Source organism: Myotis daubentonii, chromosome 13 (assembly GCF_963259705.1).
Source record: "Myotis daubentonii chromosome 13, mMyoDau2.1, whole genome shotgun sequence".
Classification (NCBI taxonomy): Eukaryota; Metazoa; Chordata; class Mammalia; order Chiroptera; family Vespertilionidae; genus Myotis; species Myotis daubentonii.
Genome location: NC_081852.1, coordinates 44,028,195 through 44,097,703, shown reverse-complemented (window position 1 = coordinate 44,097,703; position 69,509 = coordinate 44,028,195). Strand labels below are relative to the sequence as shown.

Genomic DNA, 69,509 nt, shown 5'->3' with positions numbered 1-69,509 from the left:
AGCCGGGGTGGGGGGGGGGGCGGGGGGGCTGAAGGGAGACCTCAACTCCTGAGAAATCCCCACTCCTCACTGGAGAGTGAAAGTCCAACTTTTTAACGTTTTTTTAAAGATGAAAATGTAAATATATTCATTGTAGAAAAATTGGGAAATACTAAAGTAAAGAATGGAAAAGGACTACTCTCTCTCAGTACACACACACACACACACACTACATGTATATTTTTTCTTTTCCTAATGTATTTCATCACACTTTTGCCTTAAGCATTTTCTCCTTTGCTGGGCCCTCCTCAGCAGTGTGGTCAGCACCGCAGTCCATCGCGTGTGCTGTTCCTTACTTAGCAACCCCCAGAACAGCAGCGTTTGCTGTTACCATACGACTGCAGTGCCATCCTCACAGAAGGTTTTGGTGGCATCTCTAACGAGTTCCTTACTTCCCTGCTTTTACCACTAAAGCTTTCTTAGAGCCTCTGTCAGGCGGGAGTCTTGCTCATTTAGTCATCAGTGCCTCGGTTTCCCCCGGTGGGCGCTCTGAGGGTGGTTGAAATGACAGACTGACTTAACTTTCAATGCCTTCATCTCTGTGAAGACATGGGGAGGGAGCCTCTTGCCCTCGCTCCGCCCTTGTCTGGTTTTCCTGCCTTTTCCGTCTCTTCTCCACCCACCGCCCCTGCTTGGCACCCAGCCCTGCCTCTGGGCGGAAAGGCCCAGAGGAGCTGAGAGAGAGACAGACGTTGGAACCGGGGCTGCGGGCTGTTAGGGCACATGCAGGGACGGGAGAGCTGGGACGTCTTGGAGCTGAAACATTGGCTCCTCGTGGTTCTCAGCGAGGATGGCGAATGGGCCGCTGTGGGTGGATCCAAGGCGGGGAGGAGGCTAGCCGGCCCCCCGCCCCCTCCCCCCACAGCCCCTCTTCCTCCACAGATAGGAGAAGACACACTCCAAACGCTGTTGCCCGGCTCCCCAGCGCCTTCCTGCCCCAGACGGATTTTCCTGGATGCCAGTGTGAAAGACATCTACTGCCCCATGGCGCCCCACACCATGTACTGCCTGCCCCTGTGGCCGGGCATCAACATGGTGCTCCTCACCAAGGTAGGAGCTCCCCCACCGGCCCCCCTCCCTGGGCCCGGACACCGGGCCCGCGGCTGCCCGTGCCCCTGCCTGCTGCCTCTTCCGCAGAGCCCCAGCGCGCCGCTGGCCCTGGCCCTGTACCAGCTGCTGGACGGGTTCTCCCTGCTGGAGAAGAAGCTGAAGGAGGGCCAGGAGGCCCGGAGCTCCCTGCGGTCCCACCCGCTCGTCGGGGACCTGCGCCAGAGGATGGACAAGTTTGTCAAGAATCGCGGGAGACAGGAGCTTCAGGTGAGGCCGCGACCTCATCCGCCTGCCTCCGGGAGAGGGCGGGCCTGTTCCGTCCACCTCTGCCCCACCGTGGGTCTGCGATCCTTGTGTCCCCGTTAGGAACTTGTAGCGAAAACTCACGGCACTCGAGATTTTCAGAACACGTTTATGTAAGTTTGGCAGAACACGAATTATAATTGCCATTTTGTTAGAGGAGGGAACTGTGGGACTTAGATCGCGACTTGGCCAAGGTTACTCGGGGAGCCAGAGCCTGCCTCCAGGACTCAGGAAAGGCCACCCGTCTGCCCCCAACACCCTCACAGGGTGGCAGGTCTCACGGGGCCACTCCACCCCGCCCCCCCCCCCCCGCCCCCGGCGGCTTGGAGACAGGGACAGTGACGGGGGCACAGGGGAGGGGAGCCCAGCAGGAAGTGGGGTGGAGGCTGGGTCGGTGTGAGGAACTGAGCATCACTGGCTGCGCACAATTGACCTGAAATGAGCAGAAGGATTGGAGGAGGCCCAGCCTCAGACCCACAGTCTCCGCCAGAGCAGCCGGCAGCTGCTCAGCGTCTCTCAGTGACCCGGCATCGCGGCGGCACCGCCTCAGGGCGCAGGTCCTCTGTAGGGTGATGCCCAGGCTCCTCTCAGCGTCAGTGCCCCCTCGAGTCACTCACCTGTCCCTGGCAGCATTCGTTTGCCTGTCTTTGCCAGCCAGGCAGTGGGCCCAGCACATGGAAAGTGCTTTTGAAATGAACACCTGCCAAGAGTAGAACATGGTGCACAGCGGGTGCCGAGAGCGGGGGTCCTGCCGGGACCCCACATTGGCTGTGCGAGGGCACGTGTGTGCGGGGCCTAAGTAAGCCTTCAGAGGCTGCCCTCGGAGCCTGGGCCTTGCTGTGGAACACCACCAGGAAGCTGACCGGTCCCCTGCCCCTGCCCTCCTGCAGAGCACCTGGCAGGAGTTCAAGACCAAGGCCTTCTCCAGAAGTGACCCCGCCTCATCGCAGGAGTGAGTTATGGGGTCTGGGTGGCGGGGAGCAAGTTTGGACAGAGGGGCAAGTTGCCTCCAGGCCAAGAGGGAGAGAATGTTCAGGAAGGTGCCTTTGAGGAGACGGGGGTCCTGGGAGAGGGCGTCCAGCTCCGGACGCTGGAGGGAGGTTTGGAAGCAGATCGGCTAGAGTCTGAGTGGAGATCGGCAGGCCCGTGAGGACCCAGCACCAGGGACACACAGCCCGGGTTCCAGCCCAGCTTCAGTGCAGCCTCGAACACGTCACTCCCCCATTTATTGGGAAATAAGCCAGGAAGTTGGACGCGATCCCATGAACGGCATCTAAGCGCGTGGAGCACCATGTTGGGAGGAACTGGGAAGGAAGCTGTCTCCTGGTCACGAGGGTGAGGCGCGCTTCCCCAGCCGCGCCTGTCCTCAGTGCCTGGTGACCGTGCGGGATGCGGGATGCGGTGCTGTCCCTGCTGCGTCTGCCAATGCAGGGTCAGGTGGCCCCACAGGGAACAGTGCCTTTTCCCAGGGCCCTGCCCGCCTTGACACTCATCTCCGGGCCCAGGCTGCTCCAGCTGTGCGGGAAGATGAAGCGGCAGCTCTGCGCCATCTACCGTCTGAGCTTCCTGAGCACAGCTCCGAGCCACGGAGGCCCACAGCTAGCCCAGCACCTGCAGGACCAGGTCCAGGTGCTCATGCAGTGAGTGTGGGGGTGGCCCTGGGTGGGCGGGGTGGGCGGGTGCACACCTCCCCACGCCCCCGCTCCCTGCTTTCCCACAGAGAAAAGCTGATGGACTGGAAGGACTTCCTGTTGGTGAAGAGCAGGAGGAACGTCACCATGGTGTCATATCCTCATGTCTGAGCCCCGCGCCGCCCGGGGGGCGCTCCTGTCCGCCTGCCCCTCCGCCTGCCCACTCGGAAGGACTGCGGCTGTGGGATGGAGGATCTGTCTTCCATCACCTCAGTTCTTTTCCCTGAGTAACAGGCAGTAGTGCCAGGTGCCTGTCCGCGGGAACGCTCTAAGGCTGAAATTTCAGCAGCCCCCGGTGTCCCAAAGTTACTTCTTAAGAGCCTTAGCGTTTACTTATGTCGGTGGTGCCGCCAGCAAAGTGGTGACGGGCATTCCTCGGGGGACGGAGGTCCTGGGGGCGGGGCGCTGTGAGAGCCGTGTCCTCCTCCTTGGAGGTCACAGTTCACAGCAGACAGGAAGGCTCCTAGAAGGCCTGCACAGAATGTTTATCCCTAATTTAGAAACCATGTCCAAGATGCTTAGACCCTCTTACTATGGACCACTAGTTTCACTGACATTGACCTTCCCTGGAACTTCCTATAAAGCAGCGTTGCCTGTACGAAACCTCCAAAGGGTCTGGTCTCCAGCCCCTGCAGCGTCTCTCCCGTGTGCACGTGGGAGGGATGGCAGAGCACCAGCCACTGCCCTTGCGCAGGGTCTGTTCCCAGCCTTCCGGCCTCTTGAGGTGAGAGATGAACAGCCACGGTGAGGTGTGTGGGGTGGCGGTCAGCTAGGCTCACCCATCACCCATGCGGCTCTCTCCGCCAGCCTCATCGTGTGTATACTTTAAATGCATCCCTCGTGAAGACCATAAACATGAACATACCATGTTCCCGTTGCATCCAGAGCTCCCCGTGTTCAATGTGCCAACGTCGGGGATCCATTGTACTTGCATCTTAGAACTTTTTGGGGTTTGGGCTCGGAGGTAAAGAGAGTCTGGGAAAGGGCGTTCTAGGGGTTGGCTGAAATGTTAACTGCGGGAGGGGCAGGCCTGGCCTCTGACTCCACGGCTTAGCCTTACGGAACTGGGTCAGGGACAGAGAAGCGCCTCCCTGGTCCTGGTTTACAGCACCTTGACTCTGACCTGAACCTACCTGGAGGACTTCCCAGGCCTGGTGCACTTCATCTACGTGGACCGCACGACCGGCCAGATGGTGGCCCCCTCTCTCAGCCACAGTGACAGGACCTCGTCGGAACTGGGCAAGGGGCCCCTGGCTGCCTTTGTCAGAACCAAGGTAACTGCTGCCCAGCCGGGCACTCTTCACTGCCCATCAGACAGGACGTGCTGGCCTTGGCCCTGCCTGGGAGGGATGGGCCCCCTGCTCCCAGGGCTCCCGAGGCTCTGGAGCTCACCCTACCTTAACCCCTACTCTTCCTCTTCAGCACCTATGCCCAGCCCCGCAGGCACCTCATAGCAGCTTGTCTCTGTCACCCCAGGGCCCTGATCAGCCTTGATCAATGCTGGGGGCACCCTCCTGGGTGTTGGCTAATGTCCTGGATTAGCAGAGACTGGGCAGGGAGGTCAGGGGAAGACGTGGCCAGGCCGGCCACAGCGCCTGGCGTAAAAGGTATCCATTAAGAACTTGTTGAGTTAAACAAAACAAAGAAGAAACACAGCTTAGCCAATTTGACTGTCAGAACTTAAAACTAGATGGTTTCTGCAAAGGAAACATTCTCTGGGGATTCAGTCTCTTTAACTGACTCTTCTTCATGGCAAACTCGTATTTTGAGTCAGGAGAAGGGAGGACCTCTGCCACCTTCTACACTACATACGCACAGAGACACACCCACTTTTTGCACCCAAATAAAGTGTGGCCCAGAGCAGATGGGCGTCAGAGGCCTGTGCTGAAAACCAGTTCCCACTATGTGGCTGGGTGTTACTTAGCCTAAGTTCGGTTTCCTTATTTGTAAAAGGATAGTGACACTGTTGACAAATATTACAAATGCACACACAGTACTTAGCACCGTACGCAGCACAACAGAGAGAATTTATTGCGTATTTACTGGTACCATCATCACCACCATCATCATCTTCTCCCTCTCCGTCCCTCTTTCCAGAGAGTTGGGCTCCCGTGGTACATTAATTTCCTTGTTTTCCTGTGCAGGTTGATGTAGTTGAGCGCTTTCTGTCTATGCAATTGTGTTTACCACATTTTCACTTTTATGTCCGTGCATTTCCTCATGTCATTAATTCTTTATAAACATGATTTTTAACAGCTCCACAAGAGTCCATCATGGGAATGTAACATAATTTACTTAGCCATTTCCCCGATGTCGAACATGGAGATTGTTTCCAGGCTTTCGCTGCTATAAATAATTCCGCAGCACACACCTGTGTGCATCCGTCTTTGTCCTCACCTCTGATTACTTTCGCACCGTGGATTCCCAGAAATGGAATGACTAAGTCAAGTGGGAGGAATGTTTTTAAGGTTATTGATACATGTTGTCAAGTTGCTTTCCTGAAAACACAGCAAATCCATGCATTTGTTTACAGATTTAATTAGACATTGCATTGTGGTCAGGTTTGGAGTGAACCCTGTGTGCCTTCCGCTCAGCTTTTCAGTGAGAGGGCTCATCCGGCCTTTTCCCAGCCCCAAGCTGTCCCTGCTGCCTCCCCTCAGCTCACAGCAGCCTCAGGAAGTCCTTGAATGAGGCCAGAGTACGTGGTGGGCCTAAGCTGCGTAGTCTGCGAGCACGTTTCCGTCAGACCCCTTGGTGAGCCTCCTTAGGACCTCCCCTTTGGAGCAGAGGTGCTGGGTCAGGGTGCCCTCGGTGCTCAAACACCTTACTAACACCTTCCCGGCCTAGAACCTACGTCAGAGGCTCCCCACCCGGGAGGGTGCCCGGAGGGGCCGGCCCTAGACGGCAGGAGCGGTTCCAGGCGGCCACCCTTCATCTCCTCCTGTGTTAACATTGACTTTGGCTAGTTTCTGGCCTGAATGATGAGTTTACGCATTTATAGCTGGAGTGTATGGTGACATTATATAAAGTGCATTTACATCTATTTTATCGTCACGGGAACTGGAGGGGTAGTCCACCCAACATGGATTTATTGCTGAGCTCCTGCTCCGAGCCAGGGCTGTGCCTGGGCGCTAGGGAGAGAAGAGCAGGAGAGGCCTTCGAGCAGCTCCTCCTCTGGGTACTTTTCTGTCCTTGGAGGCCAGAGCCGAGCTCTGCCCCTGCCGTGGGGAGAGGGCCAGCCGAGCTGTCCGCTGTCGGGGTGGTGCGAGCGCTCTCCTCCTCTCCCCAGGTCTGGTCTCTGATCCGGCGGGCGCGCAGATACCTGCAGAAGGGCTACACCACGCTGCTGTTCCGGGAGGGGGACTTCTTCTGCTCCTACTTCCTGTGGTTCCAGAACGAGATGGTGGGTGCAGCTTTCCTCGCCTGGCACTCATTCCTTTCTCGTGGACGGTGTGCAGGCTGTCTCTCCATCTCTTCGTGTCCCTGGTGGAGCTGACAGATAAGCAGAGCTGGTTGGGACCCGGAACTCAGAGGTCCCTTTTCCCACCGGCTTTGTGTCCCTCCACCCAGCTGTTCAAGGCAGCATTTAGTAACTTCAGGTAACGCGAGAGCAGAGGGACGCATGCCCTGTGTGAGGAAGGCTGCTCAGACCATGTGATGCCCCAGCATCACCCACTGTTCTTAAAAAGCATGGCACACTGTTGTTCCCATTGTACAGGTGGATAAACTGAGGCTCAACACCGTTAGCCAGCCTGCCCAAGTACAGCTGACAGTATAGCTTGGATCTCTTGCCTCCTGGCTGGTTCTCTAGACCTCACTGTTATTGCAGTGTATGGACATGGCTGGAAAATTACTGTCTCTGCTGCTCCCATGTCTCTCTCTCCCTCTCCCTTCCCCTCTTACTCGCCCTCCCTCCCCCACTCTTTCATTTTCTGTTTCACTTTGTTTTTTCCTCATTTGTCACTGTTAATCATTATTCCAGCTTTCTAAAGGTCATTTCTGCTACCCCCACATGCCCTTAGTCCCCGTTCTCCTGTCTCCCTGTCCCCATGCCCTACTCGCTCTGCTCTTGGCGAGAGGTGACTCTGAGGTGATGGCCCGTCCCTTTCCTCAGTGAAGTTATTGGAGTCTCTCACCACTGTTCTCCCAGCCGCACAGCCCTGTGCGACGGTTGAGGCCGGTATCATTGGCCCATTCTCCACACTGGAGATCAAACACCACGGCTGGTCACTGAGGTCATAGGTGATGAAACCAGAACCCAGGCTCAGCTCTTTGGGCCTGTAGGCACCCATCTTTGCTCTGTGTCTCAGAACTTCCCAATGTGTGTATGGCCTTGCCCTCAGCTTCTGGAGCAAAGCACAGCTTTGTGTGCTTGGTTGGCCCGCGGGGCAATGGGCTGAGGTAAAGCTGAGGGTGGGGAGGCCCAGTGTGAAGTCTGGCCGAGCGTACCTCCTGGGTGCTGCGCAGGCGCCGTGACTGGGCCTGGCACACAGTGGGTGCCCAGAGGACCTTGGTTCCCTTGCCCTCCAGGTGCGACCCTGGGAATGCCCGGTGCTTTCATCGAGAGACGGGCCTCTTGGTAATGCTCTGCTCTTCACGGCACCTCCCGGGTCACCCTCCCAGCGGCCCTCCTGAGCATGGCGGCCCAGGCGTCACTGATGGGAAGGAGAGCTCCCACGTGCCAGGCACGGTGCTCGGAACTTTACACCCATCATCTCTGCTGTTGGTTGGGATTTTTATTATCCCCACTTCACAGAGGAGAAAACAGTAGAAAGAGGTCCCCGGTTTTCCCAGCATGAGCACACCCCAGGCAGGGCTGAGCCAGGCCCCGAACCCGGGGTGTCTGACCCACATGTTCTTCCCACCACACCCACCACCCCTCCAAGCAAGACCTTCTTCCTCCTTCCCAGGGGCACAAACTCCAGATAATCGAGGTGCCTGTCCTGTCCGATGACGCGGCGCCCGTGGGCATGCTGGGAGGAGACTACTACAGGTGACAGATCTGTGTACCCTGTTGGGGCCGTGGGTGCAAAGATGTTGGGTGATAAGTAACAGTTCCCGCATAGGGGAGCAGCTTCTATGTCAGGTTGCCCCCCAAGGACCTCTGAACCCTCGTTAGAGGCCCTCACAGCCTGGGCCAGCGTCCAGTGAGAAAGTGAGTGGGAAGCATGTGGGTTTCTGCCCATCCTGCTGTTGGCACCCTCTTGGCAGCATTTGCAAACATCTGCCCGTGGGTCCCAGGACTTCCCTGCTGGCTCTGTGGCTCTTAGCTAGGATGCTCCGTCAGCAGGCCCCACACAGGACTGGGAACTGGAGGGATGGACCCAGGCCGGCTGGGGCTGAGCCTCGCATGGTGAGGTCAGCAAGGGAAGGCCTCGCAGGCCTGGTGCTGGAACTGGTGAGGGGACTGTCTGCAAGGTGCCAAAGAGCCCCTGGCTCCGGGGGGGGAGTGCCGGGGCTGCTTCTGAATCCTGTCCCCCTCTCCCTCCCGTAGGAAGCTCCTGCGCTACTACAGCAAGGACCACCCGGCCGAGGTCGTCAGGTGTCACGAGCTGCTGGCCCTCCACCTGTCAGTCATCCCCATAGACGTGCTGGTGCAGCAGGCAGGCGAGCTGGCCCAGCGCCTGTGGGAGTCCTCCCGGGTCCCCCTGCTCTAGGCCGTGGGCAGTGCACCTGGCTCTCCACCCCCACCCCCACCTCAGACATCCCTGCTACGGAGCCTCCTGACGGTAGCCACCTGAGGACGGACAGGCCCAGGGCAGCTCCAGGATTTATTTTGTTTCTTTTGTTTGTTTTCTTCTGTTCCCTTCTCCCCACCCCACCCCGGGATTTCTTTAAAAAACCTCACCCAAAGCAGCCTCAGGCCAGGCAGTGACCAGACCCCCAGAACCTTCTGTCTGCAGGAAGAGGGAGGCCAGGAGGTTCCTTTGTCTCTAAAACAGCAGTGGCTGCCAGGTCAGAGCTGCCTGCTGTATCCCAGGAGACAGGTGTCTGAGGACCCTATCCTCTGCCTTTGTCCGAGGCGGGAGAGCTCCCTGGGGAGGCCCTTTCCCTTCCGAGATGACAGGTGCTGAGTTCCAACCCTGCCACTTCCTCTCTCCCCACGTGAGGGCCGACAGCACTCCCTCAGGGTGTTTGTAAGGGCTGCTGGGCACGGGAGGAGCCTCAATAAATGCTGGTCATGGTTATTGGTCCTGTCCAAGCTAAAGCGCCTGGGCCTTCTTGGTGCCTAGAAACCCTGGCAGGGCCTGGCCTCTGGGTGCCCACACGGCTCCTGGCTCCTACCCTGGCCCCACCCAGAGATCCAGGGATCCCAGGCGTGGAGGCTTGTCAGGGCACCCAGGTGATCCTGGTGCGCCTGGGTTTGAGAACCAACGGCCCAGGGGAGCAGCCTCCAACCCAGAAGCTCCCACCCCAGGGGGACACGGGACAGACTGTTGGTGCGCTGGGCCTGGGGAGGACCACAGAGGTCGGTGCCCCTCGCAGCAGGTTCCTGCGTGATGGCAGGCTGCAGCCCCCTCCTGAGTCTGCAGTCTGGAGCCACAACTCGTGCCTAGGACTGCTCTTTCCCGTAGGGAGCAGCCTGGGGGCACAGGTGCTAAAGGAACTAGCGCAGTGGTTCTCAACCTTCCTCATGCCGCGACCCTTTAATACAGTTCCTCATGTTGTGGTGGCCCCCAACCATAAAATTATTTTCGTTGCTACTTCATAACTCTAATGTTGCTACTGTTATGAATCATAATGTAAATATCTGATATGCAGGATGTATTTTCATTGTTACAAATTGAACATAATTAAAGCATAGTGATTAATCACAAAAACAATATGTAATTATATATGTGTTTTCTGATGGTCTTAGGTGACCCCTGTGAAAGGGCCTTTCGACCCCCAAAGGGGTCGCGACCCACAGGTTGAGAACCGCTGAACTAGAGCCACACCGGGGCCCAAGTGCTTGGAAGGGGGCAGGGAGGGACAGCCAGGGAATGGTCTGCAGTCCTCCCTCATATGCCTTCATGAGGGACATTTAAAACATCCCCTGGAAAAAACGGCCAGCACAAAGGGGAGACTAAGTCTGGAACCGCCCCCCCCTGTGACTTTAGGGCCCCCACTTCTGTCACCTAATATTCCCCTTAAATTTCAGCCGCTGCGTGCTGTGACATAGTCTAACCTACCCCCCCCCCACCCCTGTCCTTAGCAGCGGGGGCATCCTAAGGGGTTTCCGCAGAGCCTCGCAGGGGGTGCAGGGGCTGTGCCTGTGAGGGGCTCTGTGAGGAGAAGGGTCCCCGGAATACGCCCTCTGGGAGCACTTTCCACACGCCCTCCCGATGGTGAGGTGAGGCTGACATGGGGTTACTGGGACCTGTCAGAGCAGTGCACACTCCCGGCTGCTGGGGTGGTGCTTCCTACAAGGGGCGCAGCCCGCTTACTAAGGGGCCAGGGACCAAGGGGCTCCTAATTCAAGACAGGCCAGAGGGTAGTAATCAGGCGCTTTAGCCGAAGTTCCTTACACATGTGGCCTTCAGTCCCTGAGGATTCTTGGGAAAGCTGCCAAAAGACAGAAGGGAGATGTCCAGGCCTTCAGAAGGAAAAGGTGAACCCCAAGAATTATAGACGAGTGAGCTGGCCCCCGGTCCCTCAGGCCCCTGCCGCAGCCACTTAAGTGCTTGGAGGAGAAGGCGCCTCTGCTGCCCAGTGCAGGTGCGGCCCTCCCTGCAGCTCTGCCAAGGCCGCGAGCAAGGCCATGCTAGGGGGTGCTGGGCCAGCGGCTCCCCAAGGGGTTCCCCACCCTACAGGCCGGCAGGTCAGGAAGCGTGAGGCAGTCAAACCCGAGCCTCAGATTTCCCACCTCAGCACCTCCCGGGCATTTCGTTCCTTGCTGAGCAGCAGGACAGCACAGAGCCCCTTACTGCTCTCACACCCTTCTCGGAGCCTCAGTGCCCTCGGCTGTAGAATGGGAGTGCTGGGGCTTACGGGAGGGGCTTCAGGACTGGGCCGCACAGCGCCTGGCTCATGGGGGCCTGGAGAATTACCAGCACAGAGAGTACTCAGGAGTTCTGCCGGTTATGGTTCTGCAGCGCTGCCCTGGGCGGACTCCGTGGGGGAGGGGCGTGTGCAGCTCAGCGTCCTCGGTTTAGGCCTGGCCCCGGGCCAGGTGTGGCAACAGGACTGCAGCTCCTCCTCTCTTCCCGCTTTTCCCTGCTCCCCCGCCCCTTGAGGCACAAACGCTGATGGCAAGCAAATTACCGGCCGAGTGCTGAGCAGAAATGGCTGCAAGTGGCCGAGGCCTCCGCAGGACCGTGAGCGCCTGGCCCTGTCCTGCGTGGAGACGAGCTCACTGGGAAGCCCCGGGGCGCCCGAAGCCTGAGTACGATGCGGTGGTGATAGGAGCAGGTAAAGCGCCGAGCCTGAGCTGAGGGCGGGGAGGCAGCTCTGCCCAGAGGCCTGGAGGGACCCCTCCCCAGCCTTCCGTTTGCTGGGCACTAGCCGGCCAGGAGTGGGGCAAAAGGGAGAGGGGCTGTGGTGGAAGCCACAGTCTGCCAGCAGGCGCGGGTCCTGGGGCTCTGGCCTGGACTTCTGTGGTTTGGAGCAGATTCTTGCCCTCTGGGCTTGGGTCTTCCCATCTACAATGTGGAGGACTAGGTCATTCTCCTGTGAAATTTGCTGGCTGCCACCACATTCTTGAAAAGCACGTTACCTACAGGTTAGAAAGACAGCCCTGCAACAACAGACCGGTGGAGTTCAGCCACACCAAGGGCCTGAGTCCTGGTCACCACAGCCTCGTCACTGAGGCCACCCATCCCGAGGAAACGGATCGTTGCACAAAGGGGAGTCAGAAAACAAGTAAAAACGAGTCCCAGAGATGATTGTGCATGTCCGCAGAGGGTGCCCCCCGCCGTGCACATCTGGGTGTGGAATCTGCAACGGGTCCTGCTGGCCCGGGGCTCAGAGCCCCAACCCCACCGGGTGCCTGGGGGGCTGCAGGCAGGACCAGCCTGCCATTCACACAGAGGGCCTGAGTTTCAACTTTTGGGATTATTTCCAACTGGGTTTATACAGAGAGACGACAGGACTGGAAGGAGACCGTGCCCATTAGCTGTAAAGCTGCACCATGTTTTGGCATTCCTTCATTTCGTATGTGCTGAGAGCAGCCGTGTGCCAGTCAATGTTTAACAGTCACCCCTCCAGGGGATACGTGTGCCAATGCACCCATGCATCAGCTTAGTAGCGATGCTGAAATAAAAGCAACAGAGCACATTTTTACAGGTAAAATAACGGTACTCTACATTCCAGGTAGCCAAGTGATTCTCACCAAATGTCTGTGATTTTGGCCAAACTCAGTAGCCAACCTATGGCTGCAATTGACAAATGAGGATAGTTCCAAAAAATGTGTGATGTTTTCATTTACGTTAAAGAGTAGAACAAAAGTGAACTAAGTGAAACTATGAAGATTTATGTCCGAACTTCACTCCTTCAGTGATGGGACCGACTTTCCTCCATCCAATAATACTTTTACTGGAAGAACATTCCCTCCATTGTTTGTGCTTTTCGCGATGCTACAGCTACGGACACAACACACTGTTAAGTTTAACCTGCATAATTAGCATTTTCTCCACTTTCTCAAGTCTATAACAGAATAACGAATCAAGCCCGCCATGTAGTGCCGGCTGATCCCCATGGTGTAAGTACTCTCGCCATGGCCTTTTTCAAGTTGCCAAAGGGCGTGCTGGATGTGAGTCTGAGTGGGATACACAGCAGCCCACCGTTACCTGGCACGGCCGCCGTACGGAGCACATAGACCATAGTAAAACATGTACAATAATCAGGAAGTGACAGCATGAATATTGTCTTTAATATAATTTATTTCATTGTAAGCTTATGTAAGTTAATGTTTAACAATGGCTGTTCTGACGACGGCTCAGACACTTCCTGGGCTGGGACAGCCAGCTCCACCCGCACTGACAGCTCAGTAAATGGAAGCGCCTGTCTCTCAGCCTCAGAGGGGGCCTCTGCCTTTCTCCGCCCATGACGACAGCTCGCCTGGCTGTTTCCTGGCAGGGAGATTGACTCTAGGCCTCATCTCTGCATCCCTGAAGTCACACCAGGAGCTGGGAGCCACCTGGAAGAGGACCCCGATGTGGTCAGCGGACTCAGCGTGCCTAAGAAAGCCAGGCAGGAGCTTGTTAAAATGCAGGTCCGGGCCCTGGGCCTGGCGATTAGGATTCTCCGGCTTGAAGGCGGCTCCGAAGGTCCGCATGTCTCACCAGCCCTGTGAGTGGACCCCATGCAGGCAGCGTCAGCCTTCACGTTCCAGAGCCCTTGTTCAGAGCAGCTTCTCCGTGGAGCCCTGCGAGCCTGCTGCCCATGGCTCCCAGGAGTCGGTGTGGGGATCAGCTGAGCCTGCCTGCAGCTTAAGGCCACTGCAGGAGGCAGGGGGAGGTCACCAGAAGCCACAGGAGGGCTCAGCCAGGACTGGGGGGTGAGGGTTGCCGTGAGGAGGGTTCTGGGATATCGGATCCCAGATTCCTGTCATCTGAGGTATGTTTGTGCATTTGTGGGCTTATCTGTGATGATTGAACTGGAACCTAGTTGCCTGGAAGCCTTTATTAGCTTTCCAAGATTCACAATCAGTACTAATTAAAGAACAAATAGCTATCATTTATTGTGGGCCTGCTAAGGGCCGGGCTTTCCATATATTATTGGTTGTTTTCTCTGCAACACTGCAAGGCCCCCAGCATCCTGTTTCGCACATGAGGAAGCAGGAGGCTCCTGGCTGTGACACTGGCTCTCGGACCATGCCTGGAACTAGCGGGAGCCAGGCTGAGCCAGGACAGCCGCCTTGCAGGTGCATGTATTTGAGAGCAGGGCTTCTCAAACTGCAGTGGCAACCCACTCATGAGTCCCACCCAGCAATGTTTTCTAAACTTTCTTAAGAGAATTTTCAAAAGTGTGTAAAAATAGTGTATCCACCAGCATTTTAAAAAATAAAATTTTATCTAATAGATCACCACCTGCTTATCACATTGTAAGAGTTGATGTCAGTTCACATTTGTTTCTGTGAAGACACTTGCATGTGGAGGGTGTGCCAGGCCAGCGTGTAAGATGCATTTCCTCCCACGGATCCTGGTTGGCGAGGTTTGAAAAGGGATTCCTGGAGTGGGTGAGAGGTCGGCTCAATGACCTCTAAAACTCTGGGAGTTTCTATGTGGAAAATTTAAAATCAGCTCAGCGGTGAAGAAAGCCATCACGCGGGTCATTGCTGCTCCCCTATTTATGGATGTTTGTGAAATTATCAGTTGAGCGTTTTATTTGAGTCAACAGAGGGTTCAGGTTGGTGCTCAGAGAACAGTCATCTGTCGTCTTTGAAGATGCAGAGCGACCTTCCATCACCAAGGACAGACACATGCCCAGTGGTCCAGACTGCTCCCGCCTCCTTCCCTGAAAATGTCCGGGGCCTGTTCTCTGCCCAACGAGGATCCATTGGCAGCTGCACCTTCTCCTGAAACTAAGGAAAGAGGAGGCCCCGGGACCACCTGCGTCAGAATGACCTGGAGCGCGAGACCCCGTACCAGGCCCCGCCACCCGCCTGCTGAGTACACTCGGCATTCACACGGGCTCTGGTGGTCCTGACACTTCTCAAGCTGGGGAGGCACTCCTACCAGGAGGGTTGGCGTGGACCTGGGCTCCCAAGCCAAGTTCAGGGCTCCTGACCCGCAGGCGGCATCCTACGGTTTGGGGGAAGAAATTTGTGTGTAAGGTCGGTAAGTCCACCCGATCCCCGGCTCCCTGACGCACGCTAGCTACTCTAGCACACATGGCAACGGTGGAGTTCAGTTCCTGCCTTTCGAACTGTGCTGATTGTACTTGGGGAGCGCTGGGGGTGACAAAGACAAAGCCATGTGCCTACAACCGCCTGGGCCACTGCTGCGAACCGCACTTGGCAAAGTGACCAGGACAGCAGCCATCCTCACGACCAGCCCTCACCTGGGTGGCCACTGATTCCGCGCCAGACGGGGCCCTCCAGCATCAGCGCTCCGGCCACGTCCCCCCGACAGTCACCCCTCATTCCCACGTGAGGAAGCTCAGGGATACGAGGCTCCGCAGGATGGCTTTCTCTGATGCGCGTGGACTCCGCGCCCCCCACTCCAGCACAGAGCCCCTGGCCACGCAGGGGAAAGGACATCTTCCAGGCCAGGGCGAGAACCGGGTCTCTGACTCCCCACAGACCAGGAGGCTCAGGGCATCAGGCTGGATGCTGTTCTGACATCCAGGTGCAAGTGTGGGGGGACCCCAGGTTTCTGCTCCCTCTCCAGCGTCTTCCCAGGCGTGGGGCAGGGATGGGTGACCACACCACCAGGGAAGGTGTCTGTCTGCCTGCTGACCATGCTGCCTTCCTCCCCTCCCTGTGTCATTGCAGGTCACAACGGGCTGGTGGCCGTAAGTACCTCCCCTGCCACGCTTCCCTGGCCCCTGGCATGTGGCTCTCAGTAGCCACGGGAGGGAAGGAAAGGCAGGCCCGTCCTCTCTCCTGGTGCTGACCAGTGGCCGGGAGGACTGGAATCCGCAGGAGTTAAGGAGGGTGTTGGGGGCTCCCCTTCCTCCCCTCTCCTTGAATGCCATGGATTTCCCCTTGGCCTTGGAGGAGTCAGGGAACTTCAGAGGCGAAATGATGAGAAGCTGGGGAGGTGGGTGGGTAACTGGCATCACCTGGGAGACATGTTGGAGCCTGGGGACCAGGTAGCGAGCGGGCGGGCCTATCTATGCTCCGGAGTGTGCGCCGTGCTGTGTGCCGAGGCCCGTGCTCTCAGCTGGGCCCAGGCCACGCACCACCCGGAGTGGACAGCAGCCCCACGGGCCAGGTGCACCCTGGGGCAGCAAGGAAGCCAGGGCAGCAGGGAGGTGCCATCTGAGCCGGGCCAGGGTCACCCGTGGCCGTGCTTCTCGGACCTGAGTCCGTGGGCTCCTAGGAGGCCACAGTGTGCCAGAGGGTGTCCAGGACCCAAGGCAGACACAGGACATCGTCTGGAAGCGGTGGCCGCTCTGGACGATCAACATAGTGGGCTTAGCCGTGCCGGAGCGATGAGACCGTGTAAGTCTCAGTACTTTCCCCGACACATCCATTTTACTGGAACATTTTACAGGGGGAGAAATCAGTCATTTAAAACATCGATTTTGTGTTCATATGAGCCCGGGCTTGTCTCCCAGCTCTGCCTACGCGGGGAAGGTCAGGCAAGTCACGCCAGCTCTGAGCCGCGGGAACACAGGGCCTCGCAGTGTTGTGAAGGGACTCGATGCTGACTCGTTGCTGGAGGTTTCCAGCCGAGGCCACCGGCCCTGCGGTTCATGGAGTTGGGTGGTGGCTCCTGGCGGCGAGGAGACCGCACCCCCGGGACCCAGGCGCTCAGTGAGGGGGCGGGGGGAGGACCTGCGCTGTGGCTGGATGATTTGAGGGGCGTCTAGCAGTAGGGTTTGCTCTCGGTTGGACCCTGTCAGAAAGGGGGACAACTCCGCGACCGCCATCTCCATGAATCTTGTCTGTGTCGAGGCGGGAGGAGACGGGAACTGGTGACGAAGCCAGAGCCCCTGCGCTTGTGCTTAGAATTGTGAGGGGCTTGCTCTGTCTCAGTCCCTGTGCTCTCAGCCCCTGGTCGGAGGCGGTCCTTCCAGCAGGACACACGGGCTCCCCTCCGGGGGCCAGGCGGGCTCCCCAAGGTCAGCTGTTCTCTCTCCTCTCCCACCCGGATGTGTGGGGAGCATGGGCCCTGGGCCAGGCCAGCTGGGTTCAGTTCCCAGCCCCTCTCTTCATCAGCTCCGTGAGCCTGAGGAGAGCGATGCCCCTCACTGAGCCTCGGTCTCCTCACCTGTGAAATGGGAGGAATTCTAGTTCTCCCTCGAGGGCTGGGTGAATTAAACGAGCTGACCCAGTCCAGTGTCTGGCACATTGTCGTTGCCAAGTGAACTTTTTTTAAAAGTCTGAGTTCTGTGCCATTTGAACTATTCCATCCCTGTTGTCACCTGGGTGGTGGTGAGAGTGCCGGCATAGGCTCAAAACCCGACTAATTCTACAAAAAAACCAATATTTATTGATTTACAGCTAAGTGCTAGAGAAAAATTACTAAAACCCTCCATCATTTGTTCCCCGGGTGAGGCTGCACTGCAGTCTGAGCTTCATTCTCTGGGCACATTCCCTGAGCCAGCGCCCAGCTCGGAACCCTCCCAGCAGCCCGCGAGCCAGGTGAAGTGGGTATGGTTATCATGGCCCCATTTTGCACATGAGGAGATGGAGGCCAGGTGGCTCGGTGCTGCCCAGGCAGGAGAGGAGTAGAAGCCATGGGGAGCGGAGGTCAGGCTCAGCGCTCACAGCCCAGTCACTCCAGCCTCATGGGGGAAGCGGGGGGGGGGGGGGGGCTTGCCCTGCCTGGAGGAGGGGGCCTGAGTTCCCAGAGGCTCCTGGGCCTGCCTGGAGGGAAGGTGAGAGGCAGCCAGGAAGCAGAGGGGCGGAGCAGTCATGTGGGATCTTAGAAGACATTTGGGAAAGCGAGTTTCAGGGGAAGCAAGGGGAACGGCTTCCCAGAGGCGGGAGCAGCGTGAGCCCGGGTGGCAGGCTGGCCTGCAGTGCGGCCCCTGAGACTGCAGGCGGCCCCCAGGGTGCAGGGAGGGTGCTGTGTGTCCCCCAGGCGGCCTACCTACAGAGGACGGGGGTGAGCACGGCCGTCTTTGAGAGACGCCATGTGATCGGGGGCGCAGCTGTCACAGAGGAGATCATTCCAGGTGAGCCCGAGTGGAGTGGGGGCAGCGGCGGGGTGACCGCCAGTGGCCGCCCGTGACTGTCTTCATGTGACTCGGTTTCAGGGTTCAAGTTCTCCCGAGCATCCTACCTCCTCAGCCTGCTGAGGCCACAGATCTACACTGACCTGGAGCTGAAGGTAGAGCCCCGCTGCGGCCGGCCTTGGGGGCGGGGGGGTCAGTTCCATCTTCCCCCTGGGGTGAGGCTCCCCACAAGGTGATTCCCGGCACCTGAGGCCTCACTTCTATCCAAGGGCCTATCTGTCCACGGTCTCCTTGGTACGTTCCCTGATGGTTTGGTCTAGTCCACCCAGTGTCTTAAAAATCGGGAACTTTCACATAAAAATCAGACTTATTTTAATGGAGGAGCTTTATCAACACGAGGCCGGTGTTCCTCCATGCAGCACTGATCCCCACGTGGGGTGGGGGTCCCCAGCCCTGCCTGCCCCCAGCCCTGACTTGTCTGGCCCTCGGGAGCCTGCCTGAACCCTTGAGCCCCGAGTTTGCAGAGCTGCCTCAGGCCAGGAGCCTGCCTAGCTGAGGTCCTGCTGACTCCTTGGCAGCCCGAGCAGGGGCGGAGGGACTTTCACCTCCTCCGGCCCCAGGGAGGCTGGGAGCCATCTGAACCCTCTCAGTGGCCCCTGCTGCCTCTCTTGGGTTAGCCTTGGTCACAGGCTGGGCCAGCGCTGCCCCCCCTCCACATTCCTTTCACCCCTCGCTGCCTCTTGTATAAACTCTGCTCACAGCCCAGAGCCCTGAGCCCCTCCCTGCACGGTGCCTGTCGCCCAGAGAAAAGGTCCCGGTGCCACCTGTGCTGGAGGCCGCACGCGCTTTAGCGCCAACTTTGCTCTAAATTGGAAGTTTGAAATTGATAAGATGTTGAGCCACTGTTCACAGCTCTTGGGCTGCTTGAACTGGTTCATGTAGAGGAGCTCTCCAAACTAGATAACTACGGAAACACACTAAAGAAATGATTCTTTGAGCCCGAGAGGGAGAGAGTCTCCAGCCAGGACTGGGTGAAATGTAGCCAAGGACGGGAAAGGGCCTCTGGTCTTCAGCCCGTACCAGCTAGAGCTGGCAGCGCGTCCAGACGCACCAGCTGTGCACAGAGGCAGCCGCAGTGGGGAAGGGGTGGGGGTAGACCCTCCTGTGAAAAATCTAGCTTCTGAAAACAGAGAGTCACAGAATAGAATTTTTCACATGATTAATAGCTTTATTAATAAAATAAATTAAAAAATATGTGCTCCTGAAAGGTTCCGTGTGCTCCTCAAATATTTGTAAGTCAAATCATATTTTAAATGCATCAAGAGAACTTCCATTTAAGGTGACCCTGGAGTAAATGAGTCTGCAAAGTAAATAAAAATTTTTGATGTGAATAATTTATCTACCTTGTAAGTATGGATTTTCACATAATTGTTTTTTTATTGTGTCTTTCCAAATTTTAATTATTTATTTCTGGAGCGGGGGCAGCTGTAGACTAGTGTGGAGCGGGAGCCAGGGCTTCTAAGTCAGAGATGTGGTTTTGAAACCCGATCTACCTTCCACTGTGACCTTGGGCAAGTTATTTAACGTCCCCGAGCCTCAGTTGTTGCATTTGTACAATGAAGATGGTATAGAGCTGTCGTGGTCTGACCATTGTAAACCTAGGACAGTCCCTGGCACAGGGTAGCGTGGTGTGACACGGAGTGGTGTGACACGGAGTGGTGTGGCAAGGTGTTGTGGTGTGGTGTGATATGATGCGGTGTGATGTGATATAATGTGGTGTGACATGGTGTGACAGGGTGTGGTTTTGTGTGTTGTGGTGTGTTGTGATGTGATATGAGGTGGTGTGACATGGTGTGACAGGGTGTGGCTTTGTGTGTTGTGTTGTGTTGTGATGTGATATGAGGTGGTGTGACATGGTGTGACAGGGTGTGGCTTTGTGTGTCCTGGTGTGTTGTGATGTGATATGAGGTGGTGTGACGGTGTGACATGGAGTGGTGTGGCTTTGTGTGTCCTGGTGTGATGTGGTGTGATATGGTCTGCCACAGAGTGCCTGGGCACGGGGGCTTTTACTAAACAATAGGAATCAGGACCGTGGGAACCTGCATGCAGGTATCTCAATGGTCATAAACACAACCAGAGAAGCTCAAAGGGCAGAGGCCACAATCCCTCCAATGTTGCTTGTTCTGCCTGTGTCCTGCAGAAACATGGGCTGAGAGTTCATCTCCGAAACCCCCATTCCTTCACCCCCATGCTGGAAGAAGGCACGGGGAGCAAGGCGCCCAGGTCCCTACTTTTGGGCACAGACATGGCGGAAAACCAGAGGCAGATTGCCCAGTTCTCGCAGAAGGATGCCCAGGTAGGGAAAGTGACCGGCGACTGACCTCTTCCTCCCTCTGTCGCCTGCAGGCGGCTCTTGAAAGGAAACGGGCGTAGTCGGACTTGTCCTGGAGCACAGGTCCAAGGGCCAGGGGGCTCGGACAGGCCACCCACCTGCCCTCGATCTTGGGCCCTGCGAAGAGAAGGGGGGAGGTCAGTGGTTAAGACCAGTGGACACTGGAGCCCCTCACACCTGTGCGTTCAGGACGCGGCCGCTGTTCCGACGGCCTCTGCCTGCTGCGTGTCAGAGGGAGGCCGCTGGCAGGTGCTTACACTGTGCGCTTCTGTCTCCGCTGCTTTCAGACAGAACTCTAAGTGGTTATCAATATTAAAGCACATGGAGGCCAAGACGAAGGATCAAGGGCGGATCAGAGACGATTAAGGATAGAATGAACTGGATCAGGAATCTAGGACAAGGAGGTTGTAATAAATATTCATTCGATTTGGCGTCAATCCCCCGACAGCCCAAGGCAAGAACTTGTACGCGATGGCATGCGGGCCTGCTGAGCGGAAGCAGCGCATCTGACAGCGAACGCACGATTTTCCCAGGCTTTTCCCTGGGATTGCATTATAAGGAATTTGTTGGGTAGCTTTGTCTAACGAGTTAGTGAATATAATGGGCCTGGTGTGATTGGTTTGCAGATATAAAAAGATTCCTTAAATGGCTATTTTTTGTACTAAGCCTAGATATAAGCTGAAGGCATGGCCTTAACTCAGATCTTGTGCAGACATTTTTATAAGAACCTAGGTTACTGTAATCAATGTGTGTTGCTTTTTGTGAGGCTAGTCTATAACCAGGGAATATCTCTTCAACCAGCAATTTCCAAACCCGGCTGACAGTCAGGGAGCTTGGCTTTGTTTTCAAAGTGATTCTTTTGTGCACTGGATCGGGGACCACTGCCTCCAAACCCTGTGCTCCAAACCCTGCCACCTCAGACGCACGAGGGAGCATTTAGGACAAGGCCAGGGCCCGGGGCCTGTGGGACGGGGCGGTGGCCTGGAGTGCTGCCGACCAAGGAGCGGGAGGCAGGGCACGTCCCCTGTGGGAAGTCAGGGGCCTGGATTCTGGCTCCGTCTTTGTTGATTATCATACTAACGGCCTCCCGCAGAAAGAGCTGTGCAGCTTCACTGTGTACTTCAACACAGAACTTTCCTTTATGTAACAATTAAATCCGTGGGTATATCCGTGAGTCTGGATGAACCAAAAATTAAGAGCTCTGGGCTGAAGATGAAGATAAGGCCTCCAGGGCACAGGCAGCCACCCAGCTCCTGTCGCCCATCCAGGGGAGGAGGGTGGGTGTCGAAGTGGACTCTGTCGTGGGAGCTCGTGGGGTGAAGGGGTGCAGACCTGGTCCTGCTGTGATGAGAGGACCTGGGAGATTGCAGAGCAGGAAGGAGCAGTCGGCAGCTGGAGAGCGGGGAAAGGATCCTACTTCCCCTCAGTAATGCACGGCAGAGGGCAGAGAAAGAAGGAACTGCTCCGTGGTTCTTGGTTTATCGCGGAGACCACATCCTGGGTACTTGCCAGGTTCCTGTGGCGGACGACTGGTCCCGGCCAGCTTAACCCCTGTTCCTGCCACTGCCCGATGGCTCTCCCGCGGCCCAGGCTCGCTCTGACCTCCCCTGGTGTCGACCTCAGCACAGACCCAGACAGGGAGTGACAGCACAGCCACACTGAAGGGCGGGGCATCGGCCAGAGGACCAGGAGGCTCCGCTGAGGGCGGCGGCCACATGGGGGCAGCGTGGAGGGCAGAGCATGGGGCCATGTCCCCTTCTAGGCATCAGGGCCTGGACTTGGGGTTATGTTCCAGGCTTTTCCCAAATACGAGGCCTTCATGAATCGCTTGGCATCAGCCATCGACCCTCTGCTGGACGCAGCGCCCGTGGACATGGAGGCCTTCCAGCGGGGCTCCCTGCTGCAGAGGCTCCGGGCGCTCTCCACCCTCGCACCCCTGCTGCAGGCAGGTAAGTCCCCGCCGGCATCAGGCAGTTGAGTGACCTTCACGGAGCCGAGCCCACTGTCGCCATGATCAGATGTAGCCTGGGCCGCCAAGGCAGCCTGCCAGCTGCCACCCATTAACGGCTGCCCGGAGGTCAGCAGGGAGGGCGTGCCTGGCGTGTCCTAACACCAGAGCCCACACAAAGGCTTACGTGCGAGTGGTTCGTTTTGCAGGGTGATCCAGGGAAGGGAGAGAGAAACTGGGAAGAGGGGGAGTCCACACCAGCGTGCTGTTGTGCGGGCCACCACGCAGGTGACAGGTGCTGGGTCCCGAGAGGACCCCCTAGAAGCCCTAGGAGATGCACGTGAGGACCTGCCCCCAGAGAAGAAAGGGAAACCTTTCTCCATTAGGTTCTATCTCCCAGTGATCAAAGGTTGCCCCATGGGGGTTTAACTCCTACATAGGACTGAGCATCCATGGGTGTCAGGTGGTCTTTTGTGGGTGTCCTGTCTTGGGGCCAGAGAAGCCCCAAGGCTGAAATGAAGAGGCGCACCTTACAGGCATGAGGTGAGATCTGCCGATGGCACCGTGTGGAGCTGATGGAAGCCTGCCTGGCCCTGGTCGTTAGAGAGAGGGGCCAGGAGAGTTTGAAGAGGATGCTAGATTGGGGCTTAGCAGGAAAAACTTCTGTGATTGATTAGTGATGTCTGACACAGCTATGAAAAGGGCAGTTTGGCTACGCATGCTATTCTTTTCTACTCCTCCAGGTTATAAAGACCAGTTTAGCTTCTGTATTCTAGAAAAATACTGAAACAGTTAGCTATGGCCACAAAATTGCTACATAAAACTGTAAAACTTCAGTGGCATATAAAAATTAATTTCTCACAAATCTGCACGGTTTAGCTGATCCCAACTGGGCTCAGCTGATCTGGTCTGGTCTCACACATGTTGGTGGCTGGGGCAGATCAGCTAGGGCAGCTGTGCTCCAGGCGCCTGTGTTCCTGGGAGCTGCAGGCCTTCTTACATTAATGGCAGAAGCTCAGAGGGCAAGACCCAATGTGCAGGCCAGTTTCAAGCCGCTGTTTGCATCACAACTTAAAGCATTCCACTGACCAAGCAAACCTTGTGGATGAGTCCAGAATCAAGTGCGGAGAGAATGCAGATCAGAGCGTTTCCTTCTCGCCTGTCAGTTTATGTTTTGTGGGTCTTCTCTTTCAGGCCGCATCCTGGGGGCCCAGCTGCCCCAGTATTACCAGGTCCTCACAGCTCCCATTACCAAGGTGAGGGGCTCCCCGCCTCAGGCAGGGCCTCGCGGTGAGGGGTTCTCTCCCCCCATGGCCCTAAGCTCTTCTCCTTGCTGTGCTACTGTCCCAGGTGCTGGATCAGTGGTTTGAGTCCGAGCCTCTAAAAGCTACTCTAGCAACGGATGCTGTGATTGGAGCCATGACAAGTCCCCACACTCCAGGGAGTGGGTGAGTGTGGGAGGCGAGGTGGGGCCGTGGGAGTTGAGCGAATTCCCCCAAAAGCGTGATAACAACAGTCACTGACTGAGCTCACCCTGTGAGCCAAGCAGGAAGCCACACACTCCGTACACGATCCATATGACCCTCACGCTAGGACCTAAGAGCCGTGGTTCAGAGAAGGGAAGTGTTTTGCCTGAAGTCACACAGCTACGAAGTGGCAGGGCTGATTTGCAGCCCGAGTTGTCTGACCCCCAAAAAGTCCTTCCTAGCTGCTACTCTCTGTTCTTCAGTAAGAAAAGCCTCTCGCCCACCTCCCAGGGTGACATCTCACGTGAATGTATCTTCTGCCCACCCTTTCTCCTCTTCTCTCCCTCACTCCTCTTCCCATCTCTTCCCCGCCCAGGAAGCCCTGCTGCCCCTCCCCTCCCACCGACCATTTCCCTGGGTCCCAGGACAGGCTCACACACAGACACCTGGGTAAGGGTGGGCAGCCGCCTTCCCTCTGTGAGCGGGGTGTGCTCACAGCCTGAGCCTGCGGGGGCCAGTCACACGCAGTGGAGTCCTTGCTGCGGTAGGACGGAGGGAAGCCCCGAGAGCAGGAAGGGCGGGGTGTGTGTTGGGACAGAGGATGCTGCCAGGTGTTGGGCCGCGTCCAAAGCACCAGAAGATGCAGCTAGAAGCTGTCAATGTGTCTTTTCTCTCAAGGGAGGGAGTGCCCCTTGGAAGTGGTTTCCCGCGTGCACTAAGCCAGCCCCCCACTCCCCAGGGCCGTGGAAAAGGGGGGCTGGCAGCGGTTGCCACACCTCGGCCAAGCTCTGTGCTCAAACAATCAATGGGGATCTTCCAGCTGGGGCTTCCTACCCTTTTCTCTGTGGGCCTCCAGGAGGCTTAGCTACTGCCCAGGTTGTAAATGTGCCTTTAAGTAATTTGTTTCTTCATTAACTCTTTCAATAAATATTGGTGGAGCACTTGTCTGTGCGAGGTGTAGGGCGACAGCAGAGAATGGAGCTGAAATCCCGTGGGTGAGGCGGATGCAGAGCAGGCGCTGACAGCCCAGTGCCAGGTGCTGGGATGGGAAGGAGGCGGGACAACGTGCTCTCGGTCAGAGAAGCCCTGCAGGAGAGGGCGCCGGCTAAGCTGAGCCTCTGAGGACGGAGGAACTAGTGAAGCAAAAGACGGGGAGGAGGGGGCTCCAGGCAGCTGTGTTCCATGTGCAAAGGTTGGGAGTTGAGAAGCCAGGTGGCCTATTTGAGGGACTAAAGGAGGTTCCGTTTGGTAGGAGTTGGGCTGGGAGGGGGCGTGGTGAGGGATGCGGCTCAAGATCAGGCAGGAGCCCTGGGGGCCATGACCAACAAGGAGCCCGAGAAGGTTTGACAGGAGAGCAGGGCCGGGGCATAGCTGGGTTTTGAGACGGGACTCCAGGTTCTACGTGCAGAAAGGTTGCAGGGAAGAGAGAGCGGGAGCAGGTGGTCCAGGGTGGAAGGCCCGCTGCAGTGTTTACGGAAGAGCAGGGTGGCCTGGACCCGGGAAGGAGCCGCAGGGAGCAGGGGCGGGAAGCTCTTCAGGGGCGGAGACAGCACGTGGTTGGATGGAGGGCGTGAGCGACTGGTAGGAGGCAGGTTTCTTCTGGAAACTGAAGGTGCCGTTCTTTGGGGCGGGGGGGGGGGGGACAGGTTGGTGGATGGGGGCAAAGATTGGGTTTAAGACGCCTGATAAGAAACCATGCAAATGGGGATCTCAGTGGGTAGCTGGACAGACAGACGGGAGCGCAGGAGAGAGCCGGAGCTGCAGCACCAGACACATGTGCTCGGGGAGAGAACTGGGATGGGGAAGCCAAGGGCTCGTACAAGAGCCTAAGCCCATTGAAAGGCTAGTGGGGCAGGTTGGGTGGGAAGAGAGAGGCTGACAGTATAAGACAGGGTGGAATATTTGCACCTTGAACTCTGAGGAGATTAAATGCCACCTCCGGCCGCTGAGTCTGATCATCTGCCCTCAGGTATGTGCTGCTGCATCACGTGATGGGGGGCCTGGAGGGGATGCAGGGGGCCTGGGGCTACGTCCAGGGAGGCATGGGTGCCCTCTCGGATGCCATCGCAAGCTCAGCCACCGCGCACGGAGCAAGTATCTTCACTGGGAAGGTGAATGGTTGGCTAGGGTCCTTCCAAAACCTCAGATTCGCAAGTTCCCTCATTTTACCAATGGACAGGGCGGGGCTCGGAGTCCAGGGGCTCAGTCCTGCAGCCTGTTAGTAGCTGCACAGCTGTCCACCAGGTCCTGGCTCCCGTCCAGTTCACTGCCACTGTCCACACTTGGGCTGAGCCTTCGGGTGGAGGGGCGGGCTAGCTTCCCCGAGGAGCTGCGAGCTCGGCCGGTGGATTCGGGGTGCAGAAGCTGAGAATGTCCAGGAGCAGCAGAGGCCATGGAAATCCTTCAAGGTCTCACCTCGTTTTCCTTCCTGGGGGCTTCTGGGGCCTCACGGTGCGGGGTCCAGACGGTGGCTCAGGTGCAGGTGAGCAGCGGAGGACGCGTGCGAGGAGTGGTGCTGCAGGACGGCTCCGAGGTGAGGAGCAAAGTGGTGCTGTCCAACGCGGCGCCCCAGACCACCTTCCTGAAGCTGACGCCACAGGTGAGCCTGGGGAGGGCAGGGGGGTTAAGATCTCTGCCCAGCCCAGCCCGATGGCTCAGGGGTGGAGGGTTGACCTATGAACCAGGAGGTCACAGTTCAATTCCCGGTCAGGGCACCTGCTCAGGTTGTGGGCTCGATTACCCAGTTGGGGGAGGGGGGGTGCAGGAGGCAGCCAATCAGTGATTCTCTCTCATCATTGATGTTTCTATCCCCTCTCCCTTCACCTCTCTGAAGTCAATTAAAAAAACAAATTTTTCAAAGATCTCTGCCAAGACAGGAGCTGAGAAATGGGGTGATCGAGGGAGCTGGAACTGCATGGGGGTAGGGGATGCAAGGGCCAAGTCTGTCCACCTTTGGGGAAGCCAGTCCTCCTCTTTCTCACCTCACAGACGGGTAACAAACAGGGCAGAGCCTCACAGGTGAGGAGAAAGGTCCAGAGAGGTGAGGTGCCCTGGGCCATTCAGGTGGCAAAGGGCAGCGCCAGAGCTGGGACCCAGAGTTATTTATACAACTGTCCTGCTATCCCGGTTCCTCCCTCCTAACCAGCCCCGGCTCCACGGCCTGTGTGGATTACCTGTTTCCACATGAACGCTGCATCACAAACAGCCACAGGACTCCTGGGCATGTGACAGGAACTACTGATTTAGCACAGAGAGCTGGAGAAGTCCGTTGATCTTGGCTAAGTTCAGCTGATTTGGGCTCCTCGTACATCTGCCATCAGCTCTGAGCCCTGCTGACCTGGGCTGGGCTCGCTCACATGCCAGCCAGGGGGTCAGGAGGCATGGCTAGTGCAGGACAGTTTCTGCCCAAATGACCTGGGCCGGTGTGTGTGTTGGGGGGGGGGCCCCCTCTGTTCCACCGTCCTTCATCCTCTCGCATTTTCTGAGCGTCTGGCAGAGGCAAAAGCAAGCAAACTCAGCCAGGCAAGCCCTTTCCAGGCTTCGGGTTGCATCCCCTTCACACTGGTCTTGTTCAAGGCCAACCCCAGAGTCAGAATGACCACACCTCCCCTGTCCCTAAGACAGGCGATGATATGAGCATGGAGCTCCCAACCATTCTTGGGGCTATTCTCGAGACAAGCACCTCTTTTTCTGAGTGATTCCACTACTAAAATCCAACAAACATCCGTTCAAAAGCCTCTTGTTAAGGCACTTCTGAGATCATCAAGACTTCCAACAGCTTACGGATGGGAGGAGAAAGGCCTGCAGACCGCTGGCCGTGTCGAAAGCAGGAGTCATTGTGGGCCATTTATAGTCAGGACTGCTGGCAGGTCACGGAGGAAGAGTGGTTAGCGCTGAGCAGGAGGGGAGGGCTTCTCGGAGGAGGGGATCTGGCTGAGCTCTGAGGATGGAGAGGATTTCCGGAAGTAGAGGTCAAGAGACCGGTCTGAGCAAGGCCTTTATGGAAACTTCCGCTTGCAGGAATGGCTTCCCGAAGAGTTCACACAGAGGATCTCTCAGCTGGACATCCGGTCGCCTGTCACCAAGATCAATGGTAAAAGCAAAGCCCACTGCAGGGCCGTCTCTCGGCCATGCTCAGAGTGAGCAGCGTCCAGGTCTGGGGGAAACTGACCTCATCATCATTTCTATCCCCGACCTCCAGCCTGCCCCTGATTTGAAGGGGAAACACTTTTTCATACTTTCTCTTCCCAGGGTGAGCAGGGTGATGGGGAGAGAAGGAGGATCCGGGGTGCAGAGGACACAGGCCTTGGGGCCCTGACCCCGCCCTTCCTTTGGTTCCTCAGTGGCTGTCAACCGGCTGCCTGACTTCCTGGCGGCCCCCAATGCTCCCAGGGGCCAGCCGCTGCCCCATCACCAGTGCTCCATCCACCTGAACTGTGAAGACACCCACCTGCTCCACCAGGCCTTTGAGGATGCCATGGATGGCCGGCCCTCCCACAGGTGAGCAGTCCCTGGGCTTTGCATCCCTGGGGTGTTCTCAGCCATGGCCCTAGGGAGGCGGGGCGACTGTCCAGACACAGTAGGGTTGTCTCTTCCTCCTGGTGTTAAATATTCACAACGAGGTAGGACCTGCCTAAGTCCACACTTAGATTCCAAGGCGAGGAAATGCATCCCAGGCAGGAAGTATGGGTCAGGGCAGGGAAGGGACGAAGAGTCCAGCAGGTTCAGCCAAGTAGCACGGATTAGCAGAAGGAGCGAAGAGAACAGAGCTGGCGTTTGGGACGAACTGGAGAAAATGCAGAAGAGAAAGGGCATTTATCCAATTCAGCTGCCTGCGCAGGGGCCCACACTCACCGATCCCATATCCGCTCTTCTCTCTATAAGCTGCTTCATGCAAAACTTGGAAAAGGGTTTCCCACCGCCCCCCGCACCGCAGCTGTGTCTCCCTCCTAGGGACAGGCAGAGGTGTTCCGGAGCAAGCATCTTCCCATCCTGTCCATGTCCCCCCAACCTGCTGAAAACCAATTCTGTGCCAGGCTCTGTACAGGCACAGGTTGAAGGGATCGGGGGTTGGGTCGGGGCATGAGGCAGACACTAAGTTCATCATAAGGTGGGCACACAAACATTAACAGCACGAGGTAAAGAGGATGTGGGGCCTCGGAGAAGGGTAGAGGGCGAAGCCCACTTATCCATTCATAAATATTTGGGGCCCTACTCTGTTACAGGCTTAGCTCAGGGACCAGGGTGCAACGCAGAAGCAGAGTCAACAAGGCCTCTGCCCTCAGGTCACTGGCATTTTATGGTGGAGACAAGATAGCCATGCACTGTGCCATGAAGGAAAATAGGTCAGGGGGAGGGGGGCATTGCTGGTCTTCATTAGAGGGTCAGAAGAGGCTTCGCTAATAACTTTGCATTTGAGCAGGGACCTGAAGGAGGCCTGTGGGTATCTGAGGAAGAACCTCCAGACGGAGGGAAAGTCAGGTGCAAAGGCCCTGGGGCAGGAGGGTGCTGCTGTGTGGGAGGCACAGGAATGAGGCCAGAGTGGCTGGAGAAAGAGAACCTGGGAGTGCAGGGCAGCGGGTGGGGTCTGAGCCACCGCTGCTCCATCCTGCGGGGCTGCCCACCACTGCTGGACTTTCCTCCAGGGGAGTGTGGGCGGAGCCTCGAGTGCGTTTCAGAAGGCCCACCCACCGCGGCCGCTGTGCGGAGAAGGGTGTCTGCGCAGTGGTCACTATTACAGAACCCAAGGGAGAAGGGCCGAGGCTTGGCCCAGGCCGGGGCGGTGGAAGTGATGAGAAGTGGCCACATACTGGGAATTTGAAGGCAAAGCTGCCAGGATTGGCTGTTGGCAGGAAGTGGGGTAGGAACGGGAAAGAGAAGCCCCAGGAGAGGGTGTTTCCTTAGTCGGAGAGGGTAGGAGGCCTGTGCTGGGAGGAGCGGGTTCTAGCGGATCCCAGGCATTCGGTTTGGCAAGTTACTTTGGAGGGGCCTAGTGGACACACAGCCCAGAGGACGCGCTGAAGGGAGGGACGCGGGGAGAAGGGGCCCTCGGTGGCCTAAGGGTGGCAGTGTTCGGAGGCCAGAGGAACACTGTGCTGCAGGCCGAACAGGTGTTGTAACAAGGGAGGGGCGGGAGGCGGTTCCTGGGCTGCTGGTGCCGGCAGCTCTGTGTTGCTTGGCTGCTCGGGACAGGGGACCAGGCAGGGGTAAGAGAGGTTGAAACCTGGCTGCCCAGGCGCCTGCTGTCTTAGCCTGGCCCCTTCGCTCATTCGTGTTGTTTGTCTGGACCTGGGACATTTGTTCTACAGGCTGTGGTGGAGGAAGGCAGGGAAGGCCAGGCATTCGGGGCCGGGGCTGGTGGGACCAGAGACCCTGGGGCTGGGGCTGGGGCTGGGGCTGGGCTCCTCGGGAGTAGTCTGGACTCTCCTGGTGGCCACTGCCCCTGTGCCGGTGACCAGCCACCTTGGCCTCACAGATGATCCGCCGGCCTGGGCGTCATCTGGTCCCAGGCCCTCCTCTTGTCCCCTGTCATCTCAGAGCGGCCCCAGCCCCTTCCCTTGGGGCAACTGCTTCTTCGGATCTGACCGTCCCTCCTCCGGTCACAGGCCTATGATTGAGCTCTGCATCCCTTCCTCCCTGGACCCCACGCTGGCCCCGCCCAGCTGCCACGTGGTCTCCCTCTTCACTCAGTACACTCCCTACAGCCTGGCCGGAGGCCAAGTCTGGGATGAGCAGGAGAGAAACGCTTATGCAGACAAAGGTAAGGAGTTCCGCCAGACTTCCTGTCTGCAGTGGCAGCTGGCCTGGGGGTCTGAAGGGCCCCTCTCCTCGGAGTCCCCCGCCTTCAGGATCTGTCCCCTGAGAAGAGAATTATCCAGGGGAACTAAGTCTGCATAGTGAATGCCCGGGCCAGGCACTGGGCTAAGAAAGTAAAACACACAGTTCCTGCCCCCAAGTGGCCCACGGTCCAGTGGGTTGAGTAATAAGGAAACCAGTCTTACAGCACAAGGTCCTGTGTGAACTGAAGGAGGAGGGACGTGGAGAGCTTTCTAGAGCCAGGCCCGTGGGAGTGGGGCTTTACAGGATGAACAGGAGCTAGCCAGGTAGCAAGGGGCATTCCACGCGAAAGAAATAGCTTGAGCAAAGCGATGCGGTGAGGAAAGCTTTGCACAGCCAAGGAGAAACAAATCACTTTGCGTTGAGGGTTGAGGTAAGACGGTGGGACTAGCCTGAGATCCATAGGCCTTTGTACTGAATTATTTATTTGCCTGAGGATTGTATCTATCTACCTACCTATCTAATTTTGCTTATTGAGATGTAATTTGCAGTGTATAGTTTAATGAATTACAGTAAACTTGCCGAATTGTGAACCGTAACGCCTCCTCCTAACCCCCGTCTCCCTGTGCCTGGACCAGTGTTCGACTGCATCGAGGCCTACGCCCCTGGCTTCAAGGGCTCCGTGGTGGGCAGAGACATCCTCACTCCACCTGACTTGGAGAGAATCTTCGGGCTTCCTGGAGGGGTAAGAATAAGTGTGGGGTCCCTCATCACATTCTTCTCTCTGTACCCCACTCCCTGGGGGGCCCCACACACAGCCTCCACCCGAAGGGAGGACAGTGGCAGGGCCCACGGCGGAGAGGGGGCAGAGGAGGGGCCCGATCTAGGGAGCGGGCAGAGCTGGGAGGTTCAGGCAGGGGAGGCAGCACCTGCTGGGGAGCTCACCAGGCCTGGGGCCCCTCCGCCTGGACGTCCATGGCCGCCCGTCCCATTCTTCAGAGGGAGTGCCCTTCCTCCAGGCAGCCGGCCCTCAGGCTCCTGGTCAGGGTCCCAAGCCTCCCTGAGGCTGGAGGCAGGGGGGCCAGTGAGGAGGCCAGTCCCAACCCAGTGTCACCAGCCTCCCGTGGCTGCTGGCCGCGGCCCTGTGTCTGGGCCCAAATGGGATGCGCTGCTCGTGTAAAAGGCACACCAGGTTGCAAAGACTTCGTGTGGGAAAAGTGTACAGTGTCTCATTCATCACGCGCTATTGATCCCGTGTTGAAATGATAATGTGCTGGGTCTACTGGGTTAAATGAAACACACATTGACATTGATTTCACCAGTCCCTTTTTTAAATTTGAATGTGGCTCCTAGAAAATAACAGTCACCTATGTGGCTCACGTTAGATTTTATTGGATCCCTGGTCCAGCTCTAGGATAAAGGAGGCCAGGCAGGGGGAAGGGAAAGGAGTGGGTGGGTGTGGAAGGCATGAGGTGGGCGAGGGTGACATGAGGGTCCGCCTGGACGCTGAGGAGAGGAAGGTGGCGTCTCCACTGAGGGGGTATGGGGGGGACCGGCAAGAGCAGGCTTGAGGGACGAGGTCGGTGAGGTGCGTGCCGAGAAGCCGGCTGGAAGCACACCCTGTGGTGACATCCTATAGATGTTCGTCTTCTTGCCCAGACCTGCCCACCCCCTCACCCCTGCCCCGGCCAGGCTGGTCTGCCCAGGCCATCGGAGCAGAGCCGAGCTCGGTGCCCAGGCCCCTCGCCCGCCACTTACCGTGTTTCTGTGGAGCGTGGATCCCGGGCCCAGGCTCAGACGGTGTCCTGGTCAAAGAAACACGCGCCAGCAGCCGAAATCAGTCGGGTTCCTCTCACTGCAAACAGAGCGGGATTCACAGTCCATAGCAAAACATGGAGAATCTCCCTTTCAGTGCCCCGGTTCCCTCGCCTCTGCAGATGCTCCCACCTTCTTTCTTCCTGAAAACATGCCCCTGGAACGCTCCCCCCAGCCCCGGGGTCGTGCCCCTGTGTCCTCTCTGCATCCTGAGAACCAGGAGAGCATCCCGGAAGGGGGACCCTCCGGGGAGCACAGGGGAGTGAAGACCCAAACACTCCTGTGTTCACGCCGTGGCGCTGCCTCCACAGAACATATTCCACGGCGCCATGGCCCTGGACCAGCTCTACTTCGCCCGCCCCACGCCCCTGCACGCCGGCCACCGCTGCCCGCTCCCCGGCCTCTACCTCTGCGGAAGTGGGGCCCACCCTGGTGAGTGCCCCTCCCCCCTGTCCTACCACCCTGTGTGGGTGGCGAGGGCTGGCGGGACGTCAGAGGCATGTGGACGGGGACCAGATAAACAGGGAGGGAGGCAGGGAGGGGCATGGGACCCCCACGGAACAACCATCCCCACATTCAGGATTCTCGGAGCTGGGGGACCTGGTGCCCTCTGCCGGGCGGGCCACAGCCACAGGCCTGGTAGCTCGCACCCTCCTCAGGAGGTTTGGGGGTATGTCCCCGAGGCATCTCCCCACATTCCATTTGGACTGTGAGGCACCCATGTTCCTAAATCCCCCCCTTCATTCAGACCAGTCAGGATCGGTAAGTTAATGTCTCCATGTAAACACTCTCCCCTCCCCTATCCCCAGCGTGACTGAGGCCTCCATTCATGCTGACACTTACCTGGGCCCCGCGGGCTCGGGCTCCCAGGAGGGGCCTGTCCTTCCCCTCCTCCCCTCCAGCCCTCAGTCCTGTGCCAGTTTCACGTGCTGAGGGTCTCCCATCAGGCACACGGGCGCTCAGACCCAAAGGGGCACTTGCCTGGACGGTGGGCCCGGCCCCTCCCCAGAGCTCTGAGGCAGGAAACCTGCAGGGGAGCCCAGAGCCTGTCTTCCTCAGGGGTCAGAAGTCAGGGGTCAGGGGTCAGGGTGGTTCCGAGGCCCACACCAGAGCACTCCGGCATCCTCACTCTGCTTGGCCGCTGCTCCCCTGTGAGCCCTGGCCCTGCCCGCTCCTGGCGGGGGCGGGGGGAGGGGCGTGGAGTGCAGCTTTGGCTCATGGGAGATTCCCTTCCAGGAGGAGGGGTCATGGGAGCCGCTGGTCGCAATGCAGCCCACGTGGTCTTGGAGGACCTCAAGAGCCTGTGACCCTGACCCAGGAAGAACTGCCCTTGAGCTTGGAGGTCCCCACGGGGCCATCTGTCAGGCTATGGCTGAGGCAGACCAGTGCTCAAGGCTCAGCGACTATTTTAGAAAAACACATGCCAGTTACATTCGGCACTGGCTAGCCTTGTACCCAGGGCTTTTGTTTTATTAAAAACAGTGTTTTGTACAGATAGTCTGAATTTTTCTATATATTAGAATAGGAAAAATGTAACTGTGTAATTGCATGTCTCCGTGATAGTAGGTGGGATTTACTTGTCTGGAATACTCAGTATTCTCACAACATCAGCGCCTCACAGCCCATTTGGCCAGCAAGCATCGCCATCTCACCGCTGGGCCCGCACCACCCATGGGTTGGGGGGCCGCCCGGTGAGGCCCAATCTGCTGCTGACACTTCCAGGCAAACTGTAGGAAAGGTCCCGGCTCCCCAGGGAGCCACCAAGTCATCCACAGGGGCCCCGGGCCTGCACGGTGCCCGGCATCTGAAACCCTTACCGCCGCCGGCCAGGCCAGCAGCAGTGAGGGTGAGTGCAAGGCAGGCGCAGCTGAGGGCCACGTTCCTGACTGAGAGCGTCCCACCTCTTCCTTCCCACGAGCAGGACACCTGTGAACTCTGTCCACGTGAACTCGTGTTATTCTCGAGAGGGTTGTCACTCCTGGTCAGAGAGATTCATACACATGGCCCCGTGGTGATCCAAGGCCGCAGCCAGCTTCTCAGTCCAGCAGCCCAGGCCGCAGGTCCCGGGGCCTCTCCTCCCTCCTTCCCCCGCAAATGTATGCGGATTAAGATAGACCCACTCATTACTCAACCTCAATAAACGCAGCTTTCTCGCCTGTAAAGGAGTCGTGAAGATCAAATAAGACACCAGGGCGTGTTTTCGTCCAGTCTCTGGCGCAGGGGGTGGTCCTGCGGCTGATACTGTTGCTGAGATGTCACCGTGTCCTGCGGGAGGAGGGAAAGCAGCATGTGAGGGAGGCAGGTGCGGCTAATATCTGTAGTGAGATGTGGTTTCACAGCTCACCCCTTTCCAGCTCCCACATGACGAGAACGGAATTGAATAACAAGTAAGAACTTGCAAAATCTTCAGAGGCCTGGGGCATAGCACATCAGACTTGGTTGTTCAAAAGATTAACAACCGGAGGGGGATGGTAAGTAAAAGTCACAGATACTTAATTTAGAAAATTTTAAAAATATAATAACAAGAGGACATAAAACCCAAACATAATCTTACCTGCAGAAGTCACCGTGGTTACCATTTTACAGTATTTCTAACTAGGTTTTTACATCATCTGGATCCCATGCTACATTCTGTATGTGAGTTTTATATCTTTCATTTTACTTCATGTCATGAGCATTTATCAGTATTATAAAAACATTTGAAAACATTGTTTTTAATAGTTGCCCAATAATCTCTTGTAAGGATGTAGCATACTTCATTGCAGGACACTGAGTTCAGCCTTGGCCTTGATGGCTAATTAGCACCAGCCACAGGCCAGAAAGCCACTCTTCTACCACGTTGACCCTGAAATGACTCACCATGGTGTCTTCCAGGACGCAGCTGCCGCCAGGCAAACATTCCCGCTGGAGGAGGAGGAACTCGGGGAGGTCAGGGAGGGGCCGGAGAGCAGTTTCAGCACAGCCAGGAAGCGTTTCCCGCTGTGTGGTGGCTTCCTGTCTGTGTCCACGGCTCTGGAAGATGCATTAGGTTCACATGAGATACACGACCAGGCCTCGGTCCTGCGGGGTGCCTCGGCTCCCATCAGCCCCCGGCACATGCCGTCCCACTGAGCAAGGGGACTAAGCTTCCCCGAAGAGATGACTGCACATGGGCCACAGATCAGCAACCAGTCCCTTGCTGCCTGCAGAACATAAAACTCTCACAAGGATAAATAAGTCAGCACCACATTGGAACCTGATTTATAGCTGTTCTCATCCTCCGAGCAGCGGGGATCACTTCCTCTGAGGCACAGTCGTGTAAAAACCTGGTGAAGTTGTTAGGTCGTGATGGCCCCTGGGCAGTGGTGTCCAGCGCGGCCCGCGGGGGAGATGCGAGGTTTATAGCCCTGGGAGGAACTCGGGCCTCCTCGTTGGAGGGATGACAAATGCGGCCGCCGGGCCCCCTGCGGACCTTGTAAGTGTGCATTTTCCTGACGCGTGTTCTGTTTGCAAAGCACTTGATGGCATCGCGTTCTTCTGTGAGAGATTGACGTGAGTCCCGTGGAGAAGGAAGGACAGGACTTGCCTGAGCCGGGCTGGCACCCTGTGGTGAAAGGGAAACCCTGTGAAATAAGGAGAAACACAAATGGACAGCAAATCTAAAATCATATTTCCCCTCACAGGAATCAGTTACATTCCACTTAAACCAAACTCTCATGTTTTACCTACAAAATAAAGAAAAATTATTCCTATTAGAAAATTACCAGTGTGGGCACAAAAAGAGACTCTCAGATGCTGTTGGCAATGGCATCAAGTTGTATTTGATAATGAGACTCGAAAGACAACATCCAAAAGCCAACCCATGTGGTGGGTTATTCAATGTTTTGTCATTTAACCTCTGAAAAATATCAGAGCTGTCCCCAAGGCTGGAGGTACAAGCACATTCATGCAGTGTTATTTGCAATGGCAAAATATTGAAAGCAGATTAAATGTCCCAAAATAGAGAATTAGTTAAATTCATCTTGGTATTGCATGGGATGGACTGCCAAAAGGCATTTTTTTTAAATCACATTTTGAAATTACTTTTTTTAATCACATGGAAAAATGCTGATTAAAATAAGATGCAGTGGGATCCTAATTTTGTTTGTAGAGATTAAAATATATATCTTTCTGTCACTCTAACATATATATATATGAGATATGTGTAATATACACACCATGCATATACAGACACATACACACACACACACACACACACACACACACACACACACACGGAGATGGAGGACAGAGAAACAAATTGGAAGAAGCAAGTGCGCCCATGTGTTAGCAGGAGCCTGAAGTATTTCTGCCACTTGCTGGCAGTTTGGAAAACGTTCCTTACTACCTTCAGAGAATCTATTTTAGCTTAAGAACAAGCCCAAAGTAAATGGATGGGACTTTGAAACATTGTTTAAAATGATGATCTCAAGTGACTTGTGCATTAATGAACTGCTCATAAACCAGAGACTTCCAGACACGCCTGGGTCTCAGAGTTCCTTAGTGGGGGGACCTCCGTCACAAAGGGGAGGGCAGCATATTGCCGGTGTGCCGGGGTCCAACCCCAGCTGGTCCAGGGGTCCCCAAAGGTGTGGACGGGGTCGGCGAAGACTATCCACCTTCTTCCTGCGGTGGAGTCCAATCCGTCCCGAGTGCGGGGCGCTTACTTAGGGGTCCCTGTTCGGGCGCCATATGCCGGGGTCCAACCCCAGCAGGTCCAGGGGTCCCCAAAGGTGTGGACGGAGTCGGCGAAGAAGGAATGACACGGAGACAGCGTTCAGTTGATCAGCAACCTAGCCAGGATCTCTAGCCCGGATCTCCAGAGAGGTTCTGCTTCGGATCTCCAGCGAGGTTCTGTAGCCATGTTCCCTCGCTAGGTTCTCCAGCCAGGTTCTGTCCAGGCTCTCCAGTCAGGTTCTCCTGCCAATCTCTGTAGTCAGGTTCAGTCCAGGATCCCTTGCCATGTTCTCCGGCTAGGCTCTGTCTCTAGGCTCCGAGGCCAGTCCCTCTCCAGGATCCTCCGGCATGCTCTCTCCAGCAAAGTTCTTCTGTCTCTAGGCTCCGTGTAGGTTCTGTCTTCTTGATTCTGTTCTAAGTTCTGAGTCTTTCTGTCTTGTTACAACTGTATTTATACCAGTTGATTCAATCCTATCAATCTCTATTACAAAGGTTAGGGCGTTTCTTATCTCCATTCCAGGGAGAAAAGATTATGTAGTTTAAGCATGATTGTTCGTAGTTAAAGGGATTAATTACCCGCCTGGCACTTAGTTGAGGGGTTTTATTCCCTCCCTAACTTCAGGGGAAAATCCCTACCTGGGGATTCAACCTTTCTCGGAGAGGTGACTTTGGTTAAAACACAGCGCCAAGAAGGTGAGCAAACATATTAAGAACCGTATGCCATATATGCCAGGTCCCTTGAAACAGCAAGGATGGACCGGCTCCTGGCACCGGTGCTTCAACAGCCCGACAGAAACCCTGTGTGCTGGTGTGGAGGCCACAGAGGTGAACCCCAACCTGGATTTTCTTTCCTTTTACCTGAAATTACATCCGTTCTGTCATGATGGTTGTCACATCCTTTGCTTTGTGGTTAGATTTGTCTTTGACTAATAAAGGAATCGGAATATGAATTAAATGAGCAAAGGACACTCCCTTGGTAGCTTGATATGCAGACATCTTCCGAGACACTAGGTCTCTTAAGAAAAAGTACAGTGTAGTCAATAGTGAGGAAACATCAGGGCCAGGCCCACACTTGCCACTGTGCCCGCTGGCCTTTCCTCCCTTTGCTCTTTCAGGGCCCACGGAGGAGGTGGGCCTGGCTCCAGAGCTGGGGTGCACAGGGGGGGAGGATGCCTTCCTCACAGCACGGACGTGAGGAACATGTATGTAAACATAGCTCACCAAAACACGTGTACCCTACGGCCAGGAAGCCCACTCCAGGTACGCGAATATAAGAAGTACTTCACCAAAAGACATACTGGACTGCTCGTGGCAGCCCCACTTGTCACACCACCCCGCTGGAAACTACCCAAGCGCCTGTCAGCAGGAGCACAGATGAGTAAATTGTGGTCTGTTCACACAATGGGATCCTATTCAGCAATGGAATGAACAACCTAGAACCACAGGCCACAATAGCATGTTGAATAAAGGAAGCTGGGCACGAAATCCCACAGGCTGGAGGATTCTGTTAAGAATACTGTACAAAAGCAGGTGAAAGTAATCTATGCTGTTAGGCATTCACCTTGAGGGTGTTCGGGACTGGAATAGAGCCTGAGAACAAATTTGGGGTGCTGGTAATTTCCTGTTGTTTGGTCAGTGTGGTGGTTCAGACTGAAAAAAATTCATCCAGCTCTACACCTAGGAGGTTGCCATCTCTCTGTGCACATTACTACACTGCAATAGAAAGTCAAAAAGAAAACTAGCTTGGTGCCTGGCATAAAGTGACAGCACCTGTTAACATCATCACTGTAAAGCCCTCATTTACTGACAAAGCCCTAGGTCTGAGTCTAGACTAGGATGTGGACATGAAGGAGGGCAGTAAGAAAGGAGGCGAAAGGGGGAAAGGACCAGATGGATGTATGGACAGACCCTCAAAGTGCCCCCACCCATGCTCCCTGCTCTGTGGGAAGGACCACTGACAGGCTTCTAACCAATGGACTATGACAAGGTAACAGGATGCGTGTGATTATGTTCTAAAAGATGACAGTGCCCATCGTGCAGGAACCTCTCACGCCCTGGCTGGCTGTGAGGAAGCAGCTGGCCACACTGGCAATCCCCACATGGCAGGTAACTGCTGCAGCCTCAGGGATCTGAGAGCAGCTTTCCGCCAACAGCCAGCAAAAACCTGAAGACTACAGTCCTACAGCCTCAAGGAACTGAATGCTGCCAACCGCCATCTGAGGAGACAAATGGGTCCTTCCCTGGTCGGGCCTCCAGGTGAGAGTGCAGCCCTGGCCAGCACCTTAATAGTCGCTTTGCAAGTCCCTGAGAAAAGGACTCAGCTAACCCTGCCTGGACTTCTGACCCCTGGAAACGATGAGATACTAAACGTGTGGTATTTTAGTCAGCTAAGTGTGGGGTGATTTGTTACACAGCAATAGATAATACCAGAGGAGGCCAAACAGCCATGCACATGGTGGGTACAAAAATCTACCTCATGGTTTCAATTCAAACTGTGCTCCTAGATTTCAAAGTATTTCCATTTCAAAAGACCGTGTGACCTGGACATCCCTCCCATGGTGGCTGGCCATCTGCCCCCCGAGGGGCTAAGCCTGGAGCCAGCCCTCACTGACTGAGGTCGTTAGTCAGATACACCTGGGTTTGTATCTGGCTCTACTGCCATTTGACCTTGAGAATGTTCCTTAACTCTTCTGAGTCTCAGTTGCTTTTGACTAATGGAGAGAGTGATGTTTGCCAGGTATGAGGCACACAACAAAGACCAGTTTTCTTCCTTCCTTACAAAGTGACACACGACTACATTCAGAGGGTTCAGACAGGATGAGAGGCACTCTGGAACCTTCTGGGCTCCCGTGAAGCAGTGGAATGAAATTAAAGCCACCATGTAGCTCAACTGGTGTGGCTCAGTTGGTTGAGCATTGTGCCAAGAGGTTGCCAGTTCAATTCCTAGTCAGGGCACATGCCTGGATTGTGGGCTCAATCCCTAGTAGGGAGCCTGTAGGAGGCAGCGAATCCATTTTTCTATTTCTCTCTCCCTCTCCCTCCCTCTCTCTGAAATCAATAAAACCACATCCTATATCATAATGAGGGAATATGCAAATTGACCATCACTCCACCACAAAGATGGCGGCGCCCACAGTGGAGGCAGGGGTTTCCATAACACGAGATGGCTGCACCCACAGTGTAGGCCAAGTTCCCTTAACGAGCAATCAGCAGGGACCTGAGGCTGCACCCCCCCCCATTCCCCCCCGCATGGGGCTTGACAGGGGACCTCAGGCTGCTCCCCCCGCCCTGGTGCCAGGCTGGGGGATCTCAGGCTGCACCCCCCTCACCTGAAGTGGCTTGACAGGGGACCTCAAGCCATGCCCCCCACCCTGGCGCTGGGCCAGGGGACATGAGGCTGTGCCCCTACCCCCCCCAACCCCCCCGCCTGATGGGGCTTGACAAGGGACCTCAGACCACACCCCCGGCCCAGCAGGCTTGATGAGGGACCTCAAGGTGCATTCCCCACCCTGGCCTATGCTGGGGGACCTCAGGCCGTGCCCTCTACCCCAACACCAGGCCAGGGGACCTCAGGCCGCACCTCCCGCCTGGCAGGGCTTGACGGAGGACCTCAGGCTGTGCCCCCACCTGGCACCAGGCCAGGGGACCTGAGGCTGCGAACCCACCCAGCTGGGCTTGACAAGGGTGGGACCGGCCGGGTCTGGATCTAACCCAATGGGGGTGGGGCTGGCCAGGTCTGTGTCTCATGTGATTTCGAGGTGCATGTGGGTGGGTGGGGACTTGACTCTGGGTCCCGTGGTGCACCCCGGACTCTGACAGGAGGAAGATTTTCATATACATTTTACTAACTTTCTTTCATCTCTGACACTTCTATTATAGAGAAAGGGCAAATAGCAATATTAAAACATTACCTCTAGTTAATCCCCTTTTAATGTGCACAAATTTTGTGCACCGGGCCACTAGTTTAAAAATAAAAAGAAGAAAGCCACCACATAAAGAAATAGAACAAGATTTTTTTCCGTTTCAGATTTGAAGATTCCTCAGAGAGAGGGCCCCCATGCTAGAAGCTTCCATCCTGGGCCAGCAGCACCCACACTTACCTCAACAGTCAATGACACCAACTAACCTGCACACAGATCAATGTATCCGGGCGAGAGACCAGCAAGCAGGCAGGGCGTTGCCACACGCGGAACCTGTGTGCGGGCTGGTGAGCTGCATTTCTGGCCCAAGGCATCAACCTGCCTTGAAAGAGCCGCCCCGACTCCATGAGGCACTCGAGCCCCTTCCTCAGTGGCTGCTAGTGATGTTCAAGGTCAGGTGACAAGCACGGGTTTTGGGAGCTGTGCACAGTCAATCTGCCTCTGGGGAAAGCTCTGGAATCTCTGGAGAATCCGCTAAAACCTAGCCTGTCTGCAGGCTGTTGAAAAGTTGGGAGAAATAGGACTGGGTTAAGCTTCGATTACTCTCCTTGTTGGGTTTCCATAACTCACTTCAACATTCCCTCTAGGATGCCTCTCCTAGAATCAGCGTCTCCATTAATTTGCTACTTGTTGAGTCTTGCTGCCGCAGAGGTACCTGGGCACAGGCCCAAAACAGGACCCGATGATAATAGTAACAGCTGCTGTTTATCGAGTCCTGACTCCATGCCAAGCACTGCACCCACCGAGCATTGCACGTGCGTTACTTCACTTAAATCCACAGCAAACCCAGGGGCCATCCGCACTGAGTGTCATTCACAGATGAGGCAACAAGCCCAGTGAAGCTGAATAGCTTGCCTAAGGTTAAGTTTTGAACTGAGGTCTTTCAGATACTAGAAGTCATGTTCAGAAGCTACACTCTGGATCCAACGAGCAGACAAGTGGTTTATCACAAGTCCCACTAATTGCTGACCATTTATGTTAGGGCTATACCCAAATGTGAAGCAATGGTCCCTAGCCTCAGAGCATCTGCAGTCTAGCGAGGGAAACAAGAAACTGCATTTGAGGGTTAGTAACAACTCCAGTGCCGTGTGAATCTGCACAGAGCACACTATGGAATCTGAGGGAGAGACGAGCTGCCCGTGGTTATGTAGAGTCAGGGAGTGGTTCTTCCAGCAGAGGGGGCGTGAGCTAGAATGAGGTCACTCTATCTAGACTCAATGAGTGAACAGATTTGATGAGTGAAGGATGAAGAGGGCACCTAGTTCCTCCAGGGCACCGCCTGGCAAAGGCAGGGGGTGGGGACGGGCGGAGAGATCAGGAGGGCACAGCTGGGTGGGAAGAGGGTCAGTGAAAAGCAATGATCAGAAATAGTGGGACAACAGGCTCCCGCTGCTGAGAACCCCAGTGCCCGGCTAACGTGGGCTTCCTTCCACAGCCAATGAGGAGTGTGAGGAGACGCTGGGGATTTTACACATCCAGCCCCTTAACTTGCTTAAGTGGTCACTGCACGGTGTTGAAAGAGACCGTCCCAGGAAAGCTTTGGGGCTGCCCTCACCCCTTCTCGACTCCCTCCCAAGGCACACAAACGAGTTCAGGCATGGAGGCGCGTGAGGAATGGGACAGCGCCTCCAGGAGGCTAAACCAGATCTTTAGGTCACCGATCCCCCGAACCCCCGCCCCCGCCACTGTCTGCCCGGCCAAGAGCTCACTGTGGGGTGTCAGCAGGAGGCCTTCCGTAGAAGAGCCCTGTCCCCTGCAGCCTCAATGCCAGGGGCCCCTTGTTCGCCTACAAGGAAGGAGAGAGACCCTGGCCCAGCTGGCAGCCTCTGCTCTTTGTCAGAGGTGTTTGTCAAACCTTGTGAGTAACGGCCCGAGAGCCGCCGAGCTGCATTTCATCAAGGACGGGCAGGTGAGAGCCGGGCTGGGCTTCCACCGGAGCGGCCAGAGGCTCGTCTGCACGCTGAACAGACTGGAGCCGCCCGTGTTTGGGATTAAGGAGAAGTTTAATTATAGTAAACAAACTTCCTTAGAAAGGGCTGGCCTAAAGGGCACTGGCTATTAGGGAGAGAGAAAAACTCACCACTGCTGCTTTTATAGTAACCCCGCTCAGGCTATAATGAGAAAACCTCTCTTCTGTAGAAATGACCTTCTCCAGCGAGTCACCCGAGCCCCAGCTCCCAACCCTTAGCCCTGGAAGCAGAGCATAATGGAGCAGTCAGGTGTAAATTATAGGAGCCCGTCAGGCAGGAAGCAAGGAGAGTTATAATAGTGGAGTAAATTAATTCCACGTAAGTGGGATTAGCAGTAAAACAAATACCAATCCCACCACGAACCCTGTCTGGAATGCTGCGTGTCCGACCCCTGCCAAGGGGACAGAATAACCGAGTGGCTAAGCAGGAATCAGTCACAACATAGTTCCTACCCCAGCTCCTCTGGAAATACAAGGCAGAAAAGTGTTTGTTTCTACCCACAGAGGACTCAAAAAGAGATGGTGTGTGAGGGGGGAGCTGCCTCCCACTTCACGGTGGCCACAATACCCCACGAGCAAACGAAGCCCTAAATGCAACCTGAGCGGCAGGGGAGGGGTCGCCAGGAAGTGGGGTAAACTAGGGCAATGAGCTCTGAGGGGGGACCCACCAGGCGCTTCCATTCCTGGCCCAGTGCATGTTGGTTTTATTCTTAAATTGTCAGCCTCTTGTTTGTTTGAGCTTTTTGAGGCTTCTGCTCCTTTCACCATTTGAAAGTGACCTCTGTTCAGGTGAGTGGAGCACTGGGTGCTTTGGGACCTCAGAGGCTGTGGGTCATGGTGGGGACTCCAGGTGTGAGCACACTCGGGCCACAGAAGGCCAGCTTGGACTTCAACTCGGGCTCCTGGTGTACAAAGTAGGATCGGTTATACTTCATAGAGTTGTTGTGAGGACTAAGTCACATTAGACCCAAATCCCAAAGCCCCTAGTCCAAGTGCTGACCTGCTGAAGATGGACATTGGAGTAGATGGCAGCTCTCCGGCCTCCCCGCCCCCTTGCTGTGAAACGGTGGAGCCAAACGAGAGAATCCATAGTGGATGCTAGTCAAAGGAGGGTGAAGCAATACCAAAATCTCCCAAAGGGAAGGCGAGGAGAATTACCCACCTTCGGATAACTCCCAGGAAGGACCTCCAGGAGGCTCTGCGAGGTGGGGATTCTCAATCTGCATTTGTTTACAACCTTGAACTAAGCTCAGGTGGGCTTGCAACCATAGGCTGCAGGGGGTTGGAGGGAGGAGGGACATTCTTATAAATCCTTTAACCGGATCCCTAAACCTTTTTGACTATACCCACCTGGGTGGGGGCCAAAACACCTCTCCTGAGCTTGATCACTAGGGAGATGGGGTGTAGAGGAAGGAGGTGAGAATTGCAGAGGAACCAAATGAATATGTCACACTGAACTTGTTGAACTTCAACATACACATCTTTCTATTAGTGTTACAAGCAAAGAACTTCACATAATACACTTGATTTTACATTATAAATGAACTAGAGGCCCGGTGCACGAAATTCATGCAGGAGGGGGGGGTGTCCCTCAGCCCAGCCTTCACCCTCTCCAATCTGGAACCCCTCAAGGGATGTCCAACTGCCCGTTTAGGCCCCATCAGTGGAAGTCAGACATCCCTCTCACAATCCAGGACTGCTGGCTCCCAACCGCTCGCCTGCCTGACTGCCTGATTGGCCCTAACTGCTTCTGCCTGCCAGCCTGATCACTCCCTAACCACTCCCCTGCCAGCCTAATCGATGCCTAACTGCTCCTCTGCTGGCCTGGGTCCCCCCCCAACTGCCCTCCCCTGCAGGCCTGGTCCCCCTCAACTGCCCTCCCCTGCAGGCCTGCTCCCCTCCAACTGCCCTCCCTTTCAGGCCTTATCCCTCCCAACTGCCCTCCCCTGCTGACCATCTTGTGGTGGCCATCTTTGACCACATGGGGGCGGCCATCTTGTGTGTTGGAGTGATGGTCAATTTGCATATTACTCTTTTATTAGATAGGATGGTCTATGGTCTCAAAAGTAACCCTGCTGATTTTATTATACTAGCCTTGCTTGTAAGATGAAAGTTATTAGACTAGCACAAGGATTTATTAGGATAGCACAGGCAAGCCAGCCGCCAATGAAGGGTCCCTAAATAGCACAGTGACCATTGGTGCCAGGCTGCCCACATTTTCCTGGTTTTGGCACTAAAATTTTTGCATCCTGGCAAAACCCTCAGTTGTGAGCAAACTGGTAGGGTTGGCCACTCTACCATATGAACAAACTGTAAGGGATTCAATCTATATCTCCTTTAGCAATAGGAGCACATGAGTGACTACTTATTGAACTGTAATTCATTTATATATAACATGGAGATAGTGGTCAATTTATGGGCCAAAAATACCCTCTCAGGACAACCCACAATCTCTCATCAGACTAAAATGGGTAACGAGGGCACAAAATCAATAGCAATTTATAAATAAACAGTACGAATGACAGCGATCAGAAACCACAACAGCTCTTACCAACTCCTGAAGAACTAACTAAAAACCATCCTTCCAAAAGCTGGAGAAATTCCACCTGTGGACAGTAGGTGTGGAATAACAAAACTGAGTCCTTGGTAAACCAGGGGGACACTAATTTTAGTTTATGAGCCCACATGTTTGTGGGCCACTGGCAGTACCTTGGACTGTGTGAAGGGGAAGGTCCACGGACTGCGTGAGTCATCTGTAGGAGCGAAGGGAAGATTCGCCCTCCTTGGTCATCGCCATCCGTACGAGACTTCGTTCTCACCGCGATGTCCGGTCAACACCATGCAAGTCCCGGCTTCAGCTCATTTAGAAAATGAGACAACCAGGGCCCAAAGAACTTAAATGGCTTCAGCAAAGCTGTGCTTGTGGAGCTGAGTTGTGACGCCACCAGCCAAGGGGCACCTGGGCTACCAGATGCTGGGAGAGGCACAGATGAGTGAGCAGGGCCCTGCTGACCACCCCCCCCCCCCTTTTTAAAAACTCTTTGAGCCTCCAGCACTGTGAGAAAATACATTTCTGTTGCTTTAAGCCGCCCAGTTTGTGTACTTTCTTATACCAGCCCCAGGAAACTAATACAGGACCCCAAGTGGCTCATAGTCCCCTGGGGGGCTGGGTATCTTTTCTCTCATGCTCTCCCTGCAGCTGGTTGGGGATGAAAGAGAAGGGAAACACACACACACACACACACACACACACACACACTCACACACACACACACACTCACACACACACACAGTTCATCCTCATTATCTGCACTGTGTCCTTCCTGCCTCTTCCACAGCAACATGGGAGAGCTCTGGGGCCTCCCTCCCCTGGTGGGCACACAGCTTGGGCATGGAGAGGGTGGCATGATGTCAGTGCCTGTGTCTGGGCACCAGGTGGGCGGGAGAGGCCTGGCGGGCACCCCGCCCCTCCTCCCTGAGGATGATGATCTTGGCCAGGTGCTTCCAGCAGGACCACTTGACATTTTCCTCTCCACACCCCATTTGGCAAAGGGCAAGAGGTTCGCTGAGCCACCCTGCCCTTCATTGGTTTCTTCTAGGACAAAAGCAAAGAGCTCATCAGATCGCCCGAGAAGGGCTGCCTCTGCAGAAACTGGGGAGGTTGCACATTTTCTTGCTTTTATGTTTAAAGTCTCCTTATAGATGCAACATACAGACTTGGTTGAGGTTGAGTTACAGACTCTATGATCTGACTGCCCGTGAACTTCCACGTGGAGGAGAGAGGCAGCCCCCTGTCCCCCCAGGCCAGGTGGCACCAGCCCGCGAAAGGTCGGTGGTTTTAATAGTCCCTGGATGCTGAGTATGATCCTAATTTTATAAAATAAAGATATATACATGTCTATTAAAACATCTGGAAGGATAACACCAAAATGTTATCTATCCAGGATAGAATTGTAAATGTTTTTATTTTATTTTACTTTTGTTTATTTATTTTCTAATATTGCTACACTAAACAAGAAGGGATGATGTAATAAAACGAACAAACATCCCCCATGAGCCCTGCCCGAGTGGCTCAGCTGGTTGGAGCATCGTCCAGTACACCAACAGGCTGCCAGTTCGATTCCTGGTCAGAGCACATACCTAGGTTGTAGGTTCAATCCCCGGTCAGGGTGCCTACAGGAAGCAACCAATTGATGTTTCTCTTTCACATGATGTCTCTTGCTTTCTTTCTCTCTCTCTGTTCCTCTCTCTAAAATCAATAAACATATCCTTGGGTGAGGATTTAAAAAGAATCACCCATGATTCCAGCTCTTGAGTACAATGCTGTTAATATTGTGATGCCTAATAAGTAGATGAAAACACAAGAGAGCTATAATGACATTAACCCTTTCTTACCACAGAAAGAACTAGAGGACTTTTTTTCAATGAAGCAATTTTTTTCCTAGTTGTGATTGTCTTGTGTTTACAAAATTATGGCTTTACTTGGAGTCGTAACAAGCATTCCCCAACGTTTCTTTACATCCTTCATTTATAATATTCATAATGTTGAATAGGTGCATAATAGTCCATTAGGTATATAAACCTTCATGTACTTAGTTCCCATCATTGGACATTTTAGTTTTAGGTTTGGAATTTTTAAATTAGGAATTTTGTGTTTTACTGCTAGCATTAACATTCAGAGGGCCAGGTAACTTACAAGTTCTATTATCTCTTTTAATCCTATAGGTTTATTTTTTATTAATGATCAATAATTTATTTTATAACCCTTTGTTACATCTTTCTGTGTCATCATGTGTTGTCAACTTTAAATTACAATGTCTTAAATTAAAATTTACAATTTGCCCCATACCAGTCAGGCATTTATGATACTATTTTTCACTTGGCTACTAGCCCTGTTGGGTTGAAAAGTGATATTGAGTAAAAGAAGACTATTTCTGCCATCAGATCTCCAGTTTCCTAAAATACCTGTGCTGTTTTCAACTTAAATCCTGCCCTCCCCTCCTCCCTACAACATCCCTGCCTTCCTGCAAGCAAGCACACGTGTGGCCTATGGCCCACCACTCCTCGTCCTTGGCCTGAGGCCAAATCACCAAATGGTCGCTACATGTTCTATGGTGAAGCCTGGACGTGACATTGATTGGCCTGGCGCTTGAGGCAAAACCATCGCCAGCCTCAATAATGTTGAATGTCGCTTCTGACACTGATGTTCTGGGAGCCTTTATTCACACCTTTCCACTTTCACCTTTTTAGTTTAACATCTGAATTATGTAGAATTGCAAACATAACATAAGGAGTCTGCGCAAGACCCAGGTCCTGGCGTGAAGGATCCAGGTACAAGGAACGGCCAGTGTGGGGCGGAACATGCTGGAAGCTGGAGGGAGAGGATTGAAGGCACACAGATGATAAATCCAACCCAGATGACAACAGAGACACTTCCTGAGCCACACTTGGCGGAGGATTTTCACTGATCCTCGGCGAGGAGTGATGGGAAATTAGTACCAGAATCCCGCTGTGGCTCTGTGGTTCACAGGGTATAATTATGCTTAAGTTTACTTTACAGTCAACTGCCTCTAATGCTCGTTCCATAGTGTAGGTGTAGACAGTTTCAATTCTTCTGTTGTTCTTAGAAGCCCTACAGTAAAACCCGACTGGATATCATTATATTGTAAATCCGTCCTGAAGGGTCCCCCAAGTGACTGCAGCAAAGATGATTTCAATTCCCAAAGTGGGGAGACCCGGCGGACAGAGGCCTGTCCAGCACGCTGCTCAATAAAGCTTAGTTTTGACTTCGATGGGGGCAGTTTCTCTCACAGCAGCCTCGGAGGGCTCTGACATGCAGGCACTCATCCATTTCGCACCCTCTGAGCACCTGCAGTGGATCAGGCACTGTGCTGGGTGCTGGGTGCTGGGGCCACAGCAGGAAATAACAGAGTCCGTAACCTCAGAAGCCTCCGGAAGTAAGTAAGCAGTAAAGGCAGGAGTGGGAGTCGGGTTTTAAGAAGAGAAGGTCTGCCATAATCACTGAGGGTCAAGGATGAGGAAGACAATGCGAAATTAGCCAAAAGACTGATAGAAGACCAAGCCCATCTTGTGACAGACCAGCTCCGTGGGCCTGTGTGAAACACTGAGAATACAGACACGAGAGGGCTGGCCTTTCCGCTTCACGTTCCGGGGGCATAAATATGAGATTCCAGAGGCTTTAGATGTTCTGAACGCCAAGATGTCAGGTGGCAAGTGCCCCGAGTGCGTGCAGATGGCTTGAAGTGGGGCATGTGAGCGGAGAGGCGTGCGTCTCTTCCCGGAGGAGTGGGGGGTGCAGCTATTAGCGAGCGACGATTGAAATGCTCGTGTTGGAGCACAGCTGCAGGAAGGGCGGCCACGGAGACACCGGCAGGGGCGGGAGAGGGTGCGTTTCATCAGGTTCCATCTCTGTGTGATGCCAACCCATGAAAGGCAGAGCAGGGAAGCTTGGAGGCAACCCAGCTTCGTTAATGCTCTGCCTCAAGGAGCTTACTTGCCAGGAAGGGCTTAGCGGTTGGGTTCTCAGTACAGGAGATAAAGCTTAAAGCAGAGCTTTGAACATTCCCGGTGGAATTTATAACTCTGCTCCCGGGCCATTTGGCCTGGGGATGTCCGACGGAATCTAGAGGAGCCTCATCTGCTCACACTGCTTGAAGTTGAGAAGAATCTGAAAGTCCAAGTGATGGCATCCTCCACGCTCCCATTCTCCACTCCTCCCAACTCCACTCCATTACTGTGGTTTGCAGCTGTGTTTCCTGCCTCCATCCACTTACTCTGAGCAGCCTGACCTCACTTGATAATAATGAAAGCTATGGCAATGCCCCCTGCATCTGCATGTAGACCACAGCCCACAAATTTCTGACGGTTTTTGTTCCATTTGCTAGAACAACACGGAGATGGAGACAGAGTGAGCACACGTTATGATCCTCACATTTTATAGCAGAACACACTGAGACTCAGAGAACAGATGGGTATTTCCTCAGTCTTATAGCTGGTAAATGGTGTTCGACTTCCAACTCGTTGTTGGACTATAAAGGCCACTGCATTATGTGTGGTCATTGTAAAACGGCGTGTCTACACTTTTGAGTGGAAGCTGCTGATTGGTCTTCAGCTTTACAGTGGAATCTTGTAAGTTTATGGGTGAGGACTCATTCCTGAGCGGGAGAACGCTGCCTCCCAGCAACCAGCTTTGGAGGATGTGGGGCCCAGCCCATCTCCGCTGGAAGAAGATGGTGGTGATGATGGTGGTCATGTCAGTGGCATGAATAAGGCTCAGACTTCAGGGTCCTGCCTCAGCCCTAATGCAGTCTGGGGTGGCCAGAAACGTAGTCCCCCCAGACCTAGAAAGTTCTGACATAGCAGTAATTTGCTCTGTGGGCACTCAGCATCCATTTCCCCTTCATTTGCTCACAGCATTTGGAGCGTTAGCTGTCTCTCCCCCCGTGTGTGTCGTCTCTTCTCTCCCAAGGCTTCGGGGAGCACATGTAGCCCGGGACTCCCGCAGAGTGAGGAGGAAATCACTGGAGCAAATTCATTCCAGGGGCAGAGCCCCAAGGAAGTGAGTAATTCGTTTCTCCTGCCAGACTCTATCCCACTCTGGTCCGTGGCCTTTTCCAAGCCCAGTTCTCCTACGTTCCCCTGGATTCTGAGGCCATCTGCCCTCTGCCACCCAAGCCAGCTAGAATCCGTGTTGTTGCCTGCAACCGGCGAGGAGTCGATCAACTCCACTTCCCCTCTGTTCCCCGTGTCCTCTTTCTCCCCTCCCTCCCTCTTCGGGACGCAGCATCGCCTAAAGGCAGAGCCTTGGAGTCAAAGTCAAAAATCTGAGTTTGAATCTAGTCTCTGCCGAGGCCTTGACTGAACAGCAAGTTCAGTGAGTTACAGGCAACGGGACACGTTGAATGATGCTTTTATCTCTAGGTCAAGAGACGTCAGGCCACTTAAAAAAAAAAAGCCGTCTAAGATAAATAAGAATAAGGAAGAAACTCATAAAGCCGAGGGTGACACTGTTTATCCTGGGGAAGAAAGTGGGACTAGGACAGGAGCCCCAGTTCCTCCTTGATCTGTAAGGGGAGCTTTGTCCTGGACACTTTGCGAGGAGAGAGGACAGGCCCAGAAATATTCGCCACAAAGAAGAGCAAACACACCGGCACCCCGGGCACCGAGCAGGACAACCGTCCCCTTTCATTGGGGAGAAAGAGGGCAGTGAGCTTGTGAACAGGCGGAGGGTGGGTTAAGGTGAAGTCGGAAATTCCGGCTATGTCAGGCTGGCTCCGGGTCAGGTGGTGTGTTTGGGCCGAACAACCCTTTCCTGTTGTGCATCTGTCTCCTGTTTCAGGCCGTGAGTGTGGAAAGAGGGGTCATCGGGGCTGCGTGCGGGCCTCTGTGTTACCCAGAGGGACGTGCTGGTCCCCGAGCTGTAATTAGGCTTCGGGAAGTCAACAGGGGGCTGGGAGTTCAGGGCCTGACTCAGGCTTTTGAAATGTGGAGGCAAAGCCAGGGCTGCTCTCAGTCGGTGCTGCCTGTTTGGGTTGCTGCAAGCAGTTCACGCTCTGTCCTCTTCGCTCTGCCTCCTTCCGTCTGAGTCTGTTTCCACCGAAGTTGAAAATAGCATTTTTACAAACATATGGTCTTTGACTTGATTCCATGCAGCTTCCAATAGCCTCCCAAGCAGGAGTCTCTCCTGCCAGAATGACAGAAGTCCCTTTGTTCTGAGCCAGAAGTCACTTCGGATCACTAGTCCATCTGCATTACTGCTCAGATGCAGGTGCCCACGTGGGCACTACAGTTTGGGTCACATCAATAAGCTGTCTGGGATTTCACAGCAAATGAGAGCTGTCTGAAGCAGGCCTTCTATGAGGCCCATCTAGAGACACATCTTTAACCTAGCGCTTCCAAAATCTATATAATAAAAGCCTGAGTGACCTTTACGGCCAGAACGACCTGTCACTATGATGTGCACTGACCACCAGGGAGCAGATGCTCAACGCAGGAGCTGCCCCCTGGTGGTCAGTGTGCTCCCACAGGGGGAGCGCCGCTCAGCCAGAAGCCGGGCTCATCACTGGCGAGCACAGCGGTGGTGGCAGGAGCGAGCAGGCGGGCAGTAAGGAGCAAGGGGTCCCGGACTGCGAGAGGGGGCAGGCCAGGCTGAGGGACCCCCTAGTGCACGAATTTCATGCACAGGCCTCTAGTTGTTATATCTATCTATCTATCTATCTATCTATCTATCTATCTATCTATCTTGTCTAAAAGTGTGGAAAAGAGTTTCTGTGACCTCTGAGCCCTCAGAGAGCAACGCTGGGCTTAGGCAGGGGCAAGAGAGAAGAGGTCCTCAGATGCCCCTTTGCTGAGTCCATCAGCTCTGGGATGTTGGTCCCAAAGGGCACATGGCTTCCCTTCTCCCCACCTTGTTCTCGTCATCTGCAATGGTGAGGGGTAGAGAGCCATGGGCACCAGTGGAAATTGCTGCCTGTGACTAAGGTCTGCCCGGAGAGAGGCTGTGCCCTGTAAGGTGAGGAGCAGGACCTACTTTGGGAGCTCATTCTTGTGCTTGATTCAGGCGGACTCTGGGTGGTCCCATGGCACATTCCCACTGTGATTAACTTCTATTTCCCTCAGAGGGGCAGGTCCCACCCAGCTCTCCAGCTGCACCAGTTTGAATCTCAGCTCCCTATTGCTAACTTCATGGGCAAGCGACTCAGTGTCTCAGAGCGATTACTCCTATCCTTAAGTCAGCAATTCTCAACCTGTGGGTCGCGACCCCTTTGGGGGTAGAACGACCCTTTCACAGGGGTCGCCTAAGACCATCCTGCATATCAGATATTTACATTATGATTCATAACAGAAGCAACATTACAGTTATGAAGTAGCAACAAAAATAATTTTATGGTTGGGGGTCACAACATGAGGAACTGTATTTAAAGGGCCAGAAGGTTGAGAACCACTGCCTTAAGTAGAGACACTAGTGCTTCCAAGAACTGTGATGATTAACTAAGGTCCAAAGGAACGCCTCTGGCACAGTCCCTGGCATATAGTAGGTGCTTAATAAACATTACTTCCCTTTCTATGGTTAGTAGATGGCATTGAAAGACGATTTGTTCCCTGTCTCCACTCCCTGTGGAAATGTTCTTCCACTCTGGTCTGGGCTTGGCCATGTGACTTTCCTTGCCGTCTGGACAGTAGCAAATGTGACACAGAGGCTTGAGAAGTGCTTGCATATTGGGGCTTGCCCTCTTGCTGCTCCTGGATCCCTGCCACTATGTGGACAAGCTGGTGCTAGCCTGGTGGAGGGTAAGAGATCATGGGAGGGGACAGAGGTGGTCCAGCTGACACAGCCAGCCTCCGCTGACACAGACTAAAGTCATCAGGCAACTTACTTCCAACTGTCATTGATCCCTCAACTGTGCAGCATTTAAGAGTCAGCCTCTCATTGGTCCCACAGCTTTGTCCATGTTAGAATCCTTCGAAACAACAAGGTGGCTGACAATATTGGAACTTTTATTCATCAGTTGTCTTGTATCCTGTAGATTTGCTTCTCGGATGCCTCAAAATCATGGCCAAGAGTGAAATTTTGAAGGAAAACTTTCTGGAAATTAAGTTAAATTCATGCTCTAGGATAAAGAAATGGACCCTGGAGAGGAAAGTCCCTGATGTGTAGTTTGCCAGGCCAACTCCATGGGGCCTCACCCAGGAGAGATAGGCTGGGCCAAACGAGGCAGTTGCCCAGAAGAGAAATGGAAGCCTGGCCGGAAGGAGGTTCGGGGTACACATCCAATCACAGCAGTCATGCTAGGGCTGATGGGGCAAGAGACGGCCAGAAGCAGGGAGATGGGCCATAAGGTCACCGTCTGGGGAAGTCGGGAATTTGGGACATAAGAAAGCTAAGTAGATAGTTTTTAGGACAAGACCTGTGGATACTGTGAGTGAACTGGCCACTCCTCCAACGGCATGACCCTGGAGTATTTGGTCTCTGGCTTTCAAGTCACCAGAGACCCCCTCAGGGACTGGCTGAACATGATCTCAGCAGATGAATTAGTGGGTATTAATGAAGTGCCAACTATAGCCCTAGGTTGGGCTAGGTACTCTGAGGTCTATAAGATCAGGCTGAGACCCCTGCCCTAAAGTAGCTTACAAGTTGTGTCCTGGAACCCATGCCAACCAGGTCCAGAAAAGTTAAGTTCAAAGCAGTTAGTGGAGAAATAAGTGGGACTTGAATGTTGCTGTATGGACTTCTAGAGGAGAAAAGCTAGAGTTAGATCATGAGGAATGGCTATAATTTAACAACAAAGAAACTTTTTGGCCTAGGTCAAGACAGGTCAGTATGAAAGAATGCTGTGATTGATTAGTGATGTCTGCATGAGTGCAGGAATGGCAGCATCCTGCCCTCTCTTTACATCTCAGGGTTAGATGATATTTAAAGTCCCTTTGATCTTTAATGGTCCATGACCATTCCACAGGCCATGTTACTTAGGGTGATCACGGGAGAGGGAAGACCAGTATTATATTTTTCCTGTCAGGATTTCTCATCCAGAAACCTGAAAAATTGGTTAGTCTTGCCAGGATGAGCAAAGGAGCAAACAAAAAGCTTAAAATATGGCAGATAGAAAAAAAAGTAAGGAAATTATTAACATAAAATTCATAATTTCCTTTTGAAGGAGGGAGGGGAATTCCACGGGGAAGGGCATACAAGAGTAATATTCTATTTTTTAAGTTGGCCGGTAAGTACTTGGTTATGTGGTATGTGAATACTTTTAATATTAATAGATATTTGGGTTGTTTTCAGTTTGGGTTATTATGAATAATATTGCTATGAACATTCATGTGCCAGTTTTTGTGTTGACATTTTTTATTTCTTTTGAGTATGTACCAACAAGTGGGATTGCTCAATCATATGGTAACCGTTTCACATTTTGAGAACTGCCAGACTATTTCTCAAAGTAGCTGGACCATTTTACATTCCCACCAGCAACGTATCAGGGTTCTAACTCCTCCACATCCCCTCAAACATCTGTGATTACCTATCTTTCTAATGGTAGCCATCCTGATGGGTGTGAAGTGGGATCTTGTGGCTTTGATTTGTATTCCCCTCATCGTCAGTAACTTGAGCATCTTTTCTTGTGTTTATTAACCATTTGTGTATCTTCTTTGGAAAAATGTCTATTCAGATCCTTTGTCCAATTTTTAAATATGGTATTTGTCTTTTTATTATTGAGTTGTAAGGGTTCTTTATATATTCTAGAACCAAGACCCTTAGCAATTATAACCGGCAAAATTTTATCTCTCCTTCTGTGGGTTTTCTTTTCACTTTCTTGATCAAAACTTTGGTCTCAAAGCACAAAAGTCTTAATGTTGATGGTGCCCAGTTTACCTACTTTTTCATTTGCTCTTTGTGCTTTGCATGTCCTATCTAAGAAACCATTGCCTAATTCAAGGTCATAAAGATTTTTCCTCTTTTTACTTCTAAGCGTTTTATAGTTCTAATCCTTACATGCAGGCCTTTGATCCATTCTGTGTAAATTCTTGCGTATGGGGTAAGATAAGGATCCCACTTCAATTATTTGCATGTGGACACAATATGTATGATGGCCTAATCTCAGAAATGACTTACTATTATTTCTCCATATTTTATTGGCCACACAGGCCAATCCTGTTACAACGTGGAAAGGGACTGCTCATTTCCTTCTGGTTACGAAGACCAGGATATTCATCACATTGTCTTGGAAACTGGTTACCACACCACAGACTTTCCATATTCATACATCAGGGAAATTCCATGATATTATCTCTACTGAATAACAAAAGGAGATTACAGAATATTCCCTCATCTGCAAGTAATAACTAATTTATTCCTCTATTATGGATTTACTGTTTTGTGGGTTCTGGTAATAATAAGAGCTATCGTTTCTTGGGCAACTACTTGGTTCCTGACATATAGCCAATATTCCTACTCATTATTTCTAATTCCCACTTATTGAGTATTAGAAACAAGAGAGTCTCATACCCATTTATTGACAAAGGAACAAAAATAAAGGTTAAACATCATGTCCAAGGTCACCCAGCCAAGGAAGTGATAATCAAGTTCTAAATGTGTCTCATTGGCCTACAGCAGCGGTTCTCAACCTGTGGGTCGCGACCCTTTTGGCGGTCGAACGACCCTTTCACAGGGGTCGCCTAAGACCATCCTGCATATCAGATATTTACATTACGATTCATAACAGTAGCAACATTACAGTTATGAAATAGCAACGAAAATAATTTTATGGTTGGGTCACAACATGAGGCACTGTATTTAAAGGGCCAGAAGGTTGAGAACCACTGGCCTACAGGGTCCTTCCTTTCCCCTCTTTAACTACCTACGTCCAGAAGTCTCCTGGGCTTGCAAGTCAGGGCTGGGCCTCTCTACTTCTCTGCTCTCTCCATGCCACAGCAACCTCCATGGGGGCCTTAAATCAGCCTCCTCAAAACTCAGAAATGGACGCTGAGGAGCCATCGGCATTACTCTGCACCAAACAAAGCTGCAGGACTGGGGGCGCGGGTGTCGCAGTGGTTGATGGGCCCTGTGGGGTCTGTTCAACTCAGCTCCCATTCTTGTTGCTACTGCAGCCCTCTACGGTGTTGTGCCAAAATTCAAAATATAATCCAAGTACATTTTTATTTGCATTTTATAGTCTATTTTGAATAGTTGAGATCCTTAAGAGTTATCCAAAGTGTATCATTTTCCTCTAAAAGCATGCTGTAATATGTTTCACAGCATCCAATATGATTTTATTACATCTTGGAATCAAAATGTTTTCTAAAATAAATGTTTGATTTCATGACTCAAGACTATCAGAAAATAAGCCTAGTTACACATCCAAAAATTTCATTAATGGGTACTTTTATGTGTACCCATTTGAAAAGAAGGTGTTATATCCTCTCTCTCTCTCTCTCTCTCTCTTTCTCCCACTCCCTCCCCACCCCCACCCCCTGCATTTTCAGAAGACTCCGATGGGCAGAGAGACAACAAGAATATTTGGGGGCACTAAAGACATTTAAAACCATTTTGAAACATTAAGTACCTTGTACCTTTTGGGAAGATTAGATATTGCAATCTGGGGCGTTTTCACTGTTTAAGCATTTGCCACTAAAAAAACAGCTGTTGTTTTTCTCCTTTAAAACGCACACCAAGCCACTGGCAGGTCCTCCTGTGCCCCAGGCATTTCCCCACCTCCTCACCTCTGTGGGTTCTGTGTTCCTTGGGAGGGGCAACAGGCTGGAAATCTAATTCACCAGCAAAGCGGAGACAGAGTAAGCAAACATATCTGTAAAAGTGGCTCATTTATTTTGCTGAATTTAGTTGCTTCCCGGCCCTCTGGTGGCTGTCAAGTTCCTCAGGTCACAAAAACAAGCCTGTAGCTTCCGAGGGACGCCCGCAGCTCCAGGGGGCCTTCAGCAAAGGCCCACAGAGGCACCCCGTCTCCAGGAGACCATCGGGGGCTGGAGGGCAGCAGCTCCCTAGGGCCTCTGCAGAGCTGCCCCACTGGCCTTCCTGCCTCCCGGTCTCCCTGTCGCTGCCCAGACTCCACAGAGACCTTCCCTCCTCAGCTTAATCACAGTGGTGGGAGTGGGGGGGGGGGGGGGAGAGAGCGAGCATATCACACCTCCTTTTCTAGTGGGTCACAACAGTACCCATTACTGTAATTTTTGGATGTGTAGCCAGGATTATTTTCTGATAGTCTTGAGTCATAAAATCAGACATTCATTTTAGAAAGATGAACCTCTTGAAGGAATCTCAGAAAAAGAAGAATCCAACTGGAATCTGATGACATCTCCTGCTCTCCCAATTTACAGGAAACACAGAGAGAGGCGCGTGATAAATGACGCCCTGGGCACGCAGCCTGCAAAAACAGACTGGGACATGCTACAGGACAGAGCTCTTCGACAACAGGAATTGCAGGGGAAAGAGATGGAATGGAAGCCTGTGAATGAAAAGACACTTTCAAAAGCAATGTGCAGCCTATGGCTCCTGAATCAAATAAGCAAACTGTTAAAAAAAAAAAATAGGGAAGTCTGAACACATAACTGGGCATTTGGTGATACGAAGAAAATATTGCTAAACGTTTTAGATGATTTTATGGTATTGTGCTTATGTTAAAAACTTTCTGAAGGAGTCCTTATCCTGTAGAGACACATACTGGATATTTACAATTGAAGCAATATGATGTCTGGGATTAATGTCAAATTAATCCAGGAGAGTGAGGAGAGGAGAAGGCACAGCTGAAGCAGGACTGGCCATGAGTTGGTCAGGTTGAAGGAGGGACATTGAGCCTTTTATTATTCCCTCCACCTCTGGTATGTTTGGAAAATCTCTACAGTAAATGTTCTCATAGGTACATATCCCCATGGTCTATATCAGCGGTGATGAGTCTAGATCTCACTGGGATCCTGATGAAATGTGTAGACAATCCTCTTTAAAAATGCATGCACACTCCGGTATTCCCATGCAATCTGAGAGATCGCGTGGACCCTGACGCCCCGCACTTCTAGCCTTCGGGTTCCAGCATTAACCAAAGCCCTTCATAGTCAGACCCCAATGCCCTCTCCAGCGTCTCTCCACCAGCAGCCACAGGCTCTGCCCACACCCACCCCTCCATGCCTCTACTCACGAGGTCCCCTCTGTCTGAAGGCCTTTCCCAAAAAGGCCCACATCCAATCGTCCCTCTTCTGCTCTCTGAAGTGCCCCCTCACCAGCAGCGCACCCACTGCCTGGCCCCTGGCCCCTGGCCCTGCGGGATGAGTTCTGCAGCCCCCCTGACCCTCCCTCGGGCTGTTCATCCACCCGCCCTGAGTGCTGCCCTGGGCGAGAAGCCGGGGCTTACCGATTTGTTCTTGTCATGAGTTCCCTGAGCTCACCTTTTTTTCTATGCTGAGCCCAGAGCTTTGCACACAGTCAATAAATGTCGGTTAAAATGAATTCAGTGAAAAACGTCAAGCCCCGGGATCAGGGGGGAGCTAATGGGTCTCGCAGCTCACGTGCTGTACGTCAGAGGCGCCCGAGCAGGGACAAAGTGCCGAGCTCACGGCCAGCGCGTCCTCGTCACATTTGTCAGGTACGGAGTTTGTGCCCAGGGTGGTGGTGTGGGAGTGGGGGCTCGACCAGGTCCAGGGGCAGCACAGCCTCACCCACAAGGAGGCCACCAAAGACTGGGGGCCCCAATGAGTCTCACATCCGGTGCTTCATCCTCTCCCCTGGGAGCCCGGGGAGATGTTTTGGGGTGAAGAGGGGGTTCTCTTGGGGGAGGAGTACACATGCTGCTCCTAAAGGTGTGTGCTCGCCCGCAAACCTGGTGACTGCATACCCACCACTGCACCCCACCCAGGACCCTCCACCCCCCTCCCCTGTTCTCCTGGGCTGCAAATAACTCCTGAGTTAAGCCCCATCCACCCCTCAGTGTAAATTAGTGCCACTACCAGGTGTACCGGTTAATAATGCGGATTTTGTAATCAAAGAAAACACGATAATTTCAAGAGAAACATCAAAAGTGCTCTATTCAAAGTGATGTCCATCCCTAGCTACACACTTCCCCCATCTTTCAGGTAATTTGTGGATAGCGTCCCAATAGAACTTCTCTTGCTTTGAGGCAAACCATCCAGAGACCCAATTTTCCATTTCTTCGTACATTTTGAAGTGCTGCTCAGAAAGTGCGTGTGCCATTGATCGGAACAAGTGGTGATATGAAGGAGCAAGGTTTCACCTGGTTTTTTTTCAATAGATGGAGTTACACAGTTGTTGATATGTATGTGATTTGATATGGGTTGATCCAGGTCAACCATCAACATCGACTGCAAGGCAAAATCGCTTCAGAAAGAAGACAATGCTCTGCGTTTGGTGGTATCAGGAAGGTGTGGTGTATTATGAGCTTCTAAAGGGTTTAGGCCAGTGATGGTGAACCTATGACATGCGTGTCAGAGGTGACACGTGAACCCATTTTTTTGGTTGATTTTTCTTTGTTAAATGGCATTTAAATATATAAAATAAATATCAAAAATATAAGTCTTTGTTTTACTATGGTTGCAAATATCAAAAAATTTCTATATGTGACACGGCACCAGAGTTAAGTTAGGGTTTTTCAAAATGCTGGCACGCCGAGCTCAAAAGGTTCGCCATCACTGCTTTAGGCTCTCCTGGTCTATAGAAGGCACCCCTGGGCAGAAGATGGGAGCAGGACAAAGGGGTAATGTGCCTCTTCTGAGCGTCCATGAGTGCCTACATGACAACGTTAGGCGCAGTCTTGGCAGCTGCAGACTAAGATTCTAATTGACATGCGGGCACCTGGGTTTCCCTTCATGCACAGGAAAGGAATCGCTTTCTTGAGCGCATTCCTGAGGCTAACCCGGCGCCACACCTGTTATGTCAGGGGATCTTCGTGTCATCCTCTGAGGCAGGTAACATCATTCCCATTTTATAGCTGAGAAAACTGAGACTTGGCAATGAGACTAAGCAGCTGAGTTCCTTTCCAGGAAGACATGGTTAGCAGGTGGTGCACGGGGCCAGAAGCAGGAGTGACTTTTCAGAAGCCCAGGGACTGTCACAACCATCATTTTCCACGTCTCACGTTTCCTTCCAGTCTTCAGAGAACATCCGAGTCCCTGAGTCACCCTATCAGCTTCCACCACGTATAACACTGCGGCCCACACACCAGCCTGGCAGTAATAAAAGTCCTTGCACACATCACATGGCACGGACGGGGCATGCACCTCTAGGCTGCAAGGGTAGCAAGCAGGGACGCTGACCCGGGAGGCGAGTGTGGGCACACCCACCCTCAGGCTCGGCCAGTGTGTGCTCCCTCTCCAGCGCTCCCCCTTTCTGGACGGTGAGACACCTTTGCCCGGAGAAAGACCCTTAATTAACCTATCTGACCCAGCGTGGTCCTTCCCCTCCAGGGCTCATGATTCTGAAATCCCCTGCTTCCCCCTCTGTCAGTAGCATCTCAGAGGGACCCCCAAATTGTGTGTGAGTCTTAGTCACACCCATGCGGTCTGACAGATCTGGAAATCGCTCTTATTAACCTCTCATTATCTCATTAGTGCTTTGGTTTTGACTTGCCCGTTTTGTCCTTCAAAGCTCCCCGCCTCCCCGCCTCCTCCCCGCGGCGTGATGAAGGATGAATGGCAGGAAGAACTGGAGCGGCTTCCTCCTGCCCCCTTTCTTGTCTGCAGAACTTTAATGCTCGTTACTCATTCTCTCCTTTCTTCTTTAATCACGGATCTCCGCAGCCTGACGTGCATGGCTGCCATTTTTCTTCTTTGCCCTTTGCAGACTTTTGGGGGCACTTCCTGCGTCTCCTGAGCCTCTCTGTCCACAGCTCCTCTTGTGTGTCTTTCCACAGGTCGCTCCTTCGTGGCGATTTTAACTCCTACACAGCGATTCCGGGCATCTGGAGCAAGACACGCCTTCCCATCCTCTCGCCCCTTCCTCTCCCAGGAAGTGCCCCCAGACCCCCAGGCTCGCTTCTTCCTGTGTCATCATAGCGCTCTTCACGGACACTTCAGAGGTGAATTACAATTTTCAAAGCCTGTTCCTGTGCCAGGTAACCCTCCCAGCAACTCCATGGCTAGTTCACAGCAGGGGAAACTGAGGCTCAGAGGCTCCCAAGCTGGCCATGCTGGTGAGGGGCCTTGTGAGAAGTGCAAAGCCAGGAGCCTGCCATTCGGAAGTGTTTGCTCCTGCACTTCATTCGTCATCACCAGCAAAGGCCCGGGCCTGTCAGACACAGCCTCACGCCAGGAGGACCTAGTTTTGGACATGTGAGGATTTGCCAACTGAATTCAAACAATCGTCCCTGTCCACCCTCCACGGTGGGCGAGCCTCTCTTTCCACACACCCGTGGCCACCCGTCAGTCACTCCCGTAACAAGGTGGTATCTGCCCTTCTTTGTCCTACGTTCCTGGGCTCCAGGCCTTCTCTGCTTTCTGAGGGGGGAAAAAGGGGGGGAAATGGAGGCCAGAGCCCTCCACCTGCTTCTCCGTCACCACAGTTCCCCTCTGGGCCCCACACCCGAAACCTGACAAAGTCCCGTGGTGTCTTCTGTGCAGGTGGCATCAGCCCTGAACTTACTGGCTGCCACCGGCGGTCCTCCTTTTCTTCTGTGAACTTTTCTAACACGTTACACCAGGCTCACGTGGAGGTTCGCACACGTCTGACTTACACGTGAGCGTCCTCAGTAGCCTTGGCGTTGCCTGTGCTTATAGATGGCTCCAGGTTGCCGAACACTCTGAACACTAGCCCTAGCTCTTATCAGCGTTTTAAATTCTCCTTAATTAATGACCTCCTTCTCGACTGGAACAGACTTCCTCACTGTAACAGAATTCCCAGGCTCCAGTGACCACATCTGTTCTTGGACCTGTGCTTATGAGTGTGGCCCATGCCCATAATCCACAGGCTGAGGCCGCCACCCACAGTGCCTGCTTAGCCCATTCGGGCTCTATAACAAAACGACCACCAACTGGGTGCCTTTCAAAAGGCTGGATATTCAAGATCAAGGTCAAGTGTCAGGTGAGGGCCCACTCCTGCCCAACTCCTGCCCCAAACGCTCATTCTGTAAACGGGACTCCTCGGCAACACCTCTGCCTTGGAGATATCAAGACTGGATGCTGTGCCTCACCCCCCGCTGGCTCCAACTAGGCAAAACCAATAAAGGGCCGTGAACTGTGAGCAATCCCAGTGGGCTGGGCCTAAAGGGAGAGTCTGAACAGTGAAAAGTGGGATTTGTTTTACCTCATCATGTGCCCACTGAAGGATTCATCACATATTTCGTGGTATGGACTCGTGGGTTCATAGTATGGATGTGAGCTCATGGATTTATCCATCCTACCCAGGCCACTAGCATCCATCCTCAATTGGCATAACCACAATGAAACGTCCTTGTCGAGAACATAAGACCCCGGACTGTGTGCCATCCCGGAGCCACCTGGCGAATTTCCTCCTGGCACGGGCTCCCTCGCGGGGCAAGCAGAGCATCTCAGCTCTCGTCTTGTTCATCCCTGTTGTGGCCTTTGTTTTCCCTTTAACCGTGTCTGTCTCTCTCACTCAGGAAATCACTTTCAAAATACAAGGGAGATGGTGGTGTTTATTAGGGAGACATCTCCAATATGTTTTCTCTCTTTCCTCTTCCCAGCATGATTGCTTTACCTTTCAGACAAATGAGTTATAACCTATATCACACCTGCTCGTGACACTGATTGAGAGCCAACCCCCCCCCACCCCTTAGCCTGCAGGAGGCCTCGTATATTTTTAAGTCAAATGCAGGGGTGCCTGGGACCAGCACTCGGACTGTGGTCGGAGTCCCTGAGCAGCCACTCTGGCTTGCTGGCAGAATGCCTTGAGGTGGTTTCCACTTGGCCAGCCCGATGACTGCTGTTCAGTGAGATGGAACTTTTGGAAGTGGCTTGATGTGGCCATTCACACAGCCATTACTTATGCGTAACTTCTTTCCCTTCTTCTTCTTCTTCCTTTTTTTTTTTTTTTAATGGCTCCAAGGTTTTATAGCTTCATGTTAATCACATTTTCTACTCGCTTCTCTGCTAAGCTCAGCCCAGGCAGTGATATGTTTAAGAGCCTCCTCTCAGCATGAAGCAAGGACGCCTGAATTCTTAGCTGACAGCAGCTTGCAGACGTGGGAGGGTTTTCTCTGTTATCTTGGAGAATGTGGGCTGGTTTGAGGTCAGGATGCGGGAAGTGTCTGGGTTGGCCAGAACTGCTGGGTCCCTGGGGAGCCATTCTTCAAGGGTGAGAAAAATGTATACTTCTTGCTTGAAGATTCAAGTCCAGATGTGCACACTCTGAAGAGACAGCACGCTGAGAAGGGTTCGAGGCGAGCACGCGGGCGGCTGCTCTTCAGAAGCGAGGCCTGTAATTTGGCACCGAGTACCCTCTCAGGCCGTTTGCCTGGAATCGACATTGACATGGCCGTTTTGAGATAAGCTATAAATCTCTCCCTGTGTCTGATTGGGTCTAATGAGCTGCCAAGGCTCATGGGACGAGCAGGTGGGTTGGCTCCTCAGTGGGGTACCCCAGTGGGGTGGCCTCAAGGAATGAGTTATGGCCCCTGGACCGTGAGCGTTCCTTGGAAATTCTGCACTTGGAATTGCTGCCTGTGTCTGCAGGTCTCGGGAGAGCGGGAGGGTTCACTGTTCCAGCAGAGCTCTTGGAAGTGAATGTTAGGGACCCAGGAGAGGCTGGTGTTGGGGGGCCATGAACCCAAAAGATAACTGACGAACAAGGGGAACTTCAAGTTCAGTGTCCGGAGGAGGCAGCCCCGCTGGGGCAGGTGGCTTATGTTATGGCTATTGTTGTTTTTCTTCCAAAGGACCACACCAAGAGGTGTTCTTGTCTGGAGACGAGGGTCTCTTTCTCTAAACCTAACACGTTCTAACGTTAAATTTTACTGCGCACCGGACACCCAACCTGAGACCCTAGCAATAGCCCTCTGCAACAGCTGTTGCGATCCCTCCTTGATGACACTGAGGCTTAGAGAGAAAAAAGTAACATGGCCAAGGCCCCTCGGCCGGGAAGTGGCAGATCGGAGGTTCAGGCCAGGCCTCCTGCTGGAAGTTACTTTACGGAGAAGGTGCATTCGGCCAGAAGAAGGTACATGAGCCTGCCGGGTCTGGTCGAACACGATATCATAGACGGGGCGGCTTCAACCACAGTCACTTATCCCTCACAGCTCTGAAAGGGAGGGGGTGGAAGATCAAGCTATTGGCAGACTCCGTTCCTGGTGGGGACACTCTTCCTGGCTTACCCAATCAGGGCCCACCCTTACGACCTCCTTGAACCTTCATCATGTTCTTAGAGGTCCCGTCTCCAAATACAGTCACACTGGGGGCAGGTCTTCAGTATATGAATTTGGGGAGAGGGACACATACATGTAATGCATAGCAGAGGGCTACCCATCCCCACCGGGCAGGGGTACGTTGAGGTCCTGCATGAGAAGCCCAATCCAGCTCAGCATAAGCGAACAGTGGTCTGCGTATCCCAAAGGAACAGGTGAGAGCTACACTTCGGAAGGTCTGATAACAGGTGACTGAGGACTGAGGTGCCTGGGGTTCAGGGCTGAGATCCAGGCCATGTGTCCCGTGAGAGGCGTCGGTCTGGCTGAAGAAGGAGCCTGGGGGTCTCTGGTTCTGAGATGGGTATGAGGCGTGTCTGAGGTTCCCCAAAGCGGGCCAGGGATTGGGGAGGGAAAGGATTCTCAAAGACGCAAAATGGCAGAGGTCTCCATTTCTTCTCCTCCTCTCCCTTTCCCTTCCCTGTCTTTCCCTTTTCCCTATTCTTTTATATCAATTATTTAGTTTGGACTTTGTCTCTAGATTTCTACAGACAGGACCAAATGGAGGTCATCTTATATCTTGCCCAGTCACTCATCCACCTACAACATTCGTGCCACAAATTCATCCGGCCTCTTCTTGAATACCTCCCCTGACAAGAAACTCACTACCTTCTGAGCCAGCCCATTTTCAAATGTCTTTAACTGAAACAAACCCCAGCTCTCTGCAGGTCTCGGTCCTCCCACACAAATGGCACCAGCCCTTTAGAAGACATTTAGAGCAGATCTTCTCTCTCTGCTGGACACGTGCAGCTCCCGAACCTCTTCTTCATGCCAGCATTTCCCTCCCTGCTTTCATCTCTAAGATGAACGGGTCACTTTCTAAGACAGTGGTTCTCAACCTCGGCTGCACGTTAGAATCCCCTGGGAATCTTTTTAAAATCCTGATTTCTGGGCCTCACCCTCCGGAAATTCTGTTTCTTTGTTATGGGGAGCTTGGAGTGTAATAGGGGAGACAGGTCATAGGCAGGGAAATAAGCATGTCAGGCAGGAAATGTCACAAAAACGGGACATTTCCTTTCACAATCAAATGACAGTTGAAAGTCTAGTGAGCACTTTGCTGCAGCCAGGCGCTCTGCTAATGATGGAACTAATAATCTTGTATGCAATTGCAGGGTGTTTTTTACAGGTTGCATAGAGCTTTCTGCTCTTTGATCCTCCCAAGAACCTTGTAAAGGAAATAGGACGGGCATTATTTTGATTGTGAAGGCCATTTTGCCAGCGAGGGAAGTGAAATGTACTTCAGCAGCGCCACAGCCGGGGCGCGTGTGAGGACTCACACCAGCACGCTCTCCCGAGCATCTGGCTGCCACAAATTACTGGGTTTGCTGTAGCTTATCCTTGCTTCCCAAGCCAGCTCTAATTCAGTCATTAGCAGTATTGTATGACAAATGCACACATTCATATATTTATTTGATGCCTTTGGTGGTTTGGAAAATATATCTTGTATCGCACTGTCATCATCCGTCTTTGTAGGGAGGACGTTAATGTGGGGAGCCAGGAAGAGGCTTGCCAGGATCAAGAGACATCACCGCAGAGCAGGGGGGCTGGTTTCCGAGTCAGGAAGTGCCGGGGGAGACAGCTGAGGAGGTCAAGCGGCCACTCGCTCACCAGGCAGGACCCCGGGGCAGGTCTGGAGCCCCAGCAGGCGGGTCACGGTGCACAGCTGCAGGGGGCAGCTGAGCTGGGCCAGCGGGTTGCAGAGGCACGGAGGCTAGGAGGCTGTGGGGCAGGAGGGTGAACTGTCTCCCAGCGAGGGAGGAGGCCGCTGCCTTTGGAAGTCTGCTAAATGAGGAGGCTCTGGCTCCCTCGCTGGCACCCTGTCATACCTGGGCTCTCAGCTCCCCTCCTCCTCCTTCTCCGCTCTCAAAAAGGGACAACCCAAAAACGGAACGCAGCCATCTTTCTCTGGGTTTCTCATTATTAATCTTTTTAAAATACCTACACAGGACCGGTTTTAATTCTTCTCTGATTGGCTCTTGAATCGCTCTGCTACATGACCTCTCTGTGATACACGTGCCATGGATATATCTCAAATCCCTGGTGTTTGTACTGTTTGGTGAGCTAGACCAGGGCCCAAGCAGGGAGGCTCACTGATGTGCCACTGAGATGGGGCAGGGCTGTGTGGAAGCCATGAGCTAACACGGAGGGTGGCAGGAAGCAGGCTGTACACAAGAAACCCAAGAAACCCAGGGAAATGGAACTGGGCGCGAGAGCGTGAGGAGGCTGCAGGACACCCGGGGGCAGAGTCTTTGCGTCTTCTCTGTCCTGCCCGGACCAGTGGAATCCCGACCCTGCAGAAGGTCACCCTTTCGAAAGCAGCCTGGCCACAGCCCGGGCTCCCGGACAATCTGACTGTCAGGGAGGCACCGGGCCTGAGGACTGCGCATGGGCGCCCCGCCCCGCACTCGGGAATTCAACCCCTTTGCTCTACACTGAGCGGCGTGGGCTGTGCTTTCTGTGACATGTGAGATTGAAGTGAAGCGTCCACTAGACGAGTAGAGAACAAAGTCCAGTTTAAATTAGGAGAGTCCAATCCAGGCAACCTGTGGTGGGTTTGACGGCGTGTGGCTGAATCTCTCTGAGCCCATTTCCCAGCCCAGAACATGACAGGAACGGGTCACATGAACGCCAACACCCCTCACGCGCGGAGATGCTGGGTCCCCGTGAACAAAACGGCAAGAGGAAAGAGAAGGCCAAAGGTCACTTGTAAAGAATCCTTCCAGAGGGTGAAGGGGTTGAGAGTGCGGATCAGCAGTTACAAACCCGTCAAGGGAACATAAAGCACGGCACAGGGACTATAGTCAATAACCATGCACAGTGTGGCGGGGGCGGGGGTTGGGAGGGGAGTAATTGGAATTATTGGAGGATCACTTCATAAGTTATATAAATGTCTAGCCACTATGCTGAATGCCTGAAACTAATATAATATGGAATGTCAACAGAAATTGAAAAATTTAAATCTTTTTAATAAATAAAATTTTTTTTAAAGACTTCTTCGAGGACGCGAGATGCTTTCACATCTTGCTAACTGGTCTTCTCTTTGCATCACATTTCAGTGTACGGTGTCATCGCATATATTAGCTCCCTCGTTAAATCCTCCCAGGGCCTGAGCATTGCCGAGTTTCACCAAGGATGCTGTGGCTGGGAGGGTGGAATCTAATGAGCCGCCCAGAGTGACATGTGTCCCAGAACCAGGAGGCCAGCCCAGGGTGTCTGCCCGGCCCCCTCAGGGTCCACCCCTGGCTCTTGGACCCATCACATCATCCACTTTGTTCTCTGATCTGTCATCTGGGCCTCCTCAGGTGCACTCTCAGCTCTTACCTTGACTCCTGCCTGAGGCTCAAATTCATCCCCTGTCCACACGGGACTGGAATGATTCTCCTTTTACCACCTTGGGGCTCCCTTCCCCACCACAATCCTTCCTCAGTCTTGAGTCACGCTTGTTTTATTGATTCAGGCAACACTCAGCTCAGACCCTGAGACTTACCCCGGCGTGAGAAAGAAATTCAACAACAGCGCACACAAGAATTATGCGCATAAAGCAAGGGGGTCTTTCTGCCACATCTCCGAGCGGGAAAATCAATTCAACAAATATTTATTGAGCACTTACTCTGTGCAAGGCATGGTCTGTATATTAAAAAGAAAAATGGCATGGCCTTGAGGCGGTGGGAAAAAATAAAAACATGGTTCGACCGATTTGTAGCGGTCTCGGAGCCTGCAGGGAGCAAGGAAGGCTCCATAAAGCACTTGTCCAATCAGACTAATATCTCTATTTATTCCAGAATAAGAATAATGACATCTCCCGGGATATGTCATCTCCTTGGACAGCAGCTTGACTTCTGTTCCAGAAGCGGAACCATGAGCTACTTGGGAAAGGGGTGCTGGGCTGAGGGGAGCAGCCTGGCAGCCAGAGAGCCAGCCACCGGGAGGCAGCGGAGAGCACCCTGGGGTGGAGTCACAGTGAAGGGCTGAAGGCAACGCTTAGCAGGTGCTTGTGCTGTTGCTTCCCCTTGGTCACCTTTCCAGGAGTCCCGTCCCCTCTCCACGTTTAGTCCCCAGTTTGGCTCCCTGTGCATCTTGTGTGTTCTGTTTATCGCGCGGAAGGACCACTGCCCATACCTTCCTGGCACAAGAAGCGAAGGCTCTGGGAATGTATTTGTCCGATAGCAATCGGAGGTAGAAGTGAAGGAAGCAGACAGTGTCGAGGGCCCTGGAGAACATCCCCTTAGCCATGAGGCCCATCGCTTGGAGTCACAGAACTGCAGGGGTTGGTGGCACTAAGTCCTGGGCAACGTGTCCAGCAGAGGACCTCTGCCCAAACACCTGCCCTGGCCAGCGCCACCATGCTGGCCACCAGCTGACCGTCATCTCCGGGCAGCTCTGCTTGCCACCCCGCTCTCTAAGGTTCAGTTCCCAATCACACCCGCCCCACAACAGCTTCTGTCCCTGAGGCCATAAGGAACAAGCATCATTCCTGCAATTTTCAGTGTCTGGAACTCTCATGCAAGATTAAGACCTCTTAGACTGTAAGGACCTCGCGAAACATTTGAGACCCTTTTTTAAATTGTGAAGGAAATACAGCCCACTGTATAAAATCCAAACCACATAGGAAAGATAGTCGGGTGCCCCTCCCCCCTCCCCAGGGATACCCACAGTGAACGACTGTCTGAGCTCGGCTTCCAGACCTGTTGTCCGGCATGTCTATGGATGGAGGGTGTGGTCCCACTTGGAGAAGCTTCTGGGTGGAGAGCAGGCCACTGAGGAGCCGCGAGAGGAAACAGACAC

General features: G+C 53.7%; 2 protein-coding genes across 7 annotated transcripts in view; both read left to right on the top strand.

Annotated features, from left to right (window-relative positions):
- The window catches only part of HPS1 (HPS1 biogenesis of lysosomal organelles complex 3 subunit 1), a 21,009-nt gene extending 11,738 nt beyond the window's left edge, over nt 1-9,271 (top strand). For 4 of the 6 annotated variants that reach the window (XM_059661015.1, XM_059661014.1, XM_059661013.1 and 1 more), the window contains 8 exons: nt 922-1,089; nt 1,177-1,356; nt 2,283-2,344; nt 2,898-3,032; nt 3,113-3,178; nt 4,213-4,357; nt 6,373-6,486; nt 8,578-9,271. In XM_059661015.1, coding sequence (XP_059516998.1) covers nt 922-1,089; nt 1,177-1,356; nt 2,283-2,344; nt 2,898-3,032; nt 3,113-3,178; nt 4,213-4,357; nt 6,373-6,486; nt 8,578-8,958 — 1,251 coding nt within the window. In that variant the 3' untranslated portion in view covers nt 8,959-9,271. Of the gene's footprint in view, nt 1-921; nt 1,090-1,176; nt 1,357-2,282; nt 2,345-2,897; nt 3,033-3,112; nt 3,189-4,212; nt 4,358-6,372; nt 6,487-7,993; nt 8,077-8,577 lie in introns of all 6 variants that reach the window. The other 2 variants (XM_059661018.1, XM_059661016.1) reach the window with 2 other exon arrangements.
- Nucleotides 9,272-10,325: 1,054 nt separating this feature from the next.
- Nucleotides 10,326-33,707, top strand: PYROXD2 (pyridine nucleotide-disulphide oxidoreductase domain 2). Its single transcript, XM_059661020.1, has 16 exons — nt 10,326-11,474; nt 15,499-15,518; nt 17,759-17,852; nt 17,934-18,007; nt 20,053-20,208; nt 22,040-22,193; nt 23,387-23,448; nt 23,543-23,640; nt 25,628-25,769; nt 26,123-26,257; nt 27,679-27,751; nt 28,002-28,158; nt 30,264-30,418; nt 31,074-31,180; nt 32,562-32,682; nt 33,487-33,707. Exons 1-16 carry the CDS (start codon nt 11,348-11,350, stop codon nt 33,555-33,557), a joined length of 1,746 nt encoding a protein of 581 aa, XP_059517003.1. The 5' UTR covers nt 10,326-11,347; the 3' UTR covers nt 33,558-33,707.
- Nucleotides 33,708-69,509: the final 35,802 nt, after the last annotated feature.

Excerpts from the sequence above, each read along its gene's own strand:
- PYROXD2 (XM_059661020.1), top strand. The coding sequence starts at position 11,348 with ATGGCTGCAAGTGGCCGAGGCCTCCGCAGGACCGTGAGCGCCTGGCCC. Across the intron at positions 17,853-17,933 it reads CACAGAGGAGATCATTCCAG|GGTTCAAGTTCTCCCGAGCA; the intron begins GTGAGCCCGAGT and ends ACTCGGTTTCAG. Across the intron at positions 30,419-31,073 it reads AAACGCTTATGCAGACAAAG|TGTTCGACTGCATCGAGGCC; the intron begins GTAAGGAGTTCC and ends TGCCTGGACCAG.